The sequence below is a fragment of the Nannobrachium achirus genome (genome assembly GCF_963921795.1).
Source record: "Nannobrachium achirus genome assembly, chromosome: 2".
Classification (NCBI taxonomy): Eukaryota; Metazoa; Chordata; class Actinopteri; order Myctophiformes; family Myctophidae; genus Nannobrachium; species Nannobrachium achirus.
The window spans coordinates 35,122,674-35,183,621 of NC_137811.1; the positions used below are offsets into that span (position 1 = coordinate 35,122,674).

The 60,948-nt window shown below is 42.4% G+C and overlaps 2 protein-coding genes and 1 pseudogene across 4 annotated transcripts; all 3 read left to right on the forward strand.

Moving 5' to 3' along the window:
• The first annotated feature begins 10,347 nt into the window (after window positions 1-10,347).
• Window positions 10,348-17,423, forward strand: ethe1 (ETHE1 persulfide dioxygenase). Its single transcript, XM_080720399.1, has 8 exons — window positions 10,348-10,522; window positions 10,667-10,865; window positions 12,741-12,885; window positions 14,636-14,784; window positions 15,270-15,399; window positions 16,208-16,297; window positions 16,677-16,793; window positions 17,079-17,423. Exons 2-8 carry the CDS (start codon window positions 10,677-10,679, stop codon window positions 17,123-17,125), a joined length of 867 nt encoding a protein of 288 aa, XP_080576525.1. The 5' UTR covers window positions 10,348-10,522; window positions 10,667-10,676; the 3' UTR covers window positions 17,126-17,423.
• Window positions 17,424-19,049: 1,626 nt separating this feature from the next.
• Window positions 19,050-42,846, forward strand: phldb3 (pleckstrin homology-like domain, family B, member 3). 2 transcript variants are annotated; one of them, XM_080744837.1, is made up of 15 exons: window positions 19,050-19,329; window positions 26,025-26,173; window positions 27,413-27,523; window positions 28,273-28,410; window positions 29,178-29,306; window positions 30,617-30,820; window positions 33,592-33,702; window positions 34,976-35,077; window positions 35,275-35,362; window positions 36,075-36,240; window positions 37,920-38,007; window positions 38,573-38,722; window positions 39,626-39,836; window positions 40,514-40,599; window positions 42,157-42,846. In XM_080744837.1, exons 2-15 carry the CDS (start codon window positions 26,027-26,029, stop codon window positions 42,289-42,291), a joined length of 1,866 nt encoding a protein of 621 aa, XP_080600963.1. In that variant the 5' UTR covers window positions 19,050-19,329; window positions 26,025-26,026; the 3' UTR covers window positions 42,292-42,846. The 2 variants fall into 2 exon arrangements, with proteins under 2 accessions (XP_080600963.1, XP_080600964.1); XM_080744838.1 differs by having other exon boundaries at window positions 39,629-39,836.
• Window positions 42,847-43,475: 629 nt separating this feature from the next.
• Window positions 43,476-44,255, forward strand: LOC308297878 (leukocyte elastase inhibitor-like; annotated as a pseudogene). The gene has a single exon. The product of its transcript is annotated as a leukocyte elastase inhibitor-like (transcript).
• The last annotated feature ends 16,693 nt before the right edge of the window (window positions 44,256-60,948 follow it).

A 60,948-nucleotide genomic window follows, 5' to 3' on the forward strand; every position in this document is an offset into this window, starting at 1 on the left:
AATGACAGATTATTGATTGATGAAATTGCTGGCAATTCTGCGAAGGAGGTTACTGTTGCTATGGGATTGACGTGCTAAGGAGAGAAGACTGACTTGTATAATCCCTCAAATTGGCGCATAACAAACACCATGGCTGACAATCAGGTAAGAGCTATTCAAAATTTAGCCCAAATTGAAGTGTCAATTAAAGTAGAAAATATAAGTTTTCTTTCCCAATAATGCAACTGTGGCATCAAATCAACATTTGACAAGTCACAATTTAATTGATTTCACTTGAAAAGTCTTTTCCCAAGTAAGTTATCTACTACTATCTACAATGATTACTAATGAACGCTGAATAATTATCGCCTCATACATCACATTTCAGCAAACCCCCTGCTTCTGGATTGAAGGGCATTTGTGTTGTTTGTTTATCTCATTAAGTAGCTGTTTAAGTAAGGTATATCATTCAGATAGTCTTTTAGAAATGGTTTGTATGAGTTTCTGAATATACTTCTCTTTGCAACTAATTCCCCATGCCACTGACCTGTAAAAACCTGTTGGCTTTCATACATTTTTCATCAAGCCCTGAACCCTGCAGTTTGTCATCACGCAATCTCATTGGCTAAAACAGCCCTCCCAAACCCCTAACCACACCAAACACATAACTGTCTACACTTAACCATCTCTAACATAATGCCTACATGCACATATTTAACACAACCAGGATTTATGTTTGCTCTGCAGTGCATGTTCGCACAATGCATGGTGAGTACGAGCCACTACCCAATAAAAAAAAAGTTAATTAGAATTTAAAAAGTGTGTCTCAAAGAGGGTGCCATGGCATTGGTCCGAAGGTTCATTGGTCCGAATCTGTTAAGAATACTATGCCTAACTCTAACCCTAACCCTAATCTTAACCTCAGTAACTAATGAACCTTCGGACTAATGAACCTTCAGACTTATGGGCACTGGGCAGTCCCCTCAAAGAGTCCAGCTCTATCACAAACAAAGCTGGACTTATGCCTGTTTCTTTGTGCAGGGAAACTCTTCCATTTCCAGTGCTGGCATTCCAGGATCGGACAGTGCCTCTGGGGCCTTCCTTCCAGTTCAGCCACATCTAACAGCCAGTGGGTCTTCTGGAGAGCCGTGCCAGAGTACTACTGCAAGTCCCACACACAATGCCCAAGCAACACACCTTCAACCCCAGGAACACCACAATGATGTGTGCACTCTCACTCCCCCCACACCCTCACCCTCTGATGACTCTGTTCTTAGTTCCAACTCGACATGGATGGTTTCAGCAGACCAGACTGGGAGCCACAGCACCAATACACAACAGCCAGCAGTTACCTCACTTTACCCGAGCCTCGAACACTGGTCGTCATCATCTCCCCAAGCGCCTGCTTGTCCCAAAGTAATGGCTGTATCATCCATCACCTCTGCCACTCTCCTCACACTCATGCCCCACTTTGGCCCTGCCATACAGCAACGGGCAGATGGCGGATATGGTGAAAAATTATACCCCGACCTCAATGAGCTGTCATCTTTTTCTGAGGTCAGCCCAGAGGCTGCAAGTCCAGACACAGCGGTTTCAGACCCTGGTGCCTCAGCCATGCTCATGCCGGGCCCACATCCAGGCGTGAACCTCTCACCGACTCCCAACAGTGACAATCCTCAAGAGGTTCAGCAAAGGAAGTCATCCGGAGGGATTCCAATAGAGGAGGGATCGGTTGGACTTACATTACCCAAAGATCCTCCTGATCAGCAACCAGGTACAGTAACTGAATGGTCAAACTGAGGCTGACGTGTGCCGCAGTTGAGGGTGATTCATACTTAGCTGGTGCTGGTTTATGCAGTGCGATCTGTTGGAAACCGCAGCTCACCTCAAAGCTTCCCCCAACCTCACCTTGTTTAAAACAACCCTCAAAACCCACCTCTTCAGACTTGTATTCCTCAGCTAATTCAAATCCCCATTTTAGTCGGTAGCGCTGTCGCCTCACAGCTAGAAGTTCCCAGGTTTGATTCCTGCCGGGGATGCTGTGGGCGCTCGGGGCGTGTTCTCTCCTCCTCGTCATCAGTGCCCATACCCTAGATGGGGTTGACAAAAGGGCCTTTCTGTGTGGAGTTTGCATTTTCTCCAAGTGTTCCCTACATATGCAGTAATTCTGGTCTCTATGCTGCCTCCCCCTGGTCAGCTGGGACACTATGTCCTACCTACCGGGGAAACTCCCCCCTGTCAGGTGATAAGAAGCGGACCAGAGGGAGAGTAGCGCCCAGGATTACAGCTTAGGCAATTGGCACTGGGTGAAAAATGGGTTACAAAATCGTGGGATCAAATTTTAAATAAAAACATCTAGAAAAATGCTATTTAAATTGTATGTATTATTATTGGCAATTAATAAGTTCTTGTTGGGCTGATGATATACCTTTTGTGGCATTATATTAAAATGATACATGCATTTTTGTGATAGGCCACATCCACTTTCACAACCCGTTTGGGCCAAGATATCTTGTTAACAGACAGAGAGAGACGCTCCCCTTCCCGCAGCAGCAGCATACAACACACACACACACACACACATTACCACCCTAAAACCATGGAAAGTAAATTCACAGGCTTTGGTGCATATGTCTGATCACAAACAGTTCCATATTTCACTTTGTGGGGAAAAGTTTGAAAGTTCATGCTACTTCAGATCAGTGTTGAACTTATTCCAGTCAATACCTCTTTATGTCAATATCTGATCTGAAGTCAGTGTGTCAGCGTAAACACAACCCAATACCAAGAAATACATTTTAAAAATGCTGTGTGTGTGCGTGCGTGCGTGCGTGCGTGCGTGCGTGCGTGCGTGCGTGCGTGTTTGTGCATGTCTAGGAGTGATATACAAAATGGAGACATTTTGTGTAACCTGGTTATTGAATCATTCTCACTACAAACTGTTCAAACAATTGAAGTTGCTGATATTGATGACATGTTATACAATTATTGGTGGATATTTTGTATGTAATTTGAGAGACCTTTTGTTCAAATTCTGTTATATGGTAATTTTCTATGAACAGATTGACAGCATATGTGTTCCTTACAATTCTAATTCTCATAATAGTGTGTGTAATGTGAGTGTCAGAGTTATTCTATACAGAATAGAAGGAAAGGAAGTAAGTATTTCAATTTGAATCCATAGCCATGTATCATCATTATGTATCACCATTATCATCATTATATAATGCTGTGTAATAGATCTACTGAATGCAGTGATGTCAATGCTTGAAAAGTAGCCCTTTGAATATCTGACATTTTTGCTGCACGCCTAAGCACTTCAATGGCAGAGGTACAGTTAACTGTAATAGCAAACGTTTATACCTAGAGAAGGTCGGTGAAGTGATGTAGATAATCTTATAACTGTGTATCTCATGACTTCTTACAGATGGCCAGCCTTCACAGCGTGTCTGTCCGCCATTGGAGATCATGCTGGCTGTCGGTATCCCTGTCTTCGTGATGTTGGTCATCGCTACTGCCATCTTAGGTGACCGGCATGTCTCCATTCTGTAACCTTACCTATAGCTCTCACACCTGATTTAACTACCTCTTATATTATTCAATAAGCACCAGCCAGCCAACTATCTCTAGCTTCTAGCTCTACTATAATTTACCATGTTGAGTATTACTATTTTTACCTAAATTAGTTTAAACTAGCCCTTACCCGTTCAAAGATATGAGCTCTGAAATGATGTGCAGTGTGTGGGTTATGGGGTGTGCACTGTGCACACAGTATATGAGGGATGGAAAGTGACTTTAACTGGTGCTTACATGATAATATGTAGGAGCATCAATGTAAGAAATACCTGTTTCGTTTAATGGCTACAGAGATACTGTGTACCGATCTGCATGATTTTTGGACAACATCTATAACGGGGCCAGACAACCCCCCCACCCGCGTGTGCGCACACACACACACACACACACACACACACACACACACACACACACACACACACACACACACACACACACACACACGCACACGCACACAGCTGGTTAAACATGTTGCCTCATGCTAGATGCAGAATAGATAAGCCTCATGCTAGATGCAGAATAGATAGTAGATACACCATAAAAATGCTAATATACAGCATATGATTTGTGGAAGTGACAAACAGGCTTTACAGTTATGTCAGGTGTGTTCATATGCTTATGGTGATGCGATTTCAGATCAATTGCTCCAGCCATTGAGGAGAAACGCTGTGACAGACACTCAGACACTCAGACAGACAGACACTCACTCAGACATTCCGAAAATTATATGTTAGATATTGCACAGGATGAACAGTACTTTATTTATTTCAGTGCAAACTCCCACCAGTTATCTGGTAGTTTGATTCCATTTCCCATTCAGTATTAATTTTGAGCATGATGTGTAGGGTTATATGGTCATAAGTATCTGTGCCGTGCATTTGTGTCAACTGCATGCCAAAGCTTAAGTTAGGAGGAATAACAAGATTGTGACTCTAATTGGCACCAGTGAGTGTCAGAATAGAATCTGATATGCAATATTTTGGCGGTCCAGTAATAAAGCTGTCATTTTGGTAAAGTTTTGACTTGTTCCACAGTAATGAGGCTAACTAAATCTTGCTATCCCATATCGAGGAGCAAATTATGTCAATGATGTCAATAATGAATCCATATATTCATTCATATTCATGTCAATAATGAATGAGTCTAGGATCTCTGTTTCCTCCACCATGTCCGATTATGACCCACTGATGATTGATGAAGCATCTGTTTTCTCCATGACTGTATGTCCCATTGATGAGGCACCTCTGTATCCCCCACTACAACCTAATTATGAAGCACCCTTTTCACCGCTATGTCTCATTGATGGAGACTTGCAAAACATTCAAGGAAATCTTTTTTTCCGGGGCCTGTCACCTACATGAAAACTGAAACTTAAACGTAAGTGAAATCACTTACCCTATACCTTTAAACACATTGGGTCGGGTCACGACAAGCATTGATCGATAATTCTAGGTTAGGATTGTGAATCCCTGTTAAAGTAAGCCTTGCAGAGCCATGAGGCCCATAGGGCCTAACCCCGACTGGACAATTTCAAACTTGGTGTCTGGTGTGTGTGCTCCAACTGATCTGGGGGTGTTTTGTGCCAAATTGGAATTCGATCAGATCAAAGGTTTACTATAATTAAAAAAACACCAATATCCTGTATCTGTCTGTTCCTGGGTGTGTAGAGGATGCACCAAATCTCTGGTTTCACGGATTGGCAGAGATTTGCGTCCCGCCAGTGCCGCTGCGCCACTAAAAGTGGTGGCAACGTGTACAATGGAAAGTATAAAAATGCAACAATTTAAAGAGGAGAATCATTGATTTGGTTCCATTTCACAGTCGAGATTCTTGGATGCCCTGAATACCCTTCAAAGATAATTATTTTTCTATGATTGGTATGTTTTTTTATATACAATATATTTTTGGGGGATTTTTCTGCCTTTATTGATAGGGGATAGTAGAGAAAGGCAGGAAACAGGGAGAGAGATGGGGATTGGGGAGTGACACGCAGCAAAGGTCGCTGGGAATGGGATTCGAACCCACAACATGCTCTCAGGCTGCACAGAGCCTACCGGTATATATGTGGTATGCGTCTGGACCGCTAGGACAGTGGGCGCCCATGCCTACAACATCTAATGGATTATTGGACATTAAGGTGATTTTTGTGTTATATTATTGTGTAATCCTTAACTACTCAATGCTGTTCACTCACTTTCTTGGTTTTTCTTTCTGATGTTCAAATCAGTGAAGTTCCTGTGTTTCCCCTCAAAACCACAAGACGTATCGCTTCTATGTTCGATGAAGGCCAACTGCAGCGTCCCAACATACCCAACTGTCCTGCCCAAGAATCCATTCAACAACCACACAGGGAATATCAGCGCAGGTACATTTATATGCCATAATATTAGCATCAGCACTAGCATTATTTCACCCCATTGGTTCAACCCCTCCCCTTTTCTCCATCATTGTGCCTCTGTCAGCCTGTCCAGATTCAACCAGCGATGGTACGGGCGGTTGGCGTATTATCGGGGGGACGTTGGCGCAGGAGAATGAGTGGGGCTGGCAGAGCAGCTTACAATGGAAAGGGAAACATATATGTGGAGGGGCAATCATCTCCCCACGCTGGGTCATCACTGCTGCTCACTGCTTCACTGAGTAAGAGCTGGAGAGTGGTAAGAAAGGTGGGCTTATTGGGGACACTGCTTGTAGAGGGAAACACCCTGAAGATGGAGAGGGCCCTTCAGGGAGGCATGGTGGTCCCATTCGATTACAATACCTATAATAATATAATATAATGGGCTTCAAAAATGACATAATTTCAAGTTGCATGCTTATGTTCAGAAAGATAGCAAATCACCTCCTATCCTTTGAATAAAAGAATCTCCAAACTGTGCTATAAACCTTTTACCTATAGGCCTAAGTTTTAGTGATGGAAACACGAACAATATTTTCAGGATTCAGTACACGTGCATGACGGTGTCTGTGTCTATCTACCACAACAGGTACAACATGGTGCATGAAGAGGACTGGCTGGTGGTGGTGGACACAGTCAGTGTGGCAGATGATTCTCATGGAAAGCGCTACAAAGCGCTGCAGGTTCTCTATCACCCCCGCTTCAGCAAAGACAACAATGACTACGACCTGGGACTCCTGCGCACGGTCACTGACATAGATATGGAAGGTGAGAGGGGAGGGTTCCATCTACTGGATGACGTTCATCTTCACACAGTTTATTGAAGTCTGCTCCATTCAACACATCACAATTGCCAACTTTGCACAGTTAGTTTTATACATATAGCCTACAACTGGCACAATGTTGAATTGAGGGTAGATAAGATTTCCATTCAAAAGATTAACACATAAAGTATTACATTAAAACATACAGTACAGTACACTATGTGTAGCCCCAGCCAATAAACCGACCCGCAAACGCCCTGCCAATCGAGCTCAGCTCTATTGGCACAGTGGTTTGGGTGTCGGACTGGCGAGTGGGAGAGTGGTGTTTGATTCCCGCGGCTGCGCATCACTACAATCTGGCGTTGTCGGCAGGATTAGGAGCGTGATATCCTTGCGTGAGGGACATGAGGGACGTCGTGTGCGGTGGTCCGCAGCGTGAAGTGTGAAGCACGAGCACGCGCTTCAAAAGACCGAGGGGGTGATTGTAGCCCCAGCCAATAAACCGACCCGCAAACGCCCTACCAATCAAGCTCAGCTCTATTGGCACAGTGGTTTGGGTGTCGGACTGGCGAGTGGGAGAGTGGTGTTCGATTCCCGCTCCTGCGCATCACAACATATGCATTCAATTAAGTTAACGTTAGTTAACTACAGTAGCTTACATACAGTATGAACATTAGGTGTTCCAAGTGATTCCAAGTTCCAACTAATACTACTACTACTAATAATAATAATAATATAATAATAATAATTAGTGCATACAACATTACATACACACACACACATGCACATATATCGGCATACATACATCTAGCATTTTGGAGAAGAACTCTTGTAATCATCCCTTCATTTGTATGTAACAATGCCATATTAGGTGGAGTCCGACCGGTGTGCTTGCCGAATCCTAGAGAGACGTTCCCCGCTGGAACCTCGTGTTGGATCACTGGCTGGGGATACACTCAAGAAGGGGGTGTGTTGTTTGGTTACACCCCTACTATGATATTATCCCATCTGATCATACTGTTTATTGTTGACTGTCACTTTACTATGTTCCCTGTTTCTTCCATCAGCCATAATACACTGTATATATTTTTTAAAGCCCTTCTTTGGCATATTCCTTATACTTTCCCCTGGCATGTGTTCCTGTGTCCAGTGCTGTTCTAGTCTAAATTCACCTTTTCTCCCCTCATTCTCTTTCTCAGGTTATGTGTCAGATAACCTGAGACAAGCTCATATTGAGGTGATATCTCAGTCCATATGCTCTCGCCCAGGTGTCTATGGCCCCCACCTAACTCCCAGAATGCTTTGTGCAGGGAAAATGGAAGGAGGTTTGGATTCCTGCCAGGTATATACCCAGTTGCACAACGTTTCAAAATTCAACACAATCTTGTGTCAGATACAGTCAGTCAACAAAACTAACACACCTCTTTGTCAACATGAAACAACACCCTTTTATTATTTTGACGACTGGCAAAACGTTTGTTCGCCCCATGTGGTTTGAAGGGAGACAGTGGAGGCCCTCTAGTGTGTCAGACTGCCGCGGGAGACTGGAGACTGGCAGGGATAGTGAGCTGGGGAGAAGGCTGTGGACGGCGCAATAAACCAGGAGTCTACACCAGAGTCACCCAACTGATGCACTGGGTCGGAAAATATCTAGAGGTACAGAATATAGTAGTCTTGTGTATCTCAGTGAGTGTATACTGCACTAACTTAGACAGGGTTTAGGCGCCATGGAGGTTGTGGGATCAAAACCATCGTGGTGCATCTGGCTTTGTCGGGCGTCTAAGCAAACTCAATTGACCCGTGTTCATGGTAGGGAAGCCGGGCAGGGAGGGTGATATTGGCCATTACACATAACTCCTACGGGCTGGGACGGCACCTGTCAGCTGGGACTGGTGGGTTGGGCAGGAGGAGTAGTAGTACAAAGGCCCTACGTCCTCCTCACCTGTAGGTAGAGTCAGTATAGTGACAACACAGAAATGTGTGGGGAGGAAATAATTGGCATAACGATTACATTGGGTAGAAAAAGGGGTTAACAATAATTGGCTACTCTAAATAAAATAAAATAAACTTAGACAGGGTTAGTTATTTTGGATTCAACTGAAGCCACCATAGTGGTTGAGTGTTGAGTATTTATTTTATATTTATTTCACACAATCTGGGAGGTGGGTATACAGTATACAATATATAAATATAAAATATGCAAAATGTTCTACCCGTATCCCATACTGTCGGAGAAAGGTGTTCAGATGATTTACCCGGAATTTTAAAAAAGAAGACAAAACCTAGCCTCAGGAACCCAGGCTTTTAGACAAAACCCAACCTGCATTGTATTGAGATGGTATATCATGACACTGACAGTCCAAATGTTCTGTTTTCACAGATGGACAAACCAGATGAAGCAGATGAAGCAGAGGAATCAACAACAGCCACTAGTATTACTACCACATTATAGTTGTTTTTCTCACTGTATTTCATGGGCCAACATGACCATACTGAAATAAAGAAGCACAGTCGATTTTATCAGTTTCTTTTCTGTGTTGTTGCCGTTTATATCTTACCAGGTACAGTGGATTACTATAGCACATAATTATAATCATATTCCTACATTTATTTCCATTTCCTAGATTTAAAAAAATATTTTTTTTCAATAGATTTTAAAAAGTTTAAACAAAGGTATCGCAACCTTTCATCAATTCAAAACAATTCCAACAGTTTTCAGTATAGAGGGTATGCGCGTGACATCATCATCATACCAGGAAGTTATGCAGGAACGCCTACTGAGTGGCAAAAAACTACTTTCTGGCCTTGACAGCCCATACATTAACAGAAAAGTCCTATCTGATTGCATTAAACAACGTTAAATGACATTAAACTCATTTTGCCACTCTATATGCCATTCACTTTATGCATGCGCATACCCTCTATTAAATAGATCAAATTTGACATTTGAAAGAAGTTAGTCAGTACAAAATACTGTGCTATGGAAATACATTAAGGTGGTGCAGCTGGACGCAGCCAGGACATTGTCGTGAAAATCTTCTGGAACCTTGATGATACACAGAGGAAAGGACCAACTCAGGGACAGGTTAGACAATGTGGATCATGTGAATTGCAATGGACACTGGCACTGTAGTTCATTGGTTCTCAAAGTGGGATCCTTGAGGGAGTTCCAGGGGGTCCCCAGCTAAATGATAGTTAGGAACCAATTGAACAGATAGATGGGATGGAATTGGGGGTCCCAGAGATAGAAATGCCATTAACTGGGGTCCCTGAACTTAAAATGGTTGAAAATCACTTCTTATCTTTTCAAATGGCTCTGGGCTGGGGGTCCGTGGGCTAATCAATTTTTGGGGGTCTTCGACCTTGACATGAAAAAGTTTGAGAACCACTGCTGCAGTTTGCGCTTTGATACAGTAGGTGGCGGCATGCACCTCACATACCCGCCACAACAAGTTAGAAGAGGAACGAATGAATGACCACTGCGCAGTAGCAGCCAGAGATAAGGTACCGCTCAGGACAACATTAACCAACCCAACATTGACCCATCCTCTATTGCGCCAATACTAACAAACAATGTTTGTTATGGCTGCAATCCAGCTGCCAAACGTATGTATGTTGTTCTTTGGACCTCCTGGTAGGTGGATATTGTATGATTTGCCTCTAAAGAAAGCATTAAACGGTTTTGAGGAAGTCTTTCGCCATATTCCCGCTTCATAAAGTTATCGGCAAAGTCAATCATTAGACAATTGACATTTGACATTTGTGCCATTACATAAAAGTTACAACAAGACAGGGATTTACACCGCAGGTAGGTCTATATATCTGCACTGCAGTTGCCGCTGGGATTGTAATTGTTATTTGCGAATAATAACAATGCTGTTCAGACGGTCGGTTACAGACCGTCTATGATTATTGGTGCTGACACTTTTTCTCGGTCTGTTTTTCCCAACAGTTTAAACAGAATGTGCTCGGTCTTAAACATAGCGAAACCTGTACAGGCTCTGGCCTTCACGCTTTGCCTGCGATCAGCAGCCAGGAGCTGGAGTCATGCATCAACCCGGGGCAGAGCCGTCGGTACGGGCGTACACAGGCTGCAGCCCCGAAGAACACTCTGCTCCAGGGGGGCGCTGGAAGGACTCTTCTTTAGACAGGTGAGCTGTTGCCTGTTGGCTGTTTTTATGTGTGTGTTTCTTTTCTTCTTCTACAAACAAGGAAATCACATTTAAATTGAGTTGAAACATGATAACTCTGTCTACACCAGTGGCTCTCAACCTGTGGGGACCCCCAGGGGGGTCCCCACATTATTTTGGGGGGGGGGGTCCCCAGATGATTAACTAACTGTTCAACATTGTTTTCTCACTCAAAAGTAAACAAACCAAAATAAAGTTTTAAGTGTATAGACTAGGGTATCTGCACATTTCTAAAGTTAATACCTCTAAAATGATAAATTAAACATTGGCCAAATTGTCAAATATTAGAGGCAAAAATTGTGAAAATAGCAGATCTTCATGCTCACAATGCCTCGCAGCATGTAGATCTGCTATTTTCACAATAGAACCGTGTTATACAAATGTAATGCCTCAACTCTTAAGTGCTCATCTGGGTGGGGGGGTCCCCAGTTCAAACATGATTATTTTGGGGGTCGTGGCCTGAAAAGTGTGAGAACCACTGGTCTACACAACATCATGCTAGCTAACTGAAGGGGGGGTAATTTGGGGGCATGTAACCCATCGACTTGAGGCCAATTCTACAAATGCCTTCTAAATAACTAGTTCTCACACTTAAAAGGATTTTTCCAAAATGTAAAAAAAATAGTATATGTACAAGTTGGCATCGTGGCAAACGTGCTGTGAGCTTTTATATCTGCTATTTTTTAACAGCCAACGCAAATATCAAATTACTTAGACGCTTTCCTGGTTTTAATGGGTTGATTTGCACTTGTGCAGGTTATAAATGCAAAATGGTATAACTCAATATGATGTAAGCATTATTATACACGCATCAGATTTTATTTTGCCTTTTATGCCTTTGTTGGATAGGACTGTAGACTGACAGGAAATGGGGGGAGAGATGGGGAGTGACACACGGCAAAGGTTGTCTGGATCTGGAATCAAACTGGTGCCGCCGCCAGGCATCTATGCCTAAAGTACCATGCATAGTAGTACATAAGGACCGCAGGAATACACAAGAAACGGAGGCGGAGAGTGATTTAATCTGGTTGTTCCGTAGGTCCGTACATAACTGTCTCTGTCCGTAACCTTACGGACAACACTCAACCCGACGGATTAAAACCGATAAAGACGTACGTACGCTTGAACTACCCGTGGCGAACTTTTGTCAACCGTGGCAGTAGTGAGGACAATTACTTATGACAGCGGTTCTGAAACTATGTGTCCCAACAAGAAATATAATTTAGCAAGAAACGGGAAAAAAGGAACGTCATTGCAATCACTGAAGAGGACGTCTGCACTCCTCACAGGCTCAAACGGCGCATGAGAAAACATACACACAAACGCGCGCGCGCACACACACTCACACCGTCTGTCCTCCAACAGCGAGAGGGCTGAGTGCACTGTGTTTTGTTATAATTACTCAGTCCGGGTGGTTAATCTGTACCTCGGTCCCTCGCAGAGTTGCATTTACCGCGATAATGTTGCTGATAGACAGCAGCTTTTATACCAAACATCACGTCGGTCGTCGGGTCAAGAAATGCTGTGGTTCTACATATTTTGGCCACCTCCATGTGGCGCGCGGCCCCAACAGGAGCAGAATTGGAGCGGAGAGCGCGTCGGCACGTAAAAAACGTAGAGAGGAACTATGCATGTCGACAGATCTACCGTACATACTCTCTCACCCCAAAACTTACACAAAATCACGCATACGTAACTATAAACGGCCCTAAGTGGTATGCGCCTGGACCAGTAGACCAGCAGGCGCACCATCACATCAATTTGAATTTGGGGGAGTGTTAATTTGTTCACGTCATACTCGGATGTCATCATCATCACGTTCCTCTATCTGTTCAGTTGTTTGAGGCAGTGAGCTGTACCTATACCTACCTGCTGGCAGACAGAGAGACCAAGGAAGCAATACTCATCGACCCTGTCCTGGAGACTGTTGACAGAGATCTGAAGCTTATGGAGGAACTGGGGCTGACTCTGAAAATGGCAGGTAGCTAGTCTAGCTCTAAAAGAAACATCTATTATTAAAATCTAAGAGGTGTGGTTATTATTGTGTAGCTGTATACCGCCATAAAGTCATTTATTCTTTCTTCGATAATGCATAATCCTAGTGCAATCAACCACTTTCACCATTGTCACTAACCATGTTAGTGTGTACACTATTTATCTTTATTAACTTGCTATGTTTAATTTGTTACATTTTTTTTAAAATTTTATTTATAGCTCCTTGTCAGACATTTACACAACATCATTTCTAGATTTCACTGCACCATTTTCATGCCACTCTCATGTCAGTATTGCACGTGTGTACCCTCTTTATCTGTCGGTGGCTTGTTGCACACTTCTTCTCGTGCTCTGATTTGCTCAAACTGAAAAGACAAAAAAGAGAACTTTCCTTCTTCACCGTTGATCTCCGCTACTGATTCAACACACTAATTTGGTGAACAGACAAACTTCCCCCAGACCGATTAATTTGTGCGGTGAGACACACTGCAAACTAGAAGCAGTGCTCTTCCGAGCACAGGTCTCCACCAGGCCATGCGTCCTGGTGGTGCTACTGTATAATAGGCCAATGTAAAAAGGGTGGCATATGTTCTTCACCTTAGACCTTTCATGGCAATCGGACGCTGCATGCATGATTTGAAGCATTGTGTTCCAAAAATGTTTTTTTGCTACCTTTTAGTCTACCTGCTGGTGGCGCTATATCAGGCCAATGTGAAAAGGGTAGCATTTTTTCCTTGACATAGTGGGAATATGTGTGGCAAATGTCACGGTAATTGCAAGCTGCGTTGATGATTTGAGGCATTTTGTTCAAAAACTGAGCAATCCTGCAAACTTTGGAAGCTAATATTAGCCAATCAGGATGGAATATGAAATATCAGACGGATCAGACTTGATCACATGACTATAGAGATACTGTGTACTGATTTGTGTTATTTTTGGAGAAAATCTGAAGGAGTAATATCCAAAACATTGTTTTACATAAGTCGGCCCAAAGGTGGCGCTATAAAAGGCTGATGTGAAAAATGCAGGGCAAAGGTTTATCCTTAGCCTCTAGGGAGTGCTCTTACAAAGTTTGAAACTGATCGGTGGAGTTATAGGTAAAACCACAAATTGGCCTGTTATAGCGCCACCATGATGCTGATTTTTTATTTTATTTAAGTGGCATTTCTTCCTCTGCCTAGTGGGAACGAGTGTGTGCGATTTCATGATAATTGCACTTTGCGTTTGTGATTTGAGGCATTTTTTTCAAAACGGCTCAATCCTACAAACTTTGGAAGCCAATCAGGATGGAATATGCAAAATCGGACAGATCTGTGTCGATCACATGACAGTCGAGATACTGCCTACCGATTTGTAGGATTTTCTGTTAGAGTAGTGTACAGAAATGTGTTTTGCAAACATCGGCCACTAGGTGGCGCTAGAACAGGCCCATTTGAAAAATGTAGGGCAGAGGTTCTGAATTGGCATCCAGGGAATGTGTGTGCTCACTTTGGCAGCGACCGGGCCAACGGCGACTGAGATTAGGTGGTAACAAACTGTGAGGACGCACGGACGGACGCACGCACGGACACATGGACGGTAGAAGAGGAAAACATACTTTCCTCCATGCCTTTGGCTGGTGGAGACAATTACTGCTAATTGTTGGCCACAGATGCTCAATTACGTCCCAACTGAAGTGACCAAAAGTCGGCTTGTTGTGTTGGGGCCTTTATGTGTATCCTCTTTCTCCCCAATAGTAAACACCCACTGCCATGCGGACCATATCACAGGCACAGGGCTGCTGAAGCAGAGACTGGTTGTTTTGAAGAGTGGCATCTCTAAACACAGCGGTGCCGCTGCAGATGTGCTCCTTGCAGACGGAGACAAGATTTCATTTGGAAAATATGTAAGGATTCATCCTTTCAACACAATGTGCACTGCTCAAATGTGATGATGGCTATTTCCTATTTTACATGTTCATCTCTAGACTAGTGTGTAACGGTGGCCTTCGCCTCCTACTCCTCCCGCCCCAGCACATAGGAGTACATTCAATGATCAATATCACCCTCCCCGCTCGGCTTATTCCCCCGAACACGGGCCTATTGTGTTAGCATCGACAGCCGACAAAGCCGGATGCACCACGGTGGATTCAAAGAGGGATGTTTTTTTTTTATCTCAATCAAACAAAAAAAAAAGCTGTGAAATTATGTTTATTTTGTACTTTCAGAATGCTATCATGCACTATTTGACAATTTTAGCTTGGTAATTGGTGTACTACAAATACATGTCCAATATTTTCCATAATCAGGGAAAGCGCAAGTGTTTCACCTCTCTGTTTCTTTGATATTCAACTGTGCTATTTTTGTTATGTTTACTCTGCTTCCTCCACAGTCCTTGACGGTGAGGGAGACTCCAGGACACACGGATGGGTGTGTAACACTGGTGACAGGGGACCAGAGCATGGCATTTACTGGGGACACACTGCTGATCAGAGGCTGTGGCAGGACAGACTTCCAACAGGGTATGCCTTTACTATTACTTTGATTTATTAGGGATTTATTTTACAATTTACTGGAGGTATTTACCAGATGCTCTTGTCCTGTGCGACTTACAAAGTGCAAGGTTGTAATAAGTTCCATTATATCTACTAGCAGGAAGTACAGACACATACAGACACAAATGAATAAATAAGTGCAAGGAGATGAGATGGTGTCTAGGGAAGAGTTGTCACACTGCAGGGAAGATAAGTGGGAGGTGACTCCAGTCCTGACTATGGAGGTAGTTCCACTGCTTGGAGGCCAGGAGGGAGAAGAGTAGGGTAGGGAGGAACAGATGACCTACTAGGATTATTATGTAATCCTAGTGTAGGAACTTGGAAGGGGTGTGGGACTGGATCATATGTGACAGGTAGGGGGTTGCCATTCCTTTGGGTGCCTTACTGTAGGTGATAACTAGTGTTTTTGAAGTGGATGCCGATTTGATCAATCTTATTGTTGGGATTTGATAGTTTTACTTATCCACAGTAAATTGCAAATACTGCTACATTATTCATTTTCAGTACTGACCCAGAAATATCTATCCGTGCTTATGACCCAATCCAATTTAGTATTATATGATAATTGATTGACAATTATAATTGTGCACTGTGCAGTCAAAAAGAAGCCTGTGTTAGTTTTTGTTCTTTTGATGCACTCTCAACAAATGAGCAACATTCCACCAAAAACAAGGTCTTCTGTTTGTTTTTGTAATGTAGCTTAATGAACACATGGTGGCAGTATTAAATGATTTTGCCATGACAATCTCAGCACAACTTTCCTCCTCTTTCTCAGGTTGCCCCAAGAGGTTGTATCAGTCAGTTCATCAAAAGATTTTCACACTGCCTGCTCACTGCCTAATCTTCCCTGCACATGACTACAAAGGTTAGCTGCAAATCCCACTTTCCTTAGTCTCATTCATTTTGGTTAACTGATTTTAGATTAAATTCATTTTTTTTATGGTAAGTACTACCAGCTTTTCATTAGAAACATTTACCTGCACTTTGCTTACACACTTTATTGTGAGAAAAGATCATGAATAAGTCCAAACTTATAACCATCCATGGGCCATATGTGGACATTTTTAGTAGATGCTTTATATAAAAGACTGTCTTCTATGATGTCGCAAATAACGTGTCTATTGGACCCATAGTTTTAAGTGCTTTATTGGCTTTTATCATATTTTGAAGCAAGTCCAAGTTAAAGTAAAAGGTCATCTAAATTGCAACTGATCATTAGACTGGATGTGTTCCTGTCTTATCAGGTCAGACAGTGTCCACGGTTGGTGAGGAGCGAAAGTTTAACCCCCGTCTGACCAAAAGCCTGGAGGAGTTTGTGGAAATAATGAACAATCTGAACCTTCCCAAGCCTGCTAAGATAGGTATGGAAGAAGCAGAAAACGTGATTCTAGTAGTCAGTCTCTACTACAATGCCTCCATTATCAATGCTCTTTTAGCAAACGCAACACTTCATCCCTGGGGTATACTGTAAGAATTATCATGTGAATGAGTATGACAAAGTTGGATTCATATCAGTGTTGCACAACTTTTTAAATAAGAACATGCAATGTCCTCACCAGCTCACATTCACGTTGATGAAATTACTGTATAGTCAGCATGTTACTATTACTATGACATTGCTTTTTTTCCTGTTTTTCCCTTGTCAGATATTGCAGTCCCTGCTAACCTGGTTTGTGGACTACATGAGGTTTGAGTATTTAACAAGAGCACGGCTGTTACTGACAGGCAACATTATCAGATTTACACTGTTGTATTGACATTGGATTAACGAAAGCTAAATATTTGATTTTGAATGGCAGTATAATATTACGTTAAGTTTAAGTTTGTATATTTTAAGTTTAAATCATAACTGCTGAGTTATAGCAGTTTGCTACAAACATGCGCAGATGGCCTAAAATAAAAATGTCAGTAAGCGATGTTACAACATTTTGTACATAAACAAAATCACTAAGATGACCTATTTTTTAATAAAGTTTTATTCTTCTTTCAAATGTCAAAATGTGTCGCTCTTTGTGCAGCTGCTTGGTTATTAATAGCACAGAAGTTGGTAAGAAGTAATGCTCAGACAGAAATGTTCCATTCAAGGTTTGGTTTAGTATTCATGAATGCTCAACTTGGGAGTAGACAATTGAGTCCTTCCACATGGCCTTTCCAGTGATTCCGGAGTCCTCTTGCCAAGGCAACACACACTCACACACAGTTGCTAGCTAAAGCCTTTTTTGCATAGTAGTAAAATTAAACTCCTGTTTGCATTCAGATTTTAGAATCACCGAAGGCCATGTTTCCACTGTGAGAGTCCTTGTCATGGACATGCGTGCTTGCGTTCCTATCTATTTATTGAATGTGGCTATTAGAGTCAGCTATTGAAATTCATCACTCTGTACTGAAATATAGCATCCTGGCTGGAGAATGTCAACAGGGAAAACATATCTTGAGGATTTTTGGGGGATGTTATGCTTTCTCCTCAGTCCGCATCTCTCATCATGGCCCATTGAGTCATTCATTGACACTGTCAGGAGAGGAAGACAGGTTTGGGTGGATGTGCATGCCTTTGGCCTGAATACAAACAAACCGTTGTCAAGCTGCTTACACCTCTGATTGTGCACTTAAACCCTGGGATATCTTTTCTCTTATTTCCAAGCAATGCTATGTTTTCTTCCCACGTGAATATTGTTTACCCGAGAAGGTAATCGTATACTGCTTCTGCGGCTATGAAATGCCTGCAAGTGTTTTGAACTCACTTGAAAGGCACATGGCAGGCGGACAGAATGTCTCTGTGGCTGCTGTGTGAACTTATGACTTGATAAGAATATCTGGTAAAAGCAAAGAAAAGGTCAGTATCCTCTTGTCACGTGCACGTTAATACTGGCGGGCCACACAAATGCACACACTTTCCATCTACCAGCTGTCTCTGTCAGCACTTGAGGGCAGACAACCCTTCTCTCTTACTTAGCTTATGCTCTATCTGACACCTGTACCAGCTCAGGGGCGTGACCATGCATTATTGGCATCAAGTGGAATATGTTTTGGTGGCAGTGTTTTCTTCATAGAAAGGCCCTATTCGGCTCTTGAAAACTAAAGACAAGATGCCACTGCCAGCTGTTCCTTTACCCACTCTGTCCCCCATCTGCTCAAGAGTAAGCCTTTCCCCCTTTTCCCACCATTCACCCACCCACTTAACAGTTTGCCACCCTGAACCTCTGCTCATACTCTCCCACCACACATGTCGCTGGAAAAAATAATGTATAACACTCATTCAGAAAGAAGGTGTGAGGAGCAGGAGGCAGGGCACAGTGATAAAGGCTTTGCAGGGAGAGGGGTTCTGCTGAGCAATAAATAACTCGTCAAGGGTCGTGTCTGAAAGGCGGAAGAGGTGTGTTGGCACAGTGCCCAGACCCAGATGGCATTGTAACGGCGTTGAAGTTGAACTATAGCTCCGGCAACATTGAACAAAGAGAAAGTGGTGTCTGTCGTCACGCCGGTTTCAGTGGAAAAAAAAGTCCCACTGCGGTGGGGAGTGGGGACGTGAAAAACTGGCGGCTGTGTTTTTCGAGTCGAGTCGCGCTTCACACACAAAAACTTTAGTGCCCGCCTCCCTTGCTCTCGCACATGCACCACTAGTACATTCTATTTCACCTGTTGACGCCGACAGATCTGCCACTTTTCATGGGAAACGATTTGGAGTGATTGAATCAAATCGAGCGGAGATAAGAGATATCGAGGCGCAAGACGAAGCGGTCCATCCATCCATACAGCAAACACAAAGTAAAACTCACTACAGACGCGAAGAAAGTGAAAGCGCACTGAAAGTTGGCTCAGTCGCTCTTCTTGACTTGCCACAATATGCAGTTATTGAGGAACTATATGACCGTTCACTGAATTTCAGTACGTTCTCAGGTAAGGTTTCTTTCTCTGTGTGCCGCTACCGTAACGACTATTAAGTTAAGTGGAGTTAACGACAAATGTGTCACATTTTCACGAGCCTTCCCTTGATACAAGACTGTCATAATATTATGATTAGCGACATTGACCGTCTTCTTGAACCAAGGCTCCATTTTCACCTATGTTAAGTTGATGACCTAGTTAACCATCAAATATGAAATTAACTCACTTCTGTTGTATGCTATAGGGCGTGGAGTTGAGTCAATTGAAGTTTGGGACAGGTTGGGTTCAATATAATTATTTTTTGACCACCACATTTACTAGGCATCATTAAAGTTGCCAATTTAGTTTTAGCTGTGCCATGTTTTAGACTAATTACCTGCTGCTACAAAGTCACAAGTGCATAGCTACACCTTTCTGCCAATATCTATTGTCATTATTTTGTCAATGAACAAACTTGGCTGATGCAGGATTACACTGTTAACTTCAGGTGCCCTTTGCCCTAAATATGAGACATTAAGAGATCTGTCTACATGAGAGTTGCACTGGCCTGTCATTTATTAGTCTATACCTACAAGAAAATCTTTAGCTCAGTTTACGTTAACTCCCACTTTGTTTACAATGTTCTTGTGATATCTGTCTTTTATCCCCCCCTCATCAGAACAGAGCATAAACAAAGGGCGGGAGTGTATAGGGAGTGCTGAGTGAATGGATTTCCCTGGGAGGGTTACTGTCAGGGGAATTCATAGGTTTGCGTTCAGTTCATTCTCACACACGCCTTGTTTTGGCCAGTATGAACAAATCTACGTCTGAGCCCTTCCTCCCAGACTGTCATTAATGGATCACTAGTTCCCTTGCATCAGGAGAGAAATTCTCACGCCAATGGCATCTCTGTTTGGAGCTGTTGAACGAGCACCAACGCCAGCAATAGTTACACGGGAGCCTGTGCCAATTAGTGCTGCATTGAGCACATTCCATACTATATTCCAATAGCCTACTGTGCACAAACAAGATTGCCTAATGTGTAAAGGCAGTTGTGCATACCAGAGTTTGCACAATGTTTGCCCATATAACATTTAATGTGGGCCTATGCATAGGCTGTAAAATATGAATGGAAAATGAAACATATTTTAGGCTACTGTAAGTTTTTACTGGTTTGAATGTGATAGCTTTTTCTGACATGTAACTTGACTAGTAGTCCAGGGACTACCTCACATCACAATAGATGTGATGATAAAGTACATTGTCACAGAATATATCCTGCAAGCATTCATGTTCTCAAGCAGTGAATGCATTGTATTGCCCCGGCCCCTAGGTAAATGGTAAACACTATCTCATAAGACACCGATCAGCGGTGAAGACAGCTTCCTCTCACCTGCTCCTCCTGATCAGTGGCTACTAGTGTTACTATGACAGCTTCCTGCCTGTCGGCTCTCAGCCAATATATCTGTGTGCAGTGGGAGCTGAGGTCACAAGGTATTCTGGGGCACTCGAATCTATCAGATGTCATTGTGCTCCTTGGCAGGACGTCATCATCATGTGCCTATAAAGAAATTGGAAATGTGTCTGGAAACATTGTGTGAGACGCTGATGTCATGATCTTAAGTCTATAATTGATCTGACAGACTAAGGCTTAGAGATAGGTCTATTCGACTGAAACGACAACCTGTAATTGTGGCCTGTATTCCAGTCCATTGCCCTAACAACTGGATCTGGTCTTTTACCCTCTGAAGATGGAACAGAACCAACATACTGCAGAGTCGACTAAATATAGTGACATTTGCTTAGATTGACTAATGAAGTGTTGTACAGCCATGCCAGTCCTTACAAGATGTATTGCTGACCTGGCTCTGCAAAAGTCATAGTCAAGATATCTGATGGCCAACTACTGGACATACTGTACATTTGATTTCACAGAACCATGAACGATTTAATTGTCAGAATTTAGCTGTTGTCATTCAATCAATCTGCTGTTCCTTGATTATGCAGATCTTCACAAAATGGAACTAGAGAATGTGTTTGTCTTGAGGGTAGTTTTTAACAAATAAAATTAAGTAGGTGGTCAAAGTACTGCCAATGTGGAATTTCTGCTTTAGACCACATGACTATTACCCTCTTGTCCTTGGAGAAAATACCAGTAAAGCTCAAAAGCACCAATAGATTAGGCCCTATTAAAACTACGACCGGTTCTATTTAAACCATACAAAAACAACCATTTGCCATAGCAAGCTTTTTATATTCAATTAATCAAGAAACTATTCAACATGAAGCATACAGTAGGTTCAATTCACATTTTTTAATTAATCATTGAACTGATACTGACTTGACTATGACTCTGGTTTCTGTGAATTAATTTATTTTGGAGTCAAGTGTACTCTGCTCCAGGCCTGAGTCCCTGGTGTGAAAAGCACCTTGACACTGCCAGGTAAACCTCCTAGGACCGGGTTTCAAACCTTTTCATGTCATCAAGACACCAAATGAAGTTTCATGCACATCCCTTTCAAATTATAGACCTTTGGTACTAAATGTTGCATTTAAATTTCTCTAAATGTCTAATTGTACATTAGAAAATGATTCAAAGTGGAGGTATTGAAACATATTATTTGGATAGTCACTCATAAATTAGTTTCCGTGTATTTCATTTCAAATGAATGTAATTATAGTCAAATTAAAGTCTTACATTTATTAAACTTCTGACTACAATTAATATTCAATATGGTAGCATTGTTAGTAGATTATGTAGTTTGACTTTGTGATTGAGCATCATGAACACAATATTAGGAGTAGATGGACTGTGTTGAGTATGCCATATATATATATCATTTATGCATACTATAACAGAATAATAGGACTAGTTGCGGCTCCTGAAGAGATATTGGTCCAGTACCCAATATCTTCAAGCTCAGAGTCTGGGGCTTGAGGTAGGGTTTCGCAGTACTTCATTTTTTCATACAGCTCTATCCCAGGGCTGTCATACTCTACACGATTTGGAATTAAATTACTTGGTCAGAACTAACTGTTGTATAAATTAGAATAGTTTAATAATTACAACCTCGCCTTATGACGTTAAAATGCATGGAGTGAAAGGATGCTGATTATGGAACGCAACTGCAATTACAGTAGAACAGTGTAGCCAAAAGGTCAGATAAACTTCACTGTGCGGATAGTCAAGTGTGATGTGAGATAAAACTTTGCTGCTTTGAGCACATGGTGAGATAATGTAACAGAGATAGTGGCATTCCTCTCTCCCCTCTCGCTCCTTCACTCCCTCACATTTGTGTGTGTGTGTGTGTGTGTGTGTGTGTGCGTGTGTGCGTGTGTGCATTTGTTCCTGAGTGTGTTTGTGTTGAGGTGAAAGAGCTGTGGCTGGTTATTGTTAAGTTGAGGGAGATGATTAGCAGTGCAGAGTGAGTCTACTAGTAGCATGGGGGTTGAGATGTACTGAATGTGCTGTCACTTCTGGGAAGTTATTATATTCTGTAACACACACACACACACACACACACACACACACACACACACACACACACACACACACACACACACATTTGAACTCTGTTTATTCTCTTTCTCTAATCTCCCATGCCACTCCCCTGCTATCTCGACCAATTAGTGTGGACTCATTAAAACATCATTTTGTCATTTAATCTTCCTCTCCATCACGTTCGCCTCCCTTTGCTGCACGACTTTGCTCTCTTTTTGCCTCTGCTCTCTTGCCCACTCTTTCTCACTCACCCTTTCTCGTGCACGCACACACACACACACACACACACACACACACACACACACACACACACACACACACACACACATACACACACACACACACACACACACACACACACACACACACACACACACACACACACACACACATACACATACATACACACACACACACACACACACACACACACACACACACACACACACACACACATACACACACACACACACACACACGCGCGCGCGCGTCACACACACGCACTCTCACACATTCATTCATTCTCTCTCACTCTGTCTCACTGACTCTCTGGCTCGTGTATGTGCATTGTGTTTGTTTAGCCTCCTGTTTGTTATGTATGACGTGTGCCTGTGTTGACATGAAAGCGTGGACTTTACTCGTGAATGCCTCTGGGTTGCACTGGTGATACTGTATCTGCTCTGGACTTTAGCTAGAGGTCAGGTGACAAACACTGGTTTTACTTCAAAGCTGACAGCTTTTATTGGAAGCATGCATGAGCATCCCATGACATGTGCAAAGCACAGAAATCTTTATAGAGTAATTTGATGTGGCAGTTATCATGTAATGTACTGAAGTAATGCACAGTATATTGCAATCCAACCATATTATTTATCATAGGAAGGGCTTCGTTCTAAAAGATGACAGATGTCCATATACTTTGGATTGAACATTTTCATATTTCTTTTCATTTCTCAGTCAGTTCACCGCACTGATCATTACCGGTACATCCTGTGGTCTACACTGACATTTTAAAGCAAATGTCCTAAAATGTTCAATTCTTGTATAGTTTTTATAGATTTTTGGGAATCTTGGTGTTTTCGTAGAACCGTCTGCAAACCGGCCCGTGTTTCCACCAGTTCTAAGCTGAACCATTGTAATTGGGGTCCACATTGCTGAATGGGTAGAGAGCCTGCTTGGGGAGCAGAACTCCTCAGTTGCCCCAGGTTCGAGTCCAGGCAAGTTGAGTTTATTTTTTGGTTCCAGTTCCGAACCAACCTTTTAGGGTTCAGAACCAATACATTTTCCGTGTAAACACTCTGAACTGGTTCAAAATTAAGCGGGGGAAAAAAGAACAGAACCGGTTCAGCCCCGGTGGAAAATAAAAGGGGCCTCCATCTCTATATTCTTCTTTTTTTTATCTATTTATTTTTGCTGTAATCATACAATACTGTGGGGGTTGACAGTGGGTCTTGGTTGTCATTGGATCGTTTTGTTAGCTCCTTCCAGGAGCTCAGCTCAAAAATGTTACAGCTGGTCTCTTGATATTTCTTGTTCATTGATGCAGTCCTGCTCAGTCTTTGTTACGTGTCTGTTTTTTATGAACAAAAACAATTGTCTACTAATACTAATAAAGTTGAAGTCCTCCACACTGCAAAATACTCAATTTTAATGTCACTCGGAGAGTGTAAAGTGACATTTTGTACCCCCTCTTAGTCAAGTTAACACTTGCTGTGAACTCTGCCCTCCCTGCTTCTGTGTCAGTGTGCCAGCCGGTGTTTAGAACCCCTCACTCAAATACAGTATGTGGGTTGTATATTTATCTTGATGCTCCTTCTCCTCTGCCACCCCCTCCCTTCTTTCCATGGCCCGTAGCGGTGTAGCCTAATAAGGCCTGGATGGAGAAAAAGAGAAAATAAAGAGGGAGGTTAGAGAGCCTGAGGAGAGGGTGGGAAAGGGTTTGACAATAAGAATCAAGAGTATTTTCCCACCAGAGTATGTGTGTGTGTGTGTGTGTGTGTGTGTGTGTGTGTGTGTGTGTGTGTGTGTGTGTGTGTGTGTGTGTGTGTGTGTGTGTGTGTGTGTGTGTGTGTGTGTGTGTGTGTGTGTGTGTGTGTGTGTGTGTGTGTGTGTGTGCGCGCGCGCACGCGCCGTGCAAGGATAAAAATAGTGTAGGCCTATACTGTACAGTCTGACGATAAAGGCCTGTAGCTTGAAGCATACCCACAACAACATGTACTGTAACAGACTTTAATGATACAGCAATGTGAGAACTGTTTGAGTATATTCGTTCTGGGTAAACCCACTTAAGCGAGGCAGATACAGGATTACACCATGAAGAGTCCTTCAAAGTGTGTTAATACCCCTTATTTTTGAGCGGTGCTGCTAACCGCTCCTACATCTGGCTTTGTCTGTATGTACGTATGTCCTGCGTCTGTATTGTACGTACAGTTTGTCCCGCCCTATCCCACATTGGCCAAGCTTCGTGGGACGCTTAGTGAAAGTAACTCATAAATAGAACCGCTAACTTCACACTGGGTGTGATATTTTATACATTAATGCATAGTTGTGCATAAAAGTTATGCTATAGTATTGCGTGGTGTTTGCCACCGTCTCAGTGTGATGCACTTAAAAGGCCATGAGACGAGAACAGCATTGTCCTGAATAGAAACCCTGGAAAAATAACCCCAAACCTCCTCCCACATCCCCTTTCTTTAACTATTACTTCCCATTTTCCTCTCAAGGTGTTTTCTCTATCAACGTCAGCCCAGTTTCTGTAACCCTGGAGGGATTTCAGTGGTGTGCTGCTGCTGCTGCGGGGCTCGTTATTACTCAGCTGTGATATCCCCTCTGTGATCTGTCACCTGATCCCTCCAACCAGCCACTGGATTAGATTACCACAATATTTAGTCAAGTCATGCTAGCAGAGCCCCCCTAAACTGTACCTCTCATTAACCCATTAAGAACCGAGGCCAATTCTACAAACGTCTCCTTACAGTTTTCTGTGTTGCTACATATATATATATATATCAGTGGTTCTCAAACCTTTTCATCTCAAGGACCACCTTGTATTTTGCCGCTGACGCCCATCTCAAAATATTTTGTTACAGGGACACCCCAGAAGCAAATTTTTACGATTTCTCTATGAAATAATGTTTAAACCACCATAAGTGGTTAAAATATAAATGTACTCTAAAATGTAGAATGACACAGATGCTTCTCTCCCCCACCCCTTCCTGACCTCAAGAAATGCCACGGCACACTATGGACAGCTCCAGGAGCCAATGGGAACAAGGGCTGAGGCCACCGTGGATCACACAAGTGGCTGGGGGACAGAGTCCGATCTCATCGGGGGCAGAGTCCGACACAGAGAGCAGCAGCACAGAGAGTGAGAAGGTAGGTGAAGGTCTGCGTTCATCAGGTGATGCTTTTCATGATGCTTTGCTGTAAAATGCCTCAATGACTTTAGCACAGTGTTTCTCAAACTTTCAAATTTCAAAGTCTCCCCTTAACTCTGACGGTGTACAAATGGAACCAAATGAACCTATTAGGGTTAATTTGGTTCCATTTGTACACCGTCAGAGTTACAGACTTGTGTAGGTCAATAGACCCTGGAATCCACTTTGAGAACCACTACATTAGCATGTCGTGGCAATGCATGTAGCTGCTGTGCAGTAAGGCTGCCAAATTAATATTCGAATTTCGAATATTCGTCGAAAAATATGTATATTCGAATAAGAAAATTAATATTCGAATTATTATTATTTTTCCGTTTTTCACTTTCAGAGCACTGTGTGTGTGTGTGTGTGTGTGTGTGTGTGTGTGTGTGTGTGTGTGTGTGTGTGTGTGTGTGTGTGTGTGTGTGTGTGTGTCCAGCTCAGCTGATGCCATTTAGTAGTTGATGGCCACTTAATGCATCAAAGGAAGGCAATTATGTCTGCACTAATGTGTCTGCACTTATGTCTGCTGTTATACAGATGCATAATTTTCAAGCAGACTGGTTGGTTCTTAACTTTTGTTTAAACTTTAACAAGTGCATTTTCTCCTTGTGTGACACTCAACACAGGATTTAAGAATCCCAGGGCTAAATTATTAGTACCACAACCAATAATAATTCCATCCATCCATCTTCAACCGCTTATCCGGAATCGGGTCGCGGGGGTAACAGTTCCAACTGAGACCTCCAGATTTCCTTATCCTGAGCAACTTCCTCCCCTCCCTCAGGGAGTATACCGAGGCGTTCCCAAGCCTTATAACTTTATAATGTTTATAACTTGATAAATACTTTTTAGTATTGTCCCTGTAAAAAAATATATATGGGTAATAATAATAAGGGTAATAATAATAAGGGTAATAATATAAAGAAATAATAATATATTAATATTTGAATATATTCGATATTCGGGCCAATTTCTAAGACCAATATTCGAATTTCATTTCTGAGAGATATTGGCAGCTCTACTGTGCAGTATTCCTCAGGGCAAGAAAAACGTACACCTCCGATGCCCCATTTTTTTTGCAACACTTCCCATTCTCCCTTCAATAATCAGCTATTGTTTAGTTAGTTCTATTGCAGGGGTCTGAATTGAAGGTTTGGTGTGGTCACTCGCCTTTCTTTTTCATCCACTCAAACAGTCCCGTTCCAAACATCTAGAGGTGGGGTCAACGAGGGTCTTGTCATCACCCTCCATGCTCCAACAGCGAATCACAGAGATCAACCAGCAGAAGGAGGAACTAAAGATTGAGGTGAGTCGATGAATGAAACTCTGTGTCACTGATGATGACAACTCTGGGAAATAATTTGTCATGACGTCTACAGGAACATGCTTGCTGGCAATTTCTTTGGGGCCCAGGAGTTACTAGGGTCCAAGGTGGGGGCGCCTGGAATTATTTTATACTTTAGCTATTGAAAAATAGCAGATATACAAGCTCACTGCGAGCTTTTAGATCTGCTATTTTTGAAAAGTCGTGAGAATATGTGCAAATCTTTGAATAAAGTATATGTATTTTTTTAAGCGGACATTTGTAACTCCAATTTTGCTACCTGAGGGGTCCCTAGAACTAAATATTTTGAGATGGGGGTCCGTGGCCAAATATATATCATTTTGGGGGTCCTTCACATGAAAAGGTTTGAGCACCACTGACATAGAAACATTGTTTTTCAGAAAACCTTAGAAGGATTTGAAATATTCAAAGATATATCTTCTATTTTTCAATAGTTAAAACACAAAATAAAGCGTAATAATGCGTTCCCAGTCTAAATGGGTTGAACCCCCTCCCCCTATGAAGAACATTCATGGGGGGCCCGCAGTGAATCATTGTACCCAGGGCCCGGAATTTGGTGCGACATCCCTGTTGAGGCCCTTCGCCAGCTAACAGAGCCGTATGCCATTTCAAGATGCCAACATACGCACAGTGAAAGAACATAGTCATCTGTTTCTCAGGCACCATTCACTATGATTCACCTCGGTGTTATCTATCTACTGCCCTCTCAGCTGCAGCTGGAGATAGCCCTGCTCCAAGGCGAGCTTCAGACGGAGAGGAAACAGCTGCACAGACACACACAGCAGCTACAGGCGCTGCAGAACGAGGCCAGACATCTCGAGAAGAACAGACACACCGACAGACACAAAGTAAGTGACGCTCACTCATCAGGTATTGTCTACTGGTCGTGTTTTACATTGGGTCATACTGTAGTTGCCACACATGGGAAATGACTTGGCATGCATTGCACACCAACATCTTTCCTATATTGTGATTAATTTTGAGTCAGAGGTCAAACATGTCTTTTATGAGGAATAACTGGCTGAGACGAACAACATAATAATTTTATAATAAGCCGTATTTAGACATGTCCATCCACTCTAGGGAGGCAGGGACGTTGAAGGTATTACCGGTATGTCATACTGCCACAGTCTTGTACTATAGTATACGGGTGACACCAGAGACAGAATATTCCATGGAAATATGATGCCGTGGAGCCATAATTCACTCATTCTATAGCAGAGGGTATGCAGTCTTGTGATCAGCAGCCATTCGTTAGATTGAAGGCTAACTTAGAGTCCAACACATTACAATTAATTGAATGTTATGTTGTCTCCCTTTAGCTCTTGTACCTTCAGTTGTTTCTTTGTCTGTTTTGTGGATGTTTTTATTAGCCCTGTTGTTGTTGTTTAAATATCTGGCCAACCTCATGATCCCCATCACCTCTATAATAATAACACTTAAGCATTTATGAAATAAAGGTGACTGTGCTTCTCACAAAACTGAGGACAAAATGAAATCAGCAAACGGCATAAAAACACAATGACATGTATAAAACATTAAGTGCAGCCGCTGCAGCTATTAAAATCTTTTAGGTAATCAAACGATAACATTTCAAAATTGACTGTGACTTCAGGAACGGGAGAACCTGGAAACAGAGAGGAGCAGAGTGGAGGAGTTGAGGAGGTGCTTTGAGGAGAAGGAGAAGCTGATCCCCAGTCAGCCAGAGAGCCAGAGAGAGCAGCTGGCACTGCAGCTACAGCAGGTGATGGCCTGATCTCACAACAGCCACATGCAAATGACTGTATAGCTCCTACTAGCTTCACTACTTTAGACTACAGTACCATCATAGCTTCTAGTATTACACATTTTAAACTACTTTATACTTACCGATATCACTCATTATTATAAACTACTATACAGTAATATACAGTACTGTCAGTTTGTTAATTATTTTGGTTATTGCCAAGCTGGTATTGAGGAAGAAAATAAACATGTATGGATATCAAATCAGTGAAATCACAGATTATTTATCATTTTAATAAATAAAGTTGTGTTGTTGGCAGCTTCACAGAAATGAAATGAAATACATCGCATCTGCTACTCCTGTGAACCGCCTTAAGGACATGATGATGTGTGTCATGATATACTATTGACAGTGCTGCAGTATATATAAATATACATATACAGTATATCGTCTGTCACACACTCGCACACTGTACATGTGGCTGTGTGTCTTTTAGTGATTGCTCAGTACCTGTTTTACCTGATGTGTCTGAGCTAAAGACACATACAGTAAACAGACTGCTTATTGTACCTGGTGTCTCCCAGTACATAATGATGACAGAGTCATGGAACTTGTTTTATGGGTTGCATTTAATGAATGGTTCCATTCCACCCAGGGGATGTGTGTTGTTCCATGCTCTGTGAAGTCACAAATGTACTCATTAAGGCTATTTGACCAAAACAGGTTTGTTAAATAGTTGCTTTACAGGCCAAAGGGCATACTGTATTATGTAGATGAAAACAAGTGAAAGAGAGAGAGAGAGCGCGCAAATATGCCCCATGCTGGCTGTTGTTAAGCTACTGTTTGAACTCTGTTTTCATGTGCATGTCTTGTTTTCTTTCTCTTATCTTTTGTCACTTCTGCGCTTCCAGCGTTTATTGTGTAATCTTTGTTTATACTTCCGATGTGAACTTGAAGAGTGATTAGACTTGTTTGATTATTGGAATGAAAATAAACTTCTAAACCTTTATGGATTAGCATGCATCGATTATCAAAGTTGTACTCTTTACTTTAAGTCCTTTAGAATTACAGTACTTGGCTTTTACCAGTGATAAATTATTTTCTTATAAACGGTAATTGCCCCCCCAAAAAATCTAAGCATGAAAGGATAATTGAAATACCTTTCTGACAAAAAAAGCTAACATTTCCCCCACTTTTTACATTTTTGGCTTTTGGCTTGTGAAGTTCGTTCTCTTCCAAAACTGAATTATTTGCCAAGAAGATCTTCCAATGTAAATTAGAAGCCTTATGAGTTATGACTAATGATTAGTTATATCTTATTTGTACAGGAGAGAGAGAAGATGGACGCTGCGGTGAGGGCTTTTGAGGACTGGGAGTTCCGTGTCTTGGAGCAAGAGAGCGGCCTAGACGAAGCAGAGGAGCAGAAGGAGGAGGAGGAGGACGGAGGGATGGAAGTGAGGAAAGAGCGAGTGGGCGAGGGAGAGCTGGAGCGGGAGATCTCAAGTCAGCAGCACGCTATCGGCACCACTCAGGTAAGCAGCCAGACTCAGTCAGAGAGTCCAGACTAGTTTTACAAGCTTATCTACGTTGTCATGTGCTGTTAGTCACTGTTTACTGTGGTTGGCCAGCGCCCAGCACAGGATTAACTGCTGCTCAGTCCATTGAGTGTGTTAGTGTGAAATAGGGCTTTACATACACACACACACACACACTCACACTCACACTCACACTCGTGTGCGTGTGCGCACAAACACACAAACAATCACGCATGTGTTGTGTTCTCTTTATCTCTCTTTCTGTCACTTTACTTTTACTCTCACTGTAAAACTAAGTATTTTCATTCCAGTTGATGTGCCTCCACTTGATATGTTGTCAGTTTTTTTAAGCATTATTAATTCATGCAAACATACACGCATGCACGTGCACCCACACAGCTCTTTGTTTCCACAGCCGTCAGTGCGTGTTTGAGGGACGGTCCCTAACACTGCCCCCCCCCCCCCCTCCCCCGCCACAACCACCACCACCACCACCAAACAAACACTGACATGAGCGTGAACTCTTCTCTCCTCGGCGGTAATGACATTAGAGGCCGCCCTGAGAACCACATAAAAGGGAATGATGAAAGAAAGGAAGAACAGAAGGTGGGGTGGGATTGGCTACAGGTGAGGAAGGAAGATGGATGAGAGACGAGTAACGATGGATGACTGGTTTGAAACAGGAATTACTGGCAAAGTTCAGGGCTGGTCCACCAACTAAGAACTGAAAGAAAGGCAAATGGCAGAAAGACAAAAGTTAGGTTTTCACAGAGGGACTGACATGGTGATTTGAAGAGGACTTTACTGCAGGCTGACCATGTTCAAAGATTTTGAATGGGCTTATTGTGTTTTGGTGCACATTGTCGGTTTCTATGACTGTTTAGAATTAGGATTAGAAGGACACTTTTGTGTTCTATGCAAACACCATTGGCCCGTGTTCGGGGTTGGGAAGCCGGGCAGAGAGGGTGATATTGGTCATTGCACGTACTATAACTCCTACGGGTTGGGGCAGCACCTGTCAGCGGGGAGTGTTGGGCGGGAGGAGTAGGATGAAGGCCCTATGTCCTCCTGGTGGGGGCTCATCACTGGCAGGTGTGTCGGGAGGATAGAACAACACAGAAATGTGTGTGTGGGGGAATTAATCTGCATAACGACTAAATTGGAGAGAAAAGGGGGTAACAATTAATTGGCCACTCTATATTTCGCAGGGGTAAAGTACAGTACCTGCCCACCACCGTGGTCTAGGGGTTTGAATCCATCACGTATTTCAGGCTTTGCCAAGCATCTATAGATTCTATACAAACGCAATTGGCCCATGTTCGGGGTCGGGAAGCCGGGCGGGGAGTGAGTGATGTTACTGCACATGGTCCTATTGGCTCAGGCTGGGGCAGCACCTGTCAATGAGGAATGTTGAGCTGGAGTAGTAGTAGTGGCAATGCCTCCTCCCGGTGGGGGCTCCTCAGTGGCACATGAGCCAGTAGGTGGCACTGGCTCGACTAAAGTGGCAACACAGAAATGTGTGGTGAGGAATTAATTGTCACCACGACTAAATTGAAGACATTTGACAGTTATTGGCTTAAAGTCCCATGAAGCAAATGACTGAGCTTTTCATCCCAGTGATATTCAGTGATGTTACTAGGTTTTCAATGTAATGGGTCCCGGGACCCACAGGTGGTCATTCAAATGGGTCCCAGAAAAGTTTTATGAGTCCTCAATACAATGTTTTCGAGCGCTGTGAGCTTGTAGATCGGCTATTTTCAAAATGTTTGCCTATTTCTTATATTTATTTTACAATTTGGCTAATGTTTGAACTTAGAACTACTAAAACTATCGCCTGTTTAAGACTTTCTACGTGGAATTTATTTGTGTTAACGTAGGGTAAAGTAGGATGCTTTCACCCATGAACAATGGTGGTGTCTGTGGAATTTTAAAATGTTTTTCTTTTACCGCGACCCGGTAAATTATTTTAACATGGAATCCAATGGAGGCGCATCCCCGGAACCCCAGGACCATGACATGAATGAGTCCCTGGGCGACCTGAATGAGTTTTTGATGCGGGATGCGCACGTAATGACATCACTGGATATTCTATGACACCTGACCAAAAGATTTACATGTCTATTGTGTGGCAGTAAGGTTTTTTTTTTTTCACACGTCATATTTTGTAGACGACAATGACCGCAAGGCCTGCATATCCATCCATAATCCTAAACTATGAATGTGAATACACCCGGTATTTAAATTGATTCCGGATTGTGTCTCCTATGGTTTGAGAAGCGAGGAAGACTGCAGAGAGAATGAGCGCTGAAGAGATGGGATTGTAGGAGTACAGGAGGAGTTCAGGGAGTTTACTTAGCTGCAGTGAAACCTCACTGGAGTTGAGTTCATTTCTATACCCCTCTCTGTCTCTGTCTCTGACATATTTTCTGAAAACGGGCACAAAATCTATGTCAAACAATCATCATTGGCGAGCCTTTTAGCCTTGCTCTTGATATACTGTATATCCCTCTCGTGCCTGTCTTTAACTTGCAAATGGTTGTTTGCATTTGCATTGTTCCTTCCCAAATGGACGGAGTTGCAGTGACGCCCTGCATCTATTCACTCATCACTGTTGTGTGATATTGTGTGCAGCAAAGTCTTGTTTACCTAATATTACAGGCTAATGAGGCTATATTACATAACCTTGGCCCTAACAGCTGTGGCAATGCATCTTTTGAATAGAATACATGGCATTGTGTGCAGAGGGAATAATTTCCCCTGATTTTCAGGAACGAGTCCAGCAGTTGGAGCGGCAGCTAAAAGAAATGGAGAGAGAGAAGGAGAGGGAGCTAAACGCATTGAGGAAAGAGAAGAGAGACTTGCTCCATGCAACTCAAAAGGTAGGCATAAAAGACAAGTTTTACTGAGTTTCAGCATGCTAAACATCTTCTTTTGTATTTAACTCTGTTTCTTCTTTGACATGTCTCTATCACCAATTTGTTTATTTCTGTCAATTCTGTTTATTCGTCAAGCTATTCACTCATTTGTATTGGTTTATTTGTTAAATATTTTCCATAGCCTCATTTGATAAATTTAGCTTTTATGTCACACCATCTGTAACCTAATTTATTTATGTTTAGCGGTCCAAAGTGTGTGGTTATAAGATGCTAATTGAACTGTGGTGGGGGTTTGTGGTGCAACCAATGGTATGCCTTTGATAAGAATTATGACAGCACCAGTTAAAACAAGGGGAGGAGACGGGACAGGGAAGGAGCAGAGAGAGAGAGAGAGAGAGAGAGAGAGACAGACAGACAGACAGACAGACAGACAGACAGACAGACAGACAGAGAGAACCTCAAGCTAGAGGGAGGGAGAGAGGGAGGAGTAAGAGATATGAGGGACGAAGGGTGACTGTCTGCTTATGTATGACAGAGAAGAATAGAAGCGGCGAAGAAGTTTTAAATCCAGGCAACAACAAAAAAGCAACGGTAAGCTCAACTCAATTTGTGGGCCTCTACAGTGTGTGTGTTGTCAGGATTTACAGTGAGCGGTTCTAGATTAGGGAATGATAAGGTACAGAGCTGGAGGGAGGGCAGAAGGGAGTGGCAGCTAATAGGAGGAGAGAGGGGCAGGCAGTGGCTCCTGACTGTACAACCGGCTCTGTGTGACTACAGTGTGACTGTAGCGTACTGGCGCTGAATGATTATCGTGAGAACCTGCTATATCGGACAGAAGCTATGCTGAATATTCCTTGGTAGAGGCCAGTGCCGGCTTGTAATGGAGAGACAGACCAGAGTTAAACAATGGCACATGTGCTGTCTGAATTGCTCATGTGTTTGTGAGTCAGGGAGGGAGGGAGGGAGGGAGAGAAGGAAGGACAGATAGTGAAAGAGAGATAATTCTTTAACTCATTAGGGCGATCCTTGGAAGTGGAGACAAGACTCAATTCTTAGTCATATATGATATGTCTGTTGCTGTTGTCTGTCTGTCTCTAGCTGAGTATTTGTTACAGCTATTGACATAAACATTGACCCCAGCTTTGTAGCATGTCAAACAGTTTATTGGTGTTTTTGATTTTTTTAGCCAGATTCATGACAGTTTAAAACTGTTTTTGTTGTTGTTTTACAGCTGAGTTTTTAAAGCTGAGTCTGACTTTGGTCACTCTTCTATCAGATTTTAAAAGAAAAGAAGCCACTCGCCGATTGGTCAAACATCACAGGTTCCGCCCCCTGCATGATGTCACTTTCTCCGCCGACCATTCACATTTCACCTCAGGTATGCTTTGCATCCTCTCAGATACTGCATAATATCTGTTTGAGAATTGAGATTTGATGTCACCACATTCATTTATGCTTTGATGTCACCACATTCATTTATGCTTTGATGTCACCACATTCATTTATGCTTTGATGTCACCACATTCATTTATGCTCATCTTTTCTCAACTACTCTTCACGCTACTATTATGCCAGGATCCATGCAAAGAATCTGCAAGTTTACCCCGAAGACGGAGCTCACACCGCAACAACAAACTCAATGATAGGCCGGTTTCAGTACAAGGTGAGACTTCAATTATTAGTTGCTTTTTTGTGTTAAGAGGTCTTTAAACCAGGAGCACTGTGACCTGTAACAATGGGCCTTTCTCTTTCCACTCATAGCATTTTGTCCGTCTGTTTGTTCAGGTCCCTCCCTTTTCGTTGGAGTCCAAGGCGTGTCATGTCATTGCTGTGCTATAAGCGAGACTTACCTGTATAGACCGGATGAGCGAGTAGAGTTTCTGTATATTGGGTTGACTGCTGTGACTCAAACTCCTTCAATAACATCTGTTTCTCAAACACATAATACACACCTGACACAGAATATCAGGGTAGTTAGATCTGTCAAGTCATGTTACTGTGTGTGTGTGTGTGTGTGTGTGTCTGTGTGTGTGTGTGTGTGTGTGTGTGTGTGTGTGTGTGTGTGTGTGTGTGTGTGTGTGTGTGTGTGTGTGTGTGTGTGTGTGTGTGTGTGTGTGTCACTCAGTGTGTCTGTTTACTTTCCCTATGCGTGCTATTGCCCAAAATCATCTTTATTACGCATACGACTATAATTCTACATTGTAGATTAGGTGACGATTTGATGTAATCTGTAGATTGCAGATGCTCTACTACCCCTTGCATGATTCCTCCCAGGTATCTCATTGCTTTGCTTTCCTCGTGCCACCTTATGTAACACGATTTGCACTTTAATGCGTGTTGTCCTGGTGTGTTTTGCTGCCCTCTTTCACATGCAGGGCTGATGAGGACAGAGCCAGACAGCCAGAGCCCAGAGGCCTTCGCCTCCCCCCTCACGTCCCACAGACTGAGCAATGGGCACAGCAATGGGCATCGACCTGGGCATAGCAATGGCAGCGGGCTCCTCACGCCGTGCAACAGCGCCAACAGCTCTCGCGCTGCCAGGTCAGTTGTGTAGTTCTTTTGATGGATGCCATTTTCAAAGGAACAAAAATACAGGGCGGAGGGGGGGATGGGGGAGGGGGGGGTGATGTACTCTTTATGGAGAGCACAGAAAGTACAGATACTGGTACATTCTGCTTTAAACACTGTAGAGTCTTTGTGGATGTGAACTAGATGTTCAGGCCGTGAAGCCTGAAAATAGATTTCAGAAAATGTAAGACGTTCAGAAAAACAAAGTATGTGGAGGAGGTTCTAAGTTGCCAGTGTGCATATGGCATTTTTACAAACACGCATTCATGTGACCAGCCTATGACGTTAGTCATCTATAATGTTCGGTATAGACAGTATATACAGTATATGACTGTCAGAGGCCCTTGACTTCTATTATACAATTAAAGTTGAATATTTAAAGTTGTACCATGTAACTTTTTTTATAAAACAAATCTTAAAATTGTCCTAACTGTTAAATCGCTAAAGTTTTAGAACACCCACTCCGTTATTTTCAGCTTCTGAAGCCTTCTCTTTATATGTTTTCTATGATCCTGGCCGTGGACCGGATTTCGCGCCAAAATGACGTAATCTGCATCATCTGTATACGTTGTGTATACGTTGCCCAATCACATCGCCGATCATGCACACATGGTACACTACCGGCCAATCACAGCTTATCTGCTCTGGTCTCCAGGAAGCGCCTCCGCTTGGCTACAGTGTTTACCATGGTGAAGGATTTTAACCTCTTAATCCACAAATCCTGGCCAGAAAATTACGTTCTACCATGCGTTCTACCCCTCCACGGATTACTATCGGTCGCGGTGGTTTGCGGCGCCGCTCCGGTGGTCCGCGGCGGTGGTCCGCGACGACTCCGGCCGAAAAACGGCCGAAAAAAGCAATACCGCTACTGACCACTAGTTGAACTTACACAGTATAGCTTTAAAAGTATAAAACGTCAAAAATGAATTAGTGGAGGTACTTCTGGCCTACTGGCAGCGTGAACAAGACGTCTAGGGCTGATAGGTACAGCAGTTTGCAAAATTAGCTCCGGACACGTACACGCACACACACACGCACGCACGCACGCACGCACGCACGCACACACACACACACACACACACACACACACACTCTTACAGACAGCTAGCTTCCTGCAATGGCACGCCATTAGAAAATTATATTTCAAAACTGAATTTGGGGAAAGTGAAAAGGTTATATTACCTTTGATAGCAGTTCTCTATTGAAAAATAAGTACCGGGACAATTCTTTTTCATATTAGCAGAAGCAGTTTTCTTTGTAATTGTTTATATTTTATTAGTGTGATTTTGAGACCTGCTTCTGCATATAAAAAGAGTAAATGGAATCATTACTTCTGCTTCCACTCTCGCAGAGACTCAAAAGATGATCAATAATATTTGGACTTATATCATGATTAACTAGGCCAAGCTCAACATCACTTTAAACAATATTGTATAATATGCTTCATTGTCATGCTAGCAATAATTTGGGCAGTAGCAACTGTGGATTAGACGTTTGCCCAGGACCCAAACTAGTGAAAACAGAAGATCTACAAGCCCACAACGAGCTTGTATTGGTCCGCGACCCACAAATGTTTTGGAAACAGTGATATAACACAACACAATAAAAACAATGTACAGTCTTGCTAAAAAAAACTCTTCCCCCTCCCGCAGCCCGTGCCTGGGACTGCTGGACCTGGTGGAGATAGAGAAGAGGCTGAGGGAGGCCAAGGCGGAGAGAGAGAGACTGCTCAGGGAGAGGGTGAGTCAACCTGCAGCAGCACTGACAACACATTCCTAATGGCCACCGACACACTGCATTAGACATGGCTGCCTGTCTGACCGCTGACTGACACCCACGCAACTCACACATGACCGTACCCAGAAGAAAACAGCCAGCCAGCAGATGGCTGGACGGACGCCTTCTTAGCTAAAGCATGTATTCAGTATGGGCCACACAAATCAAGACAGGCAAATGCTCAGCCATATGCTTGTGATTTGGCTGTGTGGAGTTCACTGCCAGGTCCTTCACGATTACATTGGTTGTTTTTCAAGTCAACCTTTTTTTTTTTAGGTCACTCTCTCTTTGGTTTTAGGAAAATGGTAAATAAATTGACTTAATGAATCAACTTCCACTGTGGTGGTGTGAGATAATGTGTTTTTGAAGCGGGCCCGTATGGAACAAGATTCCGTCTTCTAATGAATGTGAATAGGCAATAACAATAAATCTCTTTATGGACGCACATTTTACAGAGAGAGATGCAAACCATGAGGCGGTATGCAAAAGTATCTCATATGCATTCAATTGTGTGTGTGTGCGTGTGCAGGAGGAGCGGCGGCGTTTGTTGGTGGAGGAGAGGCGACAGAGAGAGCTCAGCTCTCCCAGGACAGAGCCATTAGAGCCAGATACACCACCGAGGACAGGCCCTGACCCACAGGAGCAACCAAACCCCACTTCAGTCCCCACCTCCCCAGAGGTAAACAACTATACAGTACAGTACTAGCGTCACTGTCGGGCAGAAACCTTCTATCTCCAAGTTTCACATTTTGTAAGCTTTTTCGTAAAGTAAAGTCCTGCTTCATCACACGACTGTCGCACAAAACCAGTGAAAATAGCAGATCTACAAGCACACAACGCCTCACACCACAAGGCGTTGTGTGATAAATACAAAATGAACGGTTTTAGATGTACAAGGTTTCCAGCCGACAACAACATTAAAAGACTCTCAAGACAGATAGAGGCTAGTTACACACTTTACTTATTTGCCAGTCTTCTTTCTATCAATTATTCTGATCAGAGCAATATGGCGTTGACTAAAGCCTGAGTTATACTTATTAGAAAATAAAATCAATTCATAGATGAATCGCCATGCGGACATGTGAATCGATTCACAAATGTCAAAAGTCGAATAATAAATGATAATGGAAGTAAATTAATCTGTCTTAATTATGGATCTTTAGAAAGCACTTTGTTTATTAGTCACACAGTAAGGGGAAATAAATTATGTATTGGCATCGTGATGCATCGGTAATCGATTTATAATGAAATCGTAGCCCTCTGAATTTTGAATCGAACCGTCATGTACCTGGAGATTTCCGCCCCTACTTACGTCTTAGTGGCTGGGTGTCGCTCGCCAAAAACAGCTGATATACAAGCTCATAAGTCGTCGCAGTGTGACACATTGTGAGCTTGTCGATCAGCTATTTTCAGTGCACGACACTGGCATGCAACTAAGTATAAATCAGGCTTAAAGCACACATGGAACAGAGTGGACATTCATTGTGTGTGTGTGTGTGTGTGTGTGTGTGTGTGTGTGTGTGTGTGTGTGTGTGTGTGTGTGTGTGTGTGTGTGTGTGTGTGTGTGTGTGTGTGCGCGCAGCAGCGCAGCCTCCCCCTCTTCCTCTCTCCGAACTTTGACCTCCGGACCCATGTGGAGTCTCTGGGTCACGGGGTGGCGGGGTGCATGGGTCTGCGCATGACCCCGCGGCGCTGCGCCGGCTTCCTGACCAAACGAGGGGGCCGCGTGAAGACCTGGAGGAGAAGATGGTTCCTGTTTGACATGGACCACCGGCGACTAGCGTACTACACAGGTTAGTTGTTGGGTACTTAGAAAGGCGATATATATACAAATAATAATTATAAATATTTGTATTATTATTAGTTGCACGCCAGTTTCGCGAAAATAACAGATCTACAAGCTCACAATGCGTTGTGGTTGTGACTGACTAAAATCACATTGTCACCTTGTATCTCCAAGTTTCAAATGTGTACGTTTTTGGAGCTGTGTGGAACACAAGCTCCCCTATACGTGGCCGTGTGTGTAGGTATGTGGGTATGTGGGTGGGTCTGTGGGTCTGTATGTAGCCTGTATGTAGTAACCCTGGGTGACCAGAGAGGTGCTGTTGAGTCTAGCCTGCCCTGAGCATCAACTGCAATACACACACACACACACACACACACACACACACACACACACACACACACACACACACACACACAGCTCCACTTCGAACAGAGGTTCGATTTTTTCGTTAAGTAAAGCCCTGCTTCATCAAACAAGACTGCAGCACAAAATTTTAGATCATTTTTAAAATGATAAATACAAAACGAACGGTTTTGGATATACAAGGTTTCCAAATGGCAACAACGATATGAAGTCTTCTTGTGTAGTTCAGTCGCTCTAGATGAATGAAGCCTTTGCAAATCACAATTTTGCAGTCAGTCTATATTTACCACATACTGTACTGTCTCTGTTCTCATGCTGCAGACTGTGATGAGAGGAAACTGAAGGGGGTGATATACTTCCAAGCAATAGAGGAAGTGTACTATGACCATCTACGTACAGCCACTACGGTGAGTAAATTGGAACAAATAATAGTGTGACAGCTTAGGTAATTATGATCATTATATGAACCTCCACTGCCCTTGTAGGTTTTTATCAAACTCCTGTTGAAATGATTTAAAAGTGAAAGAGCTGGTCGCTCTTATAAGTGAGCAGATATAAGTGAGACTGCATGAAAAGCTGATCACGCTTTATTTAGACAAGATTTGTATAGGGTCATAACCCCTAATCAGGCTGGTCAGCAATCTGACCAGCCCCTTTCCCTTTTCAACTTTTGAGTATTTATAGGGATTTTGGTCTTTGCTCTTATATTTTGATTAAGGATGCATAGTATAATAGTAAGTAATAATTGTTATCAGCATTGGATAGATATACAAATTATTCCAGGTTCTTGCCCACTACTGTGACGGCTAAGGGAACCTACACATGTCTGTACACAGCAAAATATGTGACAACAAATTTGCCATTTGCAATGGCTTCTCAGTTCAGTCATGCCAAAACGTATTAAGACAAACTTGATAAGCCACCTGAAGATCCGACATACCAAAATATAGCACTTGTCTTCAGGTGTGGCAGCGTCTTTAGAAGAGAATAATCGCAAAAGCATATTCCGATCATATATGAGATACCGCAGTTGTTTAAAATCCGGCTCTGGGGGAACAGAGTGTATTATGACCTAATAAATCAGGTCATAACAAAACACTGTTTATTTATTTATTTTAATCTGCAGCTGCACCCAGCATCAAAATTATAGTATAACAGGTGTATGGCAAACCCTACTGGCGGAATCTGGTATTGCAATATCAACCCTCTTCACCTAAGGCCACTAAAGTAGCTTGTAGGCCCGGTTGCATCACTGCCTGGGATGGGAATTCTAAAAGTATTGCAGAGGTTTGTGCAGACAGCCCGTGGATGTGAGCATTCCTTCATCCCGGACATATGACGGACGTTGTATCAGAAACACTTAGGCTCAGGCAGGCTAATCAAAGTCCTAATCACGATTTCAGAAGCTGCCACTTGAAAGTGGCTTTGCAGCCACAAGGCCACTGGCAAAAGGCTGTGAAATAGATACTGAAAATCCAGTAAAGTTTTTCACTGCCAAATTTTCACTACTGCCCCAGTGCCCCTACAGTTGGCAAAGGTCTCCAGAGCTATTGTAGTTGGACGTACGGTGAACGTACGTCTGGTTGAGCTCTGAGCGACTTGACAGCCAAACCCCCTCTTCCCCTTACTGTACTTATGTAATAAAAAAGCCACTTGGGTACATTATGACTAATGTACATACAGTATAATCCTATACACACATACACTCTTTATTACTTCTTTGCTAATGTTCTCATATGCTTGTTGAAGAACCTAAAGCAAATAATTTTAATAATCGGTTATTGGATATCGGCCAAAATCTCAATACGGTGCATCCCTACTTTTTTATGTGATGTTTAAATGTGCAAAACCTTTTATTTAGTGTTTTTTATCTCCTAGTCTCCAAGGCCCCGTCTGTGTTTTTTTCTCTTCCATGCAGTCTCCAAAGCCCAGTCTGAAATTCTTGTTTTTTCTCTTCCATGCAGTCTCCGAGGCCCAGTCTGACATTCTGTGTGAAGACGTACGAACGCCTCTTCTTCCTTGTGGCTCCCAGCGCTGAAGCCATGAGGATCTGGATGGATGTCATTGTCACAGCAACAGACGAGCACAGTCGCTACTGACCTCAACTCTGTGAGCCATGATTGGAGGAGCTACTGACCTGGCGACATACTGTATACAATTGTTTACCATATCTAAGGGAACAGTTTGCTAGTTAATCCTGCAAATCACTGACCCGACTCAGAAGCTACATTGGACCCAGGATTATGAGACCTTGCTTGAGACCTTTTACTGTATGTGAGGTGGTTAGAAATGCCAAATGGTCAAAATGGAAGAGGATTCCTAGGTGCTCTGGCAGAATGAAGGGCACCGTTTTCCTCTAACGGTGGTCCAGGGCTTGCACAAGGACACTAATGAACTGCTATATACCAGTCTGAGCTTTGATTTGCCAATTTGGCTGACCGGGTGTCATTGTCCTTTGGAGATCTGTGTGGAACTTTATCTCCCCTCTGTGGTCACAGTCAAGTATTACAGGGCAAGTGTACATTACATTACAGCAGAACTTCTATTTTTCTTCAGATACAGTAACAAACACTGTGCTGTGCATTCAGTTTTCATATTTAACTTATTTGGAGATGTATATGGATGTGATGAATATTTGAATGAAAACATACACTGTTATGACTGCACTATTAAAAGTATATTCATACACTTTCATTTGTTCATTCTTCTGTGATGTATACCAGTGGTTCCCCAACATTATAGCTTGTGATCCAAAATAGAAATTAGACGTTTGCCCGTGACCCAGACTAGTGAAAATAGCGGATCTACAAGCTCACAACGCATTGCGCTGCATTGTGAGCTTGTAGATCCACAGATATAAAAAGATAGATACCTCATCCACTGCTGCAGTTCATTGGCGCGACTGGTAAAACAGGACTGGCGGAAGTGTGGAACTGTGGAAGGCACTCTGCCCATAGACATAAAAAGGTAGACGCCTCCTTCGGCTCTGGGGCGTCCGTTTTGGAGGATAGGCATTTTTTAAGGCAAGCTTCCAAGTGTGCGTCACAGAAGGGGACGTTCGGTGGCCGGTAGGTCAATCAGATGCAGGAATCCTTTTTCACTTCCTCCTATAGTGTTTGATGGGTTGATCCAATGAACTCCAGCGTTGGAAGAGGTATCTAGCTTTTTATATCTGTGACTTATTGAAGGTGGGAACAACCTATCTCTGTTCAAACAGCTGTCAGAAAATAACAACACTGACAATGTTTTCTACTCTCCTATCAGCATCTCCTCTGCTCTGGCCATGGTCCTGCTGGGAGCCCGCGGCAACACAGCCGCAACGTCCACATGGACTTTTCTAATCTTATGGATCAAGGACTTGCTTGCACCTGGTACCGTGGATAGTCGTACCAGACTGGTGTTGATCAGTGCCATCTACTTCAAAGCCAAGTGGGAGCAGTCGTTTCATGAAGACGAGACTAAAATTGTTCCCTTCAAACTCAGCAAGACTGAAAGCAAGCCAGTAAAGATGATGCACCGGTATTTTGTTTTCACTTTTGCCTTCATTCCTGAAGTCAGGTGTCAGGTCCTGGAGCTGCCCTACACGGGGAAAGACCTCAGCATTCTCATCTTTCTGCCCCGTAAGATGGAGGATGATACGACCGGCCTGGAGAAGCTAGAAAAGGAGCTAACATATGAAAAGTTTGTGGACTGGACCAATCCAGGCATGATGGATCGGACGATGGTTAACCTGGGCCTGCCTTGTTTCAAGATGGAGAAGACATATGACATGAAAGACATCTTGATCAAGATGGGCATGGAGGACGCCTTTGATGAAGATCAGAGTGACTTCTCCAGGCATTTCTCCAGCCAACCAACTGATGCTCTCCATGGTGGTGCACAAGGCCTTTGTGGAAGTGAACGAGGAGGGCACTGAGGCAGCTGCCGCCATGGATCCCCGTATGACTCTGTTGGACTGTCACTCCCTCCCATCTTCATTGCTGACCATCCCTTCCTCTTCTTCATCCGACACAACCCCACCATGAGCATCATCTTTGCAGGCCGATACTGCTCCCCTCCTTGAGTTTGATCTCAGCTTAACTCATTCTGTGCCGATCCCGAACTAGTTCGGCTTTATTTCAATCCAATACAATTTTTTTTTTATTAATTCACTTACCCCGAGCTGCTTGTAGAGTCGTGGGTGGTCCTGGCTCGCTAGCCGCTAGCCAGCTAGCCATTCTACTCTGTCCGACGATATATTCCATTAAAAATGGTTTAAAATACATTTTTGAGCTCCCCAATGTTCACCCGATGTTCGGCGCCGCTTCCGATGAGTACACGAGTGTGCCGATCCCGAAGTAGTCCGGCTTTTTTTAATTAAATGAATAAAATGATAAGAGGCCTTCTGAAGCCTGGCCTGATTTTTCTAGCTACTAGCCGAAAGCTAGCAACCTCCCGGCCGGCCGTCATTTGCGAACGCAATCGCCAATCTCCGCCTAATCCAATGAAAGACCACATCTTTGAAGGCTTATATCTCTGGATTGTGTCTTTAGGGAAGCGGCGCGAGGTTTATTTACAGCGAAATCGCCCAAAAATGATCTTTTAGATGACAAAATGGGAATAGCCATTCTGTTAGCATTATCATCCGGGACATTTCCATGACGTGCATGAACGTGCACACGTGAGGTCCTGGAAGGTGAGGTCCTGGAAGCTAAAGCGCTCGCCTATGAGAGATGCGCTGGCATTCTATGGCCCCTAGAGGGCGCTGGCACTCAATGAGTTAAAGGAGAATTTAGGTGAAAAACTACTTTCCTACCTTTGAAAGTATGTTTTTGGAAGCTTCCAGGGTGATCCAGGAGTTGTTTGGTCAAAAGCAGCAATTTATTCCATTTTCGATTGCATGTCCTACCCAACCACGGCTCCATACAGGGCTGCGTTAATCAATAATTAATCTGGTGTTTTATCTCGCTCGAAAGTCCATTTTTCACTACGTGCCAGTAGCATGTAATGCCTAGAGTGTTTATCCATCGTCTGTTTAAATCCAGAGCCACCATTATTGACGTAAAATACGCCGTAAAGTGAAATCTCGTCTGTCGCTGTCTCTCGCAGGACTTCCGTTGTAATGCAAGTGAACAGGCTCCGGAAGTCCCGCGAGACGAGATTTCACTTTAGATTTCAAAGTCACTCTTAGGAGACGGTGTGACCACTGCTCAAAAACCCATAGGGTACCACAGGTTGATGATGCAATTTTAAAAACGTATGACTGATGTTTCTGCCTCTAGGTAGCTGTTTCTTCATTACCTCTGTGGAAAGTGCCCCACCATTCACTTCAACACCAAGTATTTCTGTTTATCATTACATGATCCTTGGCCTATTTTCTTGTAATTATTGGCAAAATGGATAAATATTTTATTTATTGTTAAAAGTAATATCTTATTTCTGATAGTTTGATAATTTTTCCTTATACATTTTTAACAACTTTATGATGGTGACTGGTCTGGGGGTATATTTGTGACCAGGGGTGGTCAGAGGATGGCGCTCTCTTCTAATAAGCAGACATCTCCAGGACAGCTCCTCTAGGGCACCCATGTCTTTTATTATACTTTCTCTAATTGCTCTTTTTTTAGATTTTTAGATTTTCTACAATTAACCACTTTTTTCTATTACTACAATTACTACAAGTTACCTTTTCGGCAGGGAAGCAGGAGGTAACACATCAAACGCATAGAAGTTAATCTAGGATCATAGGTAAACTACAAACCTATCACCAACATTGTTCCCTTCAAATTCAGCAAGACTGAAAGCAAGCCGGTGAAGATGATGCACCGATATTCTATGCCCCTTTGCCTTCATTCCTGTCTGTAGTCAGGTATCAGGTCCTGGAGCTGCCCTACACGGGAAAGACCTCTACACTATCTCCTGGAGCTGCAGGTTTGTCTGATGCTTTTTATTACTTATTTTGTATTTTAACCTTGAAAATGACAAAGTACTACTAGAAGAACATTGGAGGACTGAGATTTGAACATGGAACTTCTGCACTGAGAGTCTGATCCTCAGAACACTACACTATCTGTCACTTCAGTTTTATCTGTTGCTTTTGAGTACTTATTTTGTATTTTAACCTTAAAAATGACAAAGTACTATACTAGAAGAACATTGGAGCTTTGGTGCTTTTGAGTACTTATTTTGTATTTTAATTGGAGGACTGAGATTTGAACAGAGAGTCTGATCCTCAGACCACTACACTATCTCTCAATGCAGGTGTTTTCTAGAGCTTTTGAGTACTCCTTTTGTATTATAACCTTGAAAATGTACTATATAATATGAGTACTATAGCAATGTAGGAGGACTGAGATTTGAACATGTAACCTCTGCACTGAGAGTCTGATAAACAACCAGTAGCTCTGGGCCATTGGTGCCTATCTGACCATAGTTACAGCATGCATGTGACTACAATGTCTGCTGGACAGTTGTTCTGGCAGCCATTCATCCTGTAAAATCACACAAATCTCTCTCTCTCTCTCTCTCTCTCTCTCTCTCTCTCTCTCTCTCTCTCTCTCTCTCTCTCTGAGAGTAACATGCTGGTGAATGTATGTCACTCAGAATACTCTGTGTGAATCTGTTCATTCTTGGACAGCTCTGATGTAAAGAAAAATCACACCCAATGTGAAGTGAGCGGTGGTCGTGCTTGGATAGTTAGATAGGGGTATAGATGGGGTTAGCCCTGAAACATGAGGACCATATATGTGTGTATATGTGGGCGGAGCTTTGCTCTGATGCATCACCTGACGCGTCACTGAAGAACCACGGCAAAGATTGTTAACCCATTGATTGATTGAATATTTTATTATACAAAAATGTAGTACAGCTAAACTGTTTTATGGTCTTTTTTACGTCAGAAGTCCTTGGTAGTCATGGGGAGGGTCATGCATTTTATATCAGGGCACATACATTTTCTCCAGGGGTACCCTTCTTTAAAAAACAACCTGTCCCAAAGACGCCTAAGGGTCTAAAGGGCAAGGTCGCACATGTCTTGGCCATATAGGGATTCTGTTACAGGGCATCATCTGGGAATTACCCATATATGGAGATCCCTGATACCCATATATGGAGATCCATGTTGTATATGGAGATATGGGGATATAGGTTAGACTGACATGTTTGAATGAATGAATGAATGAATGAATGATTTTATTTTCGTGTCTGGCTGCCTTTCGCAGCCCATCCCTTACGGGATTATTCAGACACAATTACATAACGTTTTCTTTTTCACATACATTTTTTTTCTTTTTCTTTTTTCCCAGTGCCAACAAGCTGACACAAAAACAAATAAATAAACAAAATAAAGTAATACTGCATAATTAAGATCAAAAGTACATCAATTGTTGTTCTGAACGAGAGTGGAGGGCAAGAGAGAGAGAGAGAGAGAGAGAGAGAGAGAGAGAGAGAGAGACAGACAGACAGACACAAAGACAGAATGAACAAGAAAGACTTGAGTAATAGGTTGATATGATCCATCACAGTGCCACTGTCTATGTGTAAGTTGCATGTCTTCTTCTATTCCAGGCTTTATGTATGAAATTGGAGATGTATATATATATATATATATATATATATATATATATATATATATATACCATTGACGTGAACGGAATTCTGACCGAAATGAGACTTATAAGCACTTCATTTTTGAAATCTGACGTCTGTAGCTCAAACCGTTGCTCTTTGTCTACCGTGCTAGATGCAAGGTATAGGTGGCAAGTTTGGCAACATGACCGTCATGTTGTCACCTATACCTATTTAAAATTGGATTCATTGCAAACAGACTACTATAGGAAGAGCCCAACTTGTGTATGACATGTCTTTGCCGTGGTTCTTCATTGTTTAACAAAAAGGGGGACTTTATTTTCTTTTCTAGGAATTATATGAACATGACTTTGACTTAGTGCCATTTTGCCATCTTAATTTCCAAAGTTTTGTCAATATCAACACTCTAAAATCCACCAAAAAGATCTCACTTCTTTCTTTGACCTCCTTACAAATAAAACATGTTGCTTTATCGCCTTGTTATATACTGTTGTACACAGTCTCTGTGTGGATGTTGTCATGACACTCTCATGGACTGTATGAATTGACACTGAGATGCTTTATGTTCTATTTCTGATTCTGTCATCAAGATAATTTGAGTTTGTGATAGTATAGATTTGGTTTAATGTAACAGATTTATGTTTTAGACCTTTGATTGTTTGGACTGTAGCCTACTCCTCCTGCCTGCCTTGTGTTGAACTACCGTAGTCATACTTGCCCTGTGTTTTGCCTTGTCTCTTGTGATTCTCAGTAGCAAACGGGATGATTATTATTAGGTTTTAGGCATATGAACTAGTAATGTAAGTAAATTGCAGTGAGAAAAAAGGGAATTCAAACGGCTAGATTTTAAATTATGCAACGCTCATTGGCCTTAGCAGGCAAGAAACAGGCCCTTTAGTGTTTTTTGTTTTGTTCTTTTTGCACAAAATGCCTCCCATGTGATTAGAAAAGAAAAATTCTGTAAATTTGTAATGATGTACAGATATACTGAAATGTTATGTGTACTTTTTCATACCATATTGAACTTTAGTTAATGTCCTCTCCTTAATTACATAAATGCACTCTGTTGCTGCAGCCTGTGTGGCAAAAATGCTCTCTCTTACATTTCCTTTAAAGCCCTGTATGCAACAACAATGGTCATTTTATCACAACTATATTGTAGACATTATTTCTACTGTATTAAACTATGCTTTGAGGTATTTCACATAATCTTGATATATTTTGTTATATTCATTATAATAACTTTCTTTTATTATCTATAAATTCCAAGAATGTGCAGTGTCGGGTGTAAAGTCATTTGGATGAGTGCTTCCCCAGAACCGGCCTGCTCTGAATGGCCACACGTTCCCAAAGTCAAAATAATGTACAGGTATCACAGTGTACCGGATTTGTTTGTGATTCACTGATTTGATTTGAATTCGTTGGAGTATGGCATATCTGTTTAATAAGTTGAAACATGAATAATCCCCTTATAATTGCAATGCTGTATTCTGTTTTTTTATTTTATTTTGGATATTCAAGTTCTAGTACTATACTTGTGTTCACAAAATGTACTTAAATGTTTGTGAAATGTACTTTTAGTAACTACACTGAGTGTCACCAACAATCTGTTTACTGTACTGTATACTGTTTCTTTTTCCTAGTAAATAAAAAGCTCTTTTATAAGTTGTGACGTATTCAGGCAGGAGCTTTGAAAGAAGTACAGAAAATGACACAACATGGAAATAGAAAACAGAACTAGTGTCTGGGAGGAACAACTCAAGTCTGGGAGGAACAACTGAAGTTGTGTTTTAAAGGAGATAGAAGACAAATCTGTGCTTAGTGCCACTCCCCCTGACATCTGTGGTGACTGAACACCCTGTCAAACCAATAAACAGTCTGGAATGACTGAGTGTGGCATGAATTGGAACAGTTTGACTTGTCAACGATGGTAAATTGTCTAAAACAATTAGGATAAATCCGACTCAGAATACATTTGAAATTAGACGAAGAAGGAGTGTGTAGACAGTTATTATAACTGTATGCACGTTCAGGAGGGATAGAGGAAACATCTGTTTTGTTACAGAATTAGCTCCTTGTCTAGAAGACGAAGGTGGATTACTCTGAACTGCATTATTGGTTTTGAGGTAAGTGCGAAAACCTTTGGCATTCTGATAATATAGACTGAACGAGTCAAACTGCATTTTGATTTGTAGTATTTTGTACCTTATGTCTTCACTATTTTATATTCAATACAAAATCAATTTCTTACAGAGAGACATGACTGCACCTCTTCGAGTCATCCTCATATCCTGTCTACTTCAAGGTGTGCTGTGATACGTCACATATTAATAGTTTGGTGATTTCTTTTCTCTTATATGTGAATATGATTATGTTTTATTATGCTTCCCAGGTATTTTATGCGAAGAATGGGCAGCCTTCATGCCTCAAAGTATAGAAGCGCTGAGTGGTTCCTGTGTGATGATCCCCTGTAATTTTCTCCTTGGCCCTGGATGGGATTCCTACCTGGATTCTTCTTGTAAAGCTATATGGAGAAGAGGCTGGAGACGAACACAAGTGTTTGATTCCAGTCTCGCCGGTGCAAATCCAATCTCGAACATCTTTCAGGGCAACCTGACAGGGGATTTGCTCCAGAAGGACTGCACCACCATCTTCAACAACGTTCCATTACATTACGCTGACTATTTCTTCAGACTAGAATGTGATAACGATCTGAAGTTCAGCTATGGAGCAAGTGTCAACATTAACGCTAAAGGTTTCTGATGTTTATTTCTGTTTTACAACATGTTTGTTTGTTGTGGCTATTTTGGGGATACAGATGTGATCAGCCTCTTAAGATGATAAATTATATTGATAGATGATGATCGACAAATTGTTTGAGGCTGGTAAACATTTTGGTAGGGACAATTCAGTTGCCGACCCAACCTATGCCTGTTTGATCTAGCAATTTTCCCATCTTTTGCTCCTTAGATACTCTGCCCAGACCGACCATAACACCATCCAGGGTGGAGGTGGAAGAAGGGACCTCAGTGAGTTTGACGTGCACGGCCACAGTCCCCTGTCCCATTCTTCCCCCAACTCTGACGTGGACCACTGACATTGAGGAGAAAATCCACAGCCAAATCCAAAGCCAAGTCATGATCTCTAATCTGACCTTTGTTGCCTCTCACCTCCATCATGGACAGAAGATCTCCTGCACTGCTCTGTACAAACGGCCGTCTGGCAACACTGACCTCTCACTTGAAAGAAGTTTGACCATTAATATTCTTTGTAAGTATAGTATACTGTATATCGTCGCTTTTGGGTGAAGACCTTTTTGGTCCAAAAACGTTCGTTTTGAATTTATCATTTTAAAATGTTAAACTTCTGCTATTTTCACTAGTTTTGTGCGACAGTCTTGTATGATGAAGGAGGGCTTTCATCATTTAAAAACGTACACATTTGGAGATACAAGGTTTCTGCCTGGCAGTGACGATAATGTTTGGTATACAGTAACAGTGTCTTATGTTTCATATTTCACATAATTGTATTTTATGATACAGTTTGTTGCACTGTTGTTATGCTATACATACTGTACAAGAACATTTGACAGTTTCACACAGGGACGTGCAGAGAATGTTAGAGAGACAGGGGCTGAAATCAAAAGGGCCTTTTGGTGGGAAATATCGAAAATAGCAGACCTCCAAGCTCACAACGTGTCGTGAGCTTGGAGGTTAGATGGTTGATTTCTACACAGAGAAGGCAATTCTTTCAACATGTGATGCTGCATTCAAGTTCAGGAAAGTTTGGACAAGACAATTAGCTTGAAAGCTGCCTTCAGGTGTGGCATGGAAAGAGGGCATTTACATTTCTTTCACCATAGTCAAAATTGCATTCATGGTCTGGAGAAGGCACTTTTTACAGACGGATAAAAGGGCAGGGGCTCAAACCCCCTTTGATGTCTTTGTGTGCACATGCCTGGTTTCATACATTTCTTCCAGATCCTCCTAACAACACATCAGTCGGCCACGCTGGTCCAGTACTGGAGGGAAGGACTGTGAGTCTGACCTGCAGCAGCAATGCCAACCCGCCAGTGGAGAGCTACACCTGGTACGGAGTTGACGGAGACCAGGTGACATCAGTGGGTTTCAGGAGGAGGCTTTCAATCAAGGTCTCGGAACACAACAACCAGTTCTACTGTGAAGCCAGAAACAAATATGGGACCCAAAATTCCTCCGTCGTTCATATAGATGTGCAATGTAAGTTATGTGATTGATGTTCAATTGATCATTGTGATGTCGGCAAGAGAAAGGAAAAGAAAAATAATATGACTACGACATCTACGGTCATCTAACAATTTGAGTTTGTGTCTCCATTGTCTCCAAGTTGCGCCCAAGGACACCTCAGCATCGGTCAGTCCATTTACTTCAGTACCGGAGGGAAGCACAGTGACTCTGATATGCAGCAGTAAAGCCAACCCGGCTGTGACCAACTACACCTGGTACAGAGTTGACGGAGACAGCAAGGACATGGTAGAATATGGACATGGACAGACCTTTACTATAGACGGTGCCGATCTGAGCCACAGTGGAAACTACTACTGTGAAGCAATAAATGACCACGGCGAGGATGTATCAACACCAGTTGAACTTGATATTTACTGTAAGTAAATACACGTCACATCAACAAAAACTGTGCAATTTCCATTATGCACTGAATATGGCTGTACGTTTTGAGGCAACAATTACTCATGTACAGCTGGGGCCTGTCACACATGGTTTGGGGCCAATAAGTCAGTCATGGGCTACACTAATAGTGTCTGGGCCATTGACAATAAAGTCATTGTCCTGACAACCTCAAATCCTGTCTTCAGTGTGCCAGTGTCCTCATCACTGAGGTCTGTTGTATGTCTACAGTGCTGTACATGCGTGCCAGTGTGGCTGTTTGTTTGTTTGTCATGGGGGGTGTTTGCTTATCAAGATGCCATGATTTCCAGATGCCAATAATGGAAACATTGTTTCCATCAACTGACATTTCACTCATACTGTACAGTGTACATCAACTTTAAGAATAGTAACCTTTTACCGTATTACCAGTAATCCAGTGTTTCTCAAACTTTCAAATTTCAAGGTCTCCCCTTAAAAGTGTACAAATGGAACCAAATGATTTGGTTCCATTTGTACACTGTCAGAGTTACAGACTTGTATGGGTCAATGTAGACCCCCTAAAGGAACCCACAGAGTTCCTGGATTCCACTTTGAGACCCACTGCTATAATCCCATAATACTCAGGTGCCTCCTTTTTTTTCAGATTCTCCAAAGGACACATCAGTGTCAGTAAGTCCGTCTGGTCCAGTACTGGAGGGTAGCTCTGTAACGTTGACCTGCAGCAGTAGAGCCAACCCAGCAGTGGAGAACTACACCTGGTACAGAGCGGAGGGAGGACTGAAGGAGGCCGTAGGTTTTGAGAAGGACTTCACCTTCAATGTCACCAAGCTTTCCAGCCATGAGTACTACTGCCAAGCTCAGAACGACCATGGAGCTCATGTCTCAGAGCTCATCAGTGTTGACGTAACATGTAAGTCATGTTGATGAACTGAACTAATTTCATTTTAAACCATTAAGACCGGGAAAGCATCTGCGTCACTTTAGATTTAGATAGACTTTAGACTTTAACCATTATTTTATACTTTGGCTATTAAAAAATATCAGATCAACAAGCTCACAAGCTTGTAGTTCTGCCATTTTTGAAAAATATTGAAATAAAGAAATTGGGCAAATATTAATCTGAATATCCCTGTCACAAAATACTGAGATTGGGGTTGGCGTCCACAAAAAAATAAAAAAAATAAAAAATGATCACACCTGCCAAACTATGTAAACAGAATATAAAATACCACTAATTGAAATAGATCCCATATAATGACAAATTATTATCAAAGCATCAACACGTGTTTCAGGTTTTCTTACCAAGTACTAGGCTGTACACCTCATGCCTCTAGTTCCCCAACAAACACTCAAATGAGGCTTCTGCCCTCAAACCTTCATGGCCTCCCCTTTTATGCACTACCCTTAAATGGGCAGTGCTACAATGCTACATACACCTCTAGTGTAGGGTGACCCAGTTTGGCTGGGATTGTCCCGTTTTCAAGCTGCATGTCCCGACAGATATTATATCTCTAAAACACTAATGTGTCCCGGTTTTCAACATTCACTACAACCCTGTCCCAATTTGCATGATGCAACGTTTTGTTTGCTGGGGCTGAGGAATGTTTGGGAGTGAGATGGAGTCGGCAGATGAGAGTCAAGATTGTGATGGGGATGATAAGAATGGATAGAAAAAATCTAGGGTAAAGGAAGAAATGAGAAAACATATAGTTCAGAAAGTGATGATCAGGAAGAAAAGTATTTATTTGGAATGAGAGCAGAGGTGAAAGCTGACGGCATCTTCAGTGACCAACATGCATTTGGAAGGTTTATTGTAAAGAACGTGGGACATATAAAGTCATTGAGGATTACCAGGACTGGGTTAGTGATATTTAAATGTATGCTGATCAGACTGAGAAAGCCATGGGTATATACAAGTTTAGGGAGTGCCCAGTGGAGGTCTTTCGACTTGGAAGACCTCCATCTGACTTTCATCTGGAGACCTGGCCTAACACATGTCTTTTGATATATTTGCAGTCGCTCCTATGATCCTGACCTCCTCCGGCTGCATCAGGGTTTTGTTCCAAATCAGATGTTCATGCGAGAGCAATGGAAACCCGCATCCCTCACTGCAGTGGGAACTAGCTGGAGAACCAGTCAATGGTTCTGGCGACGTCATCATTAAAGATCTGTTCCTGAGCAGCACAGTTCTGAGAAGCCTCATCACTTTGCGTGAAGTTGTGGAAGAAGAGATGCCCACTTTAGCCTGCCTCAGTACCAACTCATTGGGATTTGATCGTTTCACTTTCAACATGTCCTACATTGAGACTCAACCAGGTATCATAATTAAAAAATTTAAAAAACATATTTTGTTTAATGCATCTTCCTGTCCTCCAGACATTGTGTAATATTTAATTGTGGCTTTGTAGATGTCCATACCACCTCTCTGTTGATTGGCTCTGCTGTGGGTGCTATGGGAATGATGCTCCTCGGTGTCCTTGTGGAGATCATTTGCAGGTGTTTGACACACTTACACTCACTTTGAAAATGAACTTCATGAAAAATGATCCAGCATTTATAATAATTTGCTGTTTCATAGTATTAATGAATTACATTTTGCTTTGGTCTCAGGAAAAAGAATGGTCGCCGGTCTCCAAGCATAGGACTGAAAGAAGAGACATCAGAGCCTTTGGCTACTAATGAGGTAATGTGCTTGGAGACACACACTATGTTCAAACTTCTAAATACAAGCACAAGCATGTAAGGCATTAAAAGCAGCAACAAAATTGGTTTGCCATTAAGTTCAGAATGTATAAGGATCAGGGGTCCTTGAGGGAGTTCAAGAGGGTCCCCAGCTAAATTTTAGTTAGTAACCAAATGAACCCTTATAAGGTACCATATACAACACAGAGAGTGTAAAAATGAAACCATTTGTACACTCTCAAAGTTAAATTATCATTGATTTTATTGGGATCTCAGAGATAGAAATGCCATTAAATGAGGGTCCGTGGCGTAGCCTAATGCATGTCAAACAGGGGGCCCTTGAAATTCAAATGGTTGAGAAGAGCCATAAAAAATCTTCTCTTATGGGGGTCCTTGGCATAGCTTTTCTAATGGGGTACCTGAGGGTGTGTCAAATGGGTGGGTCCTTACATGAAAAGGTTTGAGAACCACTGCACTAGACAATTAAAATGCCCCATTTTGTGTCCTTTAGGCCACCTCACCACAAGTGGAGGCTATGGTGGGTGGAGGAGATGATGGAGACTCTCTCCATGCTGGTGGAGAAGAAGATGTTGGAGACACTCTCCATGCTGGTGGAGAAGAAGATGTTGGAGACACTCTTCATGCTGGCGGAGATGATGGAGGTAGGGATGGGACGATATGAACATTTCATATCACGATTATTGTGACAAAAGAAATCACGATTTATGATACTATTGCGATAATCCAAATCCATTAACCTGGGGCGGAACATTTGCCAAAAAATAGCAGATCTACAAGCTCACAACGCGTTGCGACGCGTTGTGAGCTTGTAAATCGTCTATTTTTTGGCAAAGACATTTGATAGAGAGTGAAAAAAGACTGTATCAAGTACGCATATTATTATATTAAGTACCTTTTACCAATTATAAAGGGTTTAAGTGGTACCGGATAAGCAGCTTGGCAAATAAAAGGTGAATTGATCTCAGTGCATGGCGGAGGACGATATCACGATAATTTAAATCTCCACGATAAGATTATCGTGAGTGTTTTTTATCACGATAAATGATAATATCGCTTATCGTCCCATCCCTAGTTGGAGGAGATGACGGAGACACTCTCCAGGCCGGAGGAGATGACGGAGAGACAATCCATTTCGCCAATGTGGACTTTGCTGGATCAATGTGGACTTTGCTGAGGACAGGAAAGGAAGAGGAAGAGGAGATCAGAGGACTGGCTTCCAAGACGGACGAATATGCAGAGCTCCGTCTCGACTCTGGCGGAGGCAGCGGAGCAGAAGCTGAGAAGGAAGGGACGCTTGCTTAATGAAATTGCTTAATTTCATTAAGCAAAGCTTGACCAATGTGGCCCTGGGCTTGCATACGAACAAAGCCAGATTTTGGAGCTTAGTTCCTTCCAAGAGCACGGCTCAAAAAATATTGAACCAATGAAAAGTACTGTAGTAAAAAACTCCACTGGATCCTCACACTGTCTGCCAAACCAGCTTAGCCCTCTTTTTTCTGTATCTACTCTCTAGAGATTTATGACATATTTAAGAGCCAAAAAACATTCCCAGAAATGTATTGTCCTCAAGTAAACCTCCCTCTGTATGTTCTGCCACCCTTGTCTGTCTCACTACTCAGCCATCAGTGTCACCTTTCTTGTTCATGCAACCAGTAGGCCATTTATTTATTTTAATGCTTTTTGAATCAGTCAACATTTTGAAGAGGATATATCTGAATCTGTAATATCAATTTGTTTCATGTCCCTGTGAGTTTTAATTTGTAAAAAAGAAAAGTGTCAACCTTATTTCCTATTGATCCTAACATTTGAGAATTTTTATAAATGTTTTCCTAATAGTTTGGCATTGATTACACAGCTATCCTAGTTCATTTCCGAAAGGAGCTACAGAGCCAATGGTGGAGTATTGATGGTTAATGGTCTTAAAATGCACATTAACACGAATCCAACATATTAATAGAAATTATAATGTGTAAAAAACTAAACAAACACTTATGATGCTGTCAAGCAATAGCTATCTATGAAATCTGCAAGTGTAATCTGCAACACTGCTTTATCTCTCTGACAGCTAAGGGGTGAAAATCGAATAGTGTTTAAATAGTGATAGATATTATAATATCTCTATATAATTACAGTATAGTCCACACGGCTTCCCACTGTATATTTGCAAAGTGACATGAGATATCTGCATTTAACCCATCCTAAGTAACAGAAGCAGCGGGTGCTACGAGGGCAGCGCTCTGGGAGGATTTAGGGGATATAAGTGTCTTGCTCAGGGACACTTATGACACGTTGATAAGGCCTGGGATGGAACCCGGGACTTACTGCTTCCCAGGCGGGCTCTCTAACCATTCAGTCATGGCCGTCATCATCATTCGTTGCTCTCTGTAACAGCTGGGTGGTTCCCCAGCAAAATGAGGAATAATATCATAATAAAAGTCTTGCTAATAACGTGTCACTGTCTCTCATCTTTCATAATCCCCCTTCCTATAAATGTAGTGGTACTCATAAGGCCCCATAAGAAACATTTGTTTAAAACTTTTAAAAAGAAAATGTCAAAGAAATGGATAGAGCCTGCGATCATAGGTTCAGTCAGCATATACCCGAGGGGTCAATGCGGTTGCATTCAGTTCTGTTACAACACTACTACGCCAGTCTTGCGTCACAGTTGACGTGGCAGTCAGCTGATCATTGCCAACCTACTTAAAGCCTGTTCAGTTGTCTCTTCCTCCTGCCTTGCTGATTGGCAGCTGGCACTTGCTTGCCAAGTTGCCATGCCTCATGGTGTGAGGCTGTTTGCTGTGCCTAGCTGGCTGGGTGTTACTGGTTGTTCTGCTGCTTATTGTTGCTTAAATCATGTTCTTGGCTGCTAAGCTAAGAAGCCGTGATTTGGCCAGGTTGTATGGAAAAAATGTTGGGATTGTTTGATTCTGGTAATCGCTGCTGAATTCTAATTATTGCTTCAAGGTTCATGTTGTCATTGCTAATGTTGCTGGTGCCCAGTTGCCCATTCTGCAGTGCTACAGTCTAATGTGGCAGTCGTTTGTTGCTAAAGCTAATTTAAATGTGCTGTGGGCTTTGCTAACATTGCTAAAGTTAAGCTCAGGAACAGTGGTTGATTGTGGTTGTTATTCTTGACAGGTTCAAGTCTCATAATAATGAGGATCTCATTCCCTCTGGGCTTTGGGAACTTAACCACATCATTGATTAGCTGTTCCAGCAGAAAAAGAGGGGGAACGTGTGTATATTGTGGGTTGTTGTTTATTTCTCACCTCAAGTTGTTCCATATTTTATTGAACTGTTTAGCCGTTAGCAAGTCAGGCCATTTGCTAAAGTTAGCTCAGATTCAGAATCCATAGAATTCATCAGGATCAGTGGCCTGTTTGCTTGTCGTCTCCGCAGCCATGAGCATCGCTCATCCCATTCAGTCAGTGTCAGCCAGGAGCTCTCTGCTGCTGACGCAGAGAGTGTCAGCTTATAACTTGTGTAATGTTTAACGTGGGTCGTTAGCATCCAGCTAGCGTGAGTTCGCCTCCTAGTAACGTCATGCTGCGAGACATGTTGCGCACCCCTCTGCGCATACTGAGCTCTATGGGTAACGTAGTTCGCTATCTTTCAAGCTCTGCGTTGTTGTTTTCAGTCTATGGTGTGTTAAGGTGTCTTAACGAAATGGCCTACTTCCAACAGCTCTAAACTGCCATCCTGTTGTAGTATGCTGGCAATAGTCGGCAAACTTGGCATTAAATAAAGCCCGGCGACAAACATTGATTGCATTCATACGGCGTCCGACGTCAGTGTTGCCATGTCTGCTCATTATAAGCGACTTGGTATTGTATTCCTGTGAGGTCTCTAGCTGTGGGTTTCCTTGTTTGGGCTTGGTTCTGGAGGGTAGTTGCTTATTTGGCTCGCTTCAACATTTGTTTTAATTATTTATTAGGAATAGCTAAGTTATAGAGCTCAAGTGGCGAAACTTTGGGCATAGACTGGTCGCTTGTTTCACTCACAGAATCTGTCAACGGAGATATTCGTTGTGCAGCTTGTTTTAATGATTTCGTCTCTGTGGGCTGTATTATTTAATGCTTAATGCTTATGTCTCACTTCGGGTTTATATGTTTAATGTATTGTGAAGCCCAAATGCAGTCATGCACTATCTGGCCGTCATGCCAGGCCAGCGCTTATCTTATGTCTATGAGTGGCCGATGTTTTCAAAGTGCTAGTAGTGCTACATGATCGTAGCTTCAGCTAAAGTGTCCTGCGGCTTCATAGATCATCGTAGTGCTGCTGCTGGTTACTGTAAAAGTTCCTGTGAAATGATTTTCTAAAGCTCATTAATCGCTTCCCTTGAGAAGTCTTATAAAGGATGTCTGTCCGTGTTGGCTCTGGATAAAGGATCGCCGCAAGCTCATAGCATAGTGGTTTATGCTATGGGTTTATGTCAAGCCCCCAGAACGGCTTGTAAATATTGAAGCAGCCGCCCTACTGGCCAAAGCTGGAATTTCAGGCGGGGTGAAACATACATGCACGAGCATAAGAGCGCGGCGCTGGGGTCTACAATAGGGTTCAATGGACGTCGACGTCGTTCGACGTCATTCGTGACGTTTGGCTCCACTGCGTAGTGGAGCCATTCCCCAGAATGCACCTGGATTAGCTACATGCTAGCACGTAGCCGTTGCTTCAAAACGCCACTGAGCACTTGCATTGAAATGATAGTGGGGGCGGGGCTCGTCCGCTCTCTATTTTATATATACTCTATGGTTTATGTGCGAGCATTGTTTGCTTCCGCAATCACAAGCTGTCTGACCTATGACGTCATCAGTTGAACTTGCTGGTGCTTTCTGGGAAACGTAGTCTATGCTTTAAATGCACTGGAGTATTGTGCATGCATTCGGTAGCTGTGGCTTTTCATGATTTCCAGGGGTGGAAAGTGCTCACATTTTGTAGTGGAAGTATCGGTGCTGCACTGTGGATGTAGGACTACTCCGTTGCAAGGAGACGTCCAGGATTCAAAATGTACTTGAGTAAAAGTACGGAAGTATTGGCATGAAAGTGTACTTGGGGTACCAAAAGTAAAAGTCTAAATGTTTGAAAATTGCGACGCGTTGTGAGCCAAGGTATAAAATAGGGCTAAAGTGGGTTAATGTGTGTTTTGTATTATTGTAATTTACACCTGCAAAGTAACTAGAGTTTTCAAATAAATGTAGTGGAGTAAAAGTACAATATTTGAATCCAAGTTGTAGTGGAGTAGAAGTTAAAGTATTGGAAATTAGAAATACTCAAGTAAAGTTCAAATACCTCAAGAGTGTGCTTAGGTACAGTACTTAAGTGGATGTGCTTAGTTACTTACACCACTGATGATTTCCCTATTCCAAATGGTTGGGGCACTTGGTGGGGGACCTTATGCTAGCAGTCAGGTTGTTGGTTCATGCCAAGCTAGCTTCCATTTATTTCGGTGCTTGATGTGATAGCTTCTCCGGTGTTGGCTAGTAGCCTTCATGTTTGTCTTCGGATAATCAAGTTAATAATCCTCTCAATTGAGCTGGTATCAAACTCTGCCCTGCGCTCAGTTCAGGTAGCCTACTTGGGTGAATTAATTCTATATTCACAAATGGATAAATAACGAATTACTAAAATAAAGTATTTTAAATAGATAATGGATACATTTAAATGGATATTAAAAAAATACATTTAAGTACATTTATATATTATGGCCTATATAAAAAAAAAAAGAAAAAAAAAAAAAGGAAAATGCGTCGTCATCACCCAGTAGGTTAGATGCAATGTGCATCAGGTATGCCAATACTGCTTAATGTTTTTAAGTGGTAGGTTATGATACCATGGTGCATC

Bases quoted from the DNA above. Each gene is read 5' to 3' on its own strand.
- ethe1 (XM_080720399.1), top strand. From the start codon at position 10,677: ATGTGCTCGGTCTTAAACATAGCGAAACCTGTACAGGCTCTGGCCTTC. The intron at 14,785-15,269 runs GTAAGGATTCAT...CTTCCTCCACAG, and splicing joins AGATTTCATTTGGAAAATAT to TCCTTGACGGTGAGGGAGAC. The intron at 16,794-17,078 runs GTATGGAAGAAG...TTCCCTTGTCAG, and splicing joins TCCCAAGCCTGCTAAGATAG to ATATTGCAGTCCCTGCTAAC.
- phldb3 (XM_080744837.1), top strand. From the start codon at position 26,027: ATGCCACGGCACACTATGGACAGCTCCAGGAGCCAATGGGAACAAGGG. The intron at 28,411-29,177 runs GTAAGTGACGCT...CTGTGACTTCAG, and splicing joins GACACACCGACAGACACAAA to GAACGGGAGAACCTGGAAAC. The intron at 35,363-36,074 runs GTGAGACTTCAA...TTTCACATGCAG, and splicing joins TAGGCCGGTTTCAGTACAAG to GGCTGATGAGGACAGAGCCA.